General features: G+C 42.5%; 2 protein-coding genes and 1 pseudogene across 4 annotated transcripts in view; all 3 read left to right on the top strand.

Annotated features, from left to right (window-relative positions):
* The first annotated feature begins 19,361 nt into the window (after positions 1–19,361).
* LOC114704206 (enhancer of rudimentary homolog) lies at positions 19,362–19,673 on the top strand. Its single transcript, XM_037198822.1, has one exon. The coding sequence runs from the start codon at positions 19,362–19,364 to the stop codon at positions 19,671–19,673; it is 312 nt and encodes a 103-aa protein (XP_037054717.1).
* Positions 19,674–19,797: 124 nt separating this feature from the next.
* LOC114703051 lies at positions 19,798–20,553 on the top strand (annotated as a pseudogene).
* Positions 20,554–60,175: 39,622 nt separating this feature from the next.
* Araf (A-Raf proto-oncogene, serine/threonine kinase) overlaps positions 60,176–60,948 on the top strand; it is an 11,479-nt gene continuing 10,706 nt past the window's right edge. Inside the window, exon 1 of one of the 3 annotated variants that reach the window (XM_037199235.1) lies at positions 60,176–60,394. The gene's annotated coding sequence lies outside the window, so the exon portion shown is untranslated. The remainder of the gene's footprint in view (positions 60,395–60,948) is intronic. The other 2 variants (XM_037199234.1, XM_028884920.2) reach the window with 2 other exon arrangements.

Raw genomic sequence — 60,948 nt, 5'->3', positions numbered from 1 at the left:
CAGTGCTCTTAACTGCTGAGCCACCTCTCCAGCTCCCACCCATCTGCTTTTAATTTCTCTTATAAAAGTTACCAAAGATTTTTTTTTTAGATAAAAGCTTTATTATGTTGCCCAGACTTTCCCAAATTCCTGGGTTAAGCTCCTCCTGCCTCAGCCTTCTGAGTAGCTGGTACTACAGGACTGGAATCACCACACCCAGCTCTTATCTGTGGTATATGAAAATAATAAAACCAGTAACAGTGTCTTGCTAGATCCCTTGTCCAGTTTTGTCCTTGCTGGCTCAAGGGAGGAGAAAATACAACTTAAATGATAACTATGGGCTGTAGTCTGTCTTAGTTAGGGATTTATTGCTGTAAAGAGACACCATGATCTCTACCATTCTTAGAAAGGAAAACATTTAATTGGGATGGCTTGCTTGCAGTTTTAGAGGTTAGTCCATTATTGTCATAGCGAGAAGCATGACAGCACACAGGCAGATGTGATGCTAGAGAGGAAGCTGAGAGGGGTTCATCCCAATCTGCAGGCAGCAGGAAGAGAAAGTAAGTCACTAGGTCTGGCTTGAGCTTCTGAAACCCCAAAGCCAACCCCTAGTGACACACTTCCTCCAACAAGGTCACACCTCCTAATAATGCTACTCCCTTTGGGTCTATGGTGGCCATTTTTATTCAAATACCACATAGTCTCTCTTCCATGTGAGAGGAGAAATGGTCCTAAAGCCCCTCCCAAATCAGTTTCCATAGAGCTAAAGACGATAAACGTGTTAGTACCTGCTCTCTTTTTGCAGTGGTCCTCTGATTCAGGAGACAGAATAGAGATACCTCTGTGGGTTTGAAGCTAGCTTTGTCTACATAGAAACTTCCATGGCTAGCACTCAGGAGGCAGAGACAGGTGGATCTCTGTGAGTTTGATGCCAGCCTGTTCTACAGAGTGAGTTAGTTACAAGAAAGCTAGGACTATACAAAGAAACCCCGTCTCTGTGAGACCAAAATGAGCCATCTTAGAAATAAGACCAAAATGCTTTCACCCCAAAATTAAGGCCTAAGATTTCTCCTTTTGAGAACAGGCCAGAAGTTACTGAGACCAGTCAGTTCAGATTCCAGAAACCAGGAAGTGTAAAAATACAGAGTCACAAGGTAGTCAGGAGGTAATGGCTGCTGGACTATGGAATGTCCTCTCCCTGCCCCCCTAGGCAACTGCTTGACCATAGAATGTCCCAACCCTAGTTTCCATAGTGACTGTGTAATCACCAGATGCTCCCATCCGGGGGCAGCCAATGAAGAATGGTGGCAGGCAACCACTCCCTTAGAAGTAATTTCTAGAAGTCCCTAGAAGCGAGCCAATCAGAATTGTACCTGTACTAGCACCCCTAAATGATGTAACCTTGTGACTTTTCCCTTTAAAAACTGAGCTTGCAGACAGGTGGGCGCTTCCTCCAGCCTCCACTGCGTTGGATGTATTGGACGAAGTCCCTGCCTAGGCTTGTATTGCTTTTGGATATCCAGAATTAAACCTTGCTTTTGCATTCTGGCATGCTCGTCTTTGGTGGTCTCTCTGGGGGTCACGATCTGGGCACAACACAAGAAAGCTAGGACTATACAAAGAAACCCTGTCTCGAAAAACTGAAAAAGAAAAAGAAAAAAAGAAAGTTCCATGCCAGTGAAAGCTGCATGCAGCAGTCCCTGTAAGTGCCACAGCTGGCAGAGAACCAATCTAGGCTAGGTAAGCTCGACTAGGTTCAGCTGGATTTTAGTTAGCCAGGGCTGGGTCAAAACTTCTGGAGTCTGACACCAAGTCATTTATTTTATTGCACATTTAAACACAGTAAGACTTTGGAAAAAATTTCCATGTGAAAATTATCACAAAAAGTTTTAGGCATGGCTACATTGAAACTCCCTTGCAAAGTGCATCTCTTTAGCAAAGCTCCTGTGAACTTTTCCACTAGAATGGGTTCTATTGACAGAGAAACAGTTGCTCAGAAGTCAGGGTCTATTGAGCAAGGGTTTGTAATAAGCATAATAGCATACACTTTTGCAAAATACCTGGAACTCCCCCCCCCCCAGACAGGGTTTCTCTGTATAGCTTTGCGCCTTTCCTGGAACTCACTATGTGGACCAGGCTGGCCTCGAACTCACAGAGATCTGCCTGGCTCTGCCTCCCGAGTGCTGGGATTAAAGGTGTGCACCACCACTGCTGCTGCTTGGCAATGGAACCTTTTTCATGAGGATGGGTCATATTGACTGAGAAAATAACACTCAGGATTCTGGGGGATTCAATGAGGGCTAGCTTTACAGAATAGCAAAGATTACCAGGTATTAACTCATCTCTTTACAGCCTTCTGAATGAAAAACAGGTGTTGATTACTTCTGTTAAAGAAAAAAGCCAGTATGTGTTGTTTAAGCAGTGGCGCTTGTAGCTGGCCGCCACCCACGGTGGCCATGCCAACTACTGGATGCTGTGGTGGCGGAAGAGTCATGAGCCATAGTTACCTTTCTAGAGCTTTATTGGGAGAGAAAGGGAGGGAGGGAGAGAGGGAGAGGGAGAGGGAGGGGGAGAGGGAGAGGGAGAGGGAGAGGGAGAAGGAGAGGGAGAGGGAGAGGGAGAGGAGAGAGGGAGGGAGAGGGAGGGAGGAGGGAGAGAGAGGAGAGGAGAGGAGAGAGAGAGAGAGAGAGAGAGAGAGAGAGAGAGAGAGAGAGAGAGAGAGAGAGAGAAAGACCGCTTGGAGTGGGAAGAATACGGAAGGAGAATGCGGAAAGAGAGCACAGAGAGGGCACGCCTGCTTTTAGGCAGGGACGCCATCACGGGCTGATGACATAATTAAGGACATAATCCTTACAGTATGTTTAACAATTCGGTTTTTCTAGTGCTTTTCTCTGAGCCCTCTACAGCTGTATAGTAAGAGTTTAATAGAACTTTCAAGAAGAAAGCAAACATTTAAAGTTTGCATTGCTCTCTTCTCCAATTGGAAGGAAAATGGAAAAACCAATTTCCCTGACTAGGGCAAGGCTTGAAATGAATCAGAGGCTTAAAGGGTTAAAAAGAAAAAAGTCAGATGTAATGGTAAACATCTGTATCCTTGTAGTCAGGCAAGAGGACTGCAAGTCTAAGACCCGACTAAATTACATAATGAGTACCAGGCCAGCCTGGGCAATTTAGCAAGAGCCTGCCTGAAAACAAGCAAACAGACAAAAGACAAAAAAAAAGGTAAAATGAAACAAATAAACAACAACAACAAAACCAAACTAAACAGCTGTCTTTGCAACAGAGCAGTCTCTCCTTACACTCAGCTTAGATTTCAAAGCTGCTACAATGCTAAGCCTGGAAATGGTAATTTTATAGTTCAGGTTGGAGGAACAAAGAAGAGAATCTTTTAAAAGGCTTGTATCTTGTGTTACTGGATATACAATACAAACTGATGTAAAATGTTATATGCATCACTTTATCAAATACATGATGGCTTGTTCTGATAAAGCTGGAAAGGAAAAGAGCCAGTGTTAGTGGCTCAGAGAGAGCTCCCTTGCTGCCTGTGGGAGGATTGTAGTTTCAACTGAGAACTGAAAACAGAACAAATAAGTAATGATTTCCATCCATTGCAGCCTCAATAAAAAGAGAAACAAAATGAAAAGAGAGGAAAGCTCCACATTGAAATCCACTGTTAGAGTCTTCAAAAGCAGCTTTTAGTTTGCTAATGTGTTTTTGTTGCCCTGAAAAGCCTGGCCCCAGCGGCTGAAGGTTTTACAGACTCATTTACATGGTTTTGGTGGGTCTGTTTGGACTTTGAACTGACAAGATAAACAGGACTTTTAGGAAAACCTGGTCTGTTATTTGTGCCCCAAACACAGCTATCTGCCCCTCCTTATGTGTCTGCTTTGCAGCCATGGAAATTAAAGCACTGCATTTTTAAAGTCTCTGATTAACTGATCAAAGGAGCTTGGCCTTGACTCAGCTGAAACCAGAGAGTATGTTCTGAGCTGTTTCTGCCCCAGTATAGCAGGGCAGAAGTGAAAGATCATCTCAACAATAGCACTTAGCAAAGACAGACTCTGTGGGGCCATAAATGATGAAAATATGAATGCTGACAGGACTGTCTGGGTCGTAGACAAATGCTGACAGGAAAGGGCATGTCCCCAGGACAACAGCTGAAATTGCAGTGCTGAATGACTCTAGAATCTGCTAAAAGACAAATGGCATTCCTGGCCTGTGATTCCTCACACACAGGCGTTAGGGAGGACACATCACACGGAGTGTGATCCCTGTACCCACTCCCCACACATCAGACTTGGGACCCTTCTTGGAGATGTCTCTTCAGTGTTGACTTGTGTTTTGTTTGGAGATTAGTTACAGTTCATACTAAGGGACTAGTAGCCTCTCGGCCCCTCTTTCCTGTGACATACACCCCCCCCTAAGGTGTGATTATCCACAGCAAGGGGTTGTATTGTACTTTTCTTTTAGGTTTCTTCCTGGTCAAATAATCAGGACAAAATGAATGGGAAGTTAAAAAAGCTATTGTAAAACAATCCAGGACTCTTTCTGACTAATTCCTATCTTTCCCATTAAATTGCCTAAAGGTGTTTTCCTAGGAAAATACATCTTTGCTTCCTTTCATTCAACTCTTCCAGGCCCTCTACAGTAAAAGTAAAATGATTGGGAAAGCGAGTGAGACTCACTGCTTTTGTAACAATGGAGTAAAAGGGGAAACTCTGAGGGGCTCAGCAGAGAAGAGCGAGCCAGTGATAAGTTTCATTTTTTCCAGAACTCCTCATTGAATTCTCCCTTTTTCCTGTAGAATGACGCCTGATGCCTTGTTTCCAAACTGCTGCTGAGCATTCTATACTAAAACAGCTGCCAAGCCTCCATCACCCATGGCCTCACAGATGAGACAGGAGTGATGCTTACTCCCACACTTAGCACACAATTCATGATGCCATCTACATATGTGGGAAGGAGTGACCAAAGTGGTGGATAAGCCAAATTGATGGAACCTATCTTCCTTCAGATAGTTCCTCTGAAACCAATCAATAAACTGAATTACATGGATTGAAGTGGGTGGCAGGCTCCTCCAGAAACTGATAATCCATAATACCTAACCAGTGTCCATTGTGCTTCATATACCCTCTAGAATTCTGCTTGCATGTGCACCTGTCTATGCTGGTCCTGCCTCAGCACTGGAGGGCATTCAGATCCACTTCAACTTACTGACTAGAGTTTGGCTGAACCAGAATTGATGATGCTTTGGCCAGGCAAAAGAAAAATTTAAGAAAGAAGCCACCAGGTTTTCTAAGACAAAGTTTTGTGGTTAATGACATATGTTTTTTTTTTTTAAGTTTTTTTTTTTAATTTCTTTTACAATACTATTCAGTTCTACATAATAGCCACAGATTCCCTTGTTCTCTCCCTTCCTGCCCCCCTCCCCTTCCCCCCAGCCCACCCCCCATTCCCACCACCTCCAGGGCAAAGCCTCCCCCGAGGACTGAGATCGCCCTGATAGACTCAGTCCAGACAGGTCCAGTCCCCTCCTCCCAGATTGAGCCAAGCATAGCCAAAACCTGGAAACAACCTAGATGCCCTTCAACTGAAGAATGGATAAATAAATTGTGGCACATATACACAATGGAATACTACTCAGCAGAGAAAAACAATGACATCATGAGGTTTGCAGGCAAATGGATGGATCTAGAAAAAAATCATCCTGAGTGAGGTAACCCAGACTCAGAAAGACAAATATGGTATGTACTCACTCATATGAAGATGCTAATGACATATGTTTAAATGGTTAAATCCAGGATCCCTGGAGGTTATAAGTTGTTAAAAATAAGCTTAGGGTTGCAAAGAAAGAGACCATCATTCCAACTGAAGTGTCTGGACAAGGTAAACTTTACTCTTGTTCAAGAGGATGTGCTAACAGCCCTGAAGCAGGGGGAGGGGCTTGGACCTGCCTCTACTAAATGTACCTCCCCATGGGAGGCCTTACCTTCTTGTAGAAGGGAAAGGAGGGTGGGTTGGGAGGGGGAGGCTGGAGGGGCAGGAGGAGGGAAGAGGGGGATCTTTGGTATGTAAAATGAATAAAAAAAATTTTCTTAATTAAAAAAAGAGGATGTGCTAGGGAAGAGCGAGTACACAGAGGCTGGATGTGCTCTTGGTTTTTATTCTAACTCATGTGGTGGCTGTCTTTTCCCCATTGACTGGGGCCTCTTCTCAAAATCTTATTCATTTAGCTAGTCTGAAAAGAACTGGAACCCAGGAAATGCAGAAATGAGAAATGGGTCACTGATACAAGGAGAAAAAGGTCAATGACCAGGCCATCAACTTCCTAGAAATAGAGAAATGGACCTTTGTGTAAACAAAAATTTTACTAAGGGAATGGGGATTAAAACATCTTCATGAAAGTGTGGTGGTGAGCCGGGCGGTGGTGGCGCACGCCTTTAATCTCAGCACTCAGGAGGCGGAGCCAGGCGGATCTCTGTGAGTTCGAGGCCAGTCTGGTCTACAAAGCGAGTTCCAGGAAAGGCATAAAGCTACACAGAGAAACCCTGTCTCGAAAACAAACAAACAAACAAAAAAGTGTGGTGGTCGGAAATAAAAAGATTTTAATTCCTTGTACCAAACACAAGGTTTTTTTTTTTTTTTTTTTTTTAAAGTTTGTTCTTTTTTTTTTTTTAGTATTGGATAGAAAAGACTCTTATTTTATATCTCTTTCAAAGTGAAGTCAGTACTGCATATGGCCTCATCCTGTTGCTAGGCTCCTACTGATAACTGTGCTATAAAGATGCCTTGGTCACCTGGACACAGTAGAACACACACCTGTAGTCCCAGATAGTAGGGAGGCTGCAAGAGGAGCTCTTCTGGATTTCAGAGTCAGCCTGAGCTGCACAGACTGACTTCCATGTCAAAAAATGCCTTGTCCACCATCCAAGAGACAGACTTGGGACTGCAATCCTTTGAAAGGCTGGCATTTGGCTTCCCTTCAGGGATGTTCCCTGTGAGTCTTTTCTGTTAAGGATGGCACATTGTGTCTAAACTACACAAATGGTAGGTTATGCTGATCGCATGCTTACAGTCTGACCACCTAGAATTTTAGTAAACACTGCTGGAGACCTGTTTCGACAGGTATGTGTGGGGTCCAGGTCCAGGTATCATCAATGCCCAGCTGTTGTGCACTTAGACTTATATTCTATGCCTGTTGTAAGAGACATTGCCCAAAGTTTCCCTTTTTAAAAATTTCCTTAGCATTGACCAATGGGAATTTTCATACTTATCTTTAAGATGGAAGAAGTGAAAATGAAGCAAGTTCTCTCTCTGCTCATGCTCAGAAAAGAAAAACTGGAATTGAAACTGTCATCGGTTTTACCCAGAATTGCATTGGCATTTTTAGCATTTCATCATAGCTAAAATCTGTAGTTGTTTTTGAGTAGAGTTTGTATACTGCATTGTTTTAACATAGTGGGCCATATTGAACGTCTCCAAGATATGTTTTCCAGTTAAATCTTAAAACATTAAACATGTTTGTGGCTAGATGCACACAAGGTAAAATGTATCACCTTAACTGTTTTCAGTGTGTTCATCATGACTGTTTTGTTGTGTTGTTTTTCACTTTGCTAACCTCAAATTCTATACCCATTAAATAACAATTACCATTTCCTTCTTGTTCCAGCTGCTGGAAATCACTTTTCTGCTTTCTGTCTTTTACAAATTTTATTACTTTGGGGACTAAATATACGAGGGGTCACATAGTATTTGTCTTCCTGTGATTGGCTTGTTTCACTTACATAATTGCTTAATGATTCATCACAATTAGAGCACTTTTCAGGTGCTGTGGAGGTAGCTTAGTTGGTAAAATGCTTGACTAGTGTATACACAGTCCTAGGTTTGATCTCTAGCACCAGATAAACTGGGCATGGTGGCATACAGATGTCATCTGGGGAGGCAAGGGAATCAAGAAGTTCAATGTTAGCCACTGCTACATAGTGAAATTGAGGCCAGCCTGAGACACATAAGACCCTGTCCCAAAAAAATATTTAAAAAAAAATTCTTGTAATTGGGAAAATTTAAATATATGAAAGAAGACATTTTAGCTGGCTCCTAGGGGGCGAGCTTGGGAGAGCTAGCCCCAACTCTTGCTGGCCATGCAGCAGCTTAGGCTTGGGAGAGATGCAACCCTCTCCTCTGGACAGCTATAGCAGGTGGGAGAGCTGAGCCTAAGAGCTGAAGAGCTGGCCCTGCACCCTTGCTGGCTGCAGCACTTGGGAGAGTGGTCCCGCACCTCTCCTGGACAGCACAGTAGAGCTGGGCCTGATGGCACGGGTGAGCAAAAGCCATCCCACCCCTTGCTGACCATGCGATGGCACGGGCATGGGAGAGCTAGCCCTGCCCTTGCTGGCTGTGGCACTCAGGTGAGCTGGCTACTCCCCTTGCAGGGGCAGTGCTGGAGAACTGGCCCTGGAGGTGTGGGTGAGGAAGAGCTAGCACCAATGGCAAGTGTGGTGGTATTCTAATTGTACTGAAATGTGATTTTGATTGTATGTTAATAAATAAAGTTGCCAGGGGGTCAGAGCTATTAGAGCCATAGACAGAGTGTGGTGGTGGTGGCACATGCCTTTAATCCCATAGATCTCTGTGTGTTCAGGGTCAGAGCTATTAGAGCCATAGACAGAGTGTGGCAGTGGTGGCACACGCCTTTAATCCCATAGATCTCTGTGTGTTCAGGGATACAGCCAGCATTGGAGACATGCCTTTAAGACCTGGGGGGCTGTACATTCAGACAGACAGTGATGAGGCAGTCATGTGTTTGGGTTTACAACCAATGAGAAGGCAGAACAAAATACTTAAAAAGACGAACAGACAGGATATAGCTCTCTTTTGGGAAGCTGGGACACGGCAGGAGGAAGGGTGAGATTTTAGCTCTGAGCTCTGACCTCTTGGCTTTCTCTTTTACATTGTTTCTGTATTTCTTATTTAATAAGATTGTTGGTTACATCTACAGGCAAGAGTGCTGGAGAGCTAGTCCAACCACCTGCCAACTACCACAGACAGGAGAGCTGGCCATACCCCTGGTCTGGACAAAGCTGGAGAGCTGGCCCTGGTGGCGCAGGCATAGGAGAGAAGGAAGACTGAGTAACTCAGCTACCGCCAAGGCCCAGATCCAGGGCTTTGAGTTGGCCCACCCCAATATCTAACCCATCCATGGAGTGTGTGAGGGGGCTGGCCCTGCAGAATCAAAGCTGCAGGATCTCCATGACACAAGACAACAAGAGGATGTCTGAGACAAGTTCCAGTGAAGATCCAGTATTGATAGTGTGGCAGAAGCCAGAAGCCTCGAACCAGTCCAAGTAAAGCTGTTTGGGCAAAAGGGTATACTCTGTGACACACTGAAGTTTCCACGTTGAGATTTTTTGTTTGTTTGTTGTCCTTTTGAGGGGAGGTTGCAGGGGCTGAGGGTAGATATGGAAGGACTGGGAGGTGAATGGGATTGGAGTGCGTGATATGAAAGTCATAAAGAATCAATAAGTTTTAAAAACAGACAGTTTGATAAATTCCTGTGAACTAGTTCTTATTCTAACAATTATCAATTTGCTGTTTTATTTCATATATTCCATGAATCATTAAGTTTTCCCCCAATATTTTACTGTGCAAAGTTTCAAACACAAAGGAAGTTTTAATATCCCTATAACCTAGATTCTATAATTAGTATTTTGTCATATATATTTTATCTGTGCAGCCTTTGCTTACACCTGTTCATCCTTCCATCTCTCTCTTCAACACTCCATAGTTTTGTTTTGTTTTTTAGTTTTTTGAGACAGGGTTTCTTTGTGTAGTTTTAGTGTCTGTCCTGGATCTTGCTCTGTAGACCAGGCTGGCCTCGAACTCACAGATATCTGCCTGGCTCTGCCTCCCAAGTGCTGGGATTAAAGGTGTGTGCCACCGCTGGCCAGCAGCTGTTGAAGTAGTTTTAAGGAAAATCCCAGATGTTATTTCAGTGATAAGCAGTTTACCATATAGCCTATGTATAAAATAATGTTTAGCATAAAAACCATGATCAGGGCTGGAGAGATGGCTCAGAGGTTAAGAGCACTGACTGCTCTTCCAAAGGCCCTGAGTTCAATTTCCAGCAACCCACATGGTAGCTCACAACCATCTGTAATGAGATCTGGTGCCCTCTTCTGGCCTGCAGTCATACATGCTGTATACATAATAAATTAATAAATCTTTAAAAAAACAAACAAAAAAACCCCATGATCATGCCTAAATAAAGCTAATAATTCATTGATATCATCTTATTATCCAGTATATGTTTAATGCTTTGGCAGTTTGTACTGAGTGACATTTGATCATGGATTTCCAGATATCTTGGACTTTCTGCACAGTCCTGGGTCAGATTCTAAGTGGAGGCTGTAAGACCAGTTCAGGCCATGAACTCTCAGAATCGGGTCTCCTAGAAACAGTATCATCCAGAGACCTCAGTATTTTCATGGCAGCCAGTGGCAACTATAGGCAGATTGTCTTGTCCTGGCTGCCAGCTCCCAAATAATTACATGAACACTTATTAGTTATAAAAGCCCAAGCTGTTTAGTCTTGTTTCTAACTGGCTTTATAAATTAAATTAACCCATTTCTATTAATGTGCTTTCTGTGTCATGGCTTTATTACCTTTACTCTGTACTGCCCATGCTGCTTTCCTGCTCCTCCATGCCTGGCTGGTGACTCCGTATCTCTGCCCTTCTTCCCAGCATCCTTTCTGCCTCGAATGTACTGCCTAGCTTTTTATTAAACCAATCTGAGTGACAAATCTTAACAGTGTACAAAAAGATTATTCTACAACAGGCAACTATCCCCAAGACCTCCCTGAATCCAAAGAAATGTGGTGGCTCATGGGCAGTGAGGGGAAACCCAGGGACAGGAGTTCATGCTGTTCATGCTCAGAAAAAATATCCATGACCTGGCCTTGGGGCAGGTATGTGGCAGGAACTGAGATGATTCTTTTTCTGGAAGTGAGCACTTACTGCTCTTGTAAGGAATTCAGGCGTGGTTCCCAGTGCCCTCATCAGGTGGGCTCACAACTGTCTATATTTCTGTTTCTAGGAAATCTCACTCCCTCTTCTGGCCTCTGTGGGCACTGAACACAAGTGGTACACATACAGACAAGCATATACACATAAATAAAAAATTCTAATTTAAAAATAGCGGCTGGAGAGATGGCTTAGTAATTAAGAGTATTGACTGCTTATCCAGAGAACCGACATGGTGGCTAACAACTGGCTAAAATTCCAGTTCCATGGGATCTTAAGTCTTCTCTTGGTCTCTGTGAGCACCAGAATGCACATAGCACACAGACATACATGGAGGCAAACCACCCATACACATAAAAATAAAATATTTTTAAAAATAAAATTTTAAGGCCAGGTATGATGGTGCACACTTTTAATCCGAACACTCAGGAGGCAGAGGCAGGTGTATCTCTGAGTTCAAGGGTAGCCCAGTCAACAGAGCTAGTTCCAGGACAGCCAGAGCTGCCTACTCAGGGAAACCCTGTCTTAGAAAAAAATATTTATATTAAAAAAGTAACCTATTAGCCAAGTAGTGGTGTGCATGCCTTTAATTCCTCCTCTGGCTTCTGCAGGCACTAAGTAAGCACATAGCACCCATACATATATTCAGGTAAAATACACACATTAAGTAATAATAACCTGGGGGTGGTGGCACATGCCTTTAATCCCAGCACAGAGGTCTCACAGAGATCTGCCTATCTCCCAAGTGCTGGGATTAAAGGCGTGTGCCACCACCGCCTGGTGCAAATAAGACCCTGTTTTCATAGTTTTCTGTGCTTGCTTTTTTTAATGTCATACTTCGTGAACACTTTTAACTTTTTTTCAATACACTGTACAATGCATATAAAATAAATTACTCTGTGGATAGAAGTGAAATGATATGCCAATTTCAAAATTAACTTAGTGGAGAAATCCTCAACTTGCCTACAGAAGAATAGAAAATTCATGGAGTTACACTATCCAATTCGTAGTCAGTAGCCACAAGAACTAAGGTATATGATACATGATGAATGTCAAAATTTCATTATGAAAAAAGAATGTGCCTGGTGGTGGTGGTGGTGGTGGTGGCGGCGGCGGCGGCGGCGGCGGCGGCGGCGGCGGCGGCATATGCCTTAATCCTATCACTCGGGAGGCAGAGTCAGGCAGATCTCTGTGAGTTCAAGGCCAGCCTGGTCTACAGAGCAAGACCCAGGACAGGCACCAAAACTATACAGAGAAACCCTGTCTCGAAAAAATGAAAAATAAAAAAATAAAAAATTTTTAAAAAATTAAAAAAAGAATGTACAAAGATCTCATTAGTATTTTTATATTAAAATACAATATGTGGTGATACACTCCTATATCCCCAGTACTTGGCAGGCTGAGGCAGGACGATTGCAAGTTTGAGACCAGTCTGGGCTACACAGTCCTGCCTCTCAAAATTTTAAAATATTGTTAAAATGTCGAGCTGATATGATTTAAAATATATTGGGTTAACCATAATACATGATTAATTTAATTTGTCTCTTGTCATTTTACTTTTTGTAGTGGATATATGAAAAATTTAACTATATGGCTCATGATAAATTTCTATTGGACACTGCTAGACTTGGCAGTGAAGCTTGAAGTAGGCTTAGCTTAACTACAGTTTATAGAACTCTTAATCCACTTATAAAATCCAAAGGTCAGGGGCTGGAGAGATGGCTCAGCACTTGAGAATACTTGCTGCTCAGTCATGAGAACTAGAGTTTAGTTAGATCCCACCACCCACTTTGGGCAGCTCACAAAGCCCTAAACTCCAACTCCAAGGGATCAGATGCCATCTTCTGCACACTTTCCCACACATATGCACCTGCACTCCCACAGACACATACACACAGGGACACATGGACACATAAATACAACAAAATGTTTTTAAAACTACAAATGTAAGCTCACCCATGCCCAGGTCATTGGGGCCAACTCTACTGCTGCAGTGTCCAGCAAGAGGCAGGGCCAGCTTTCCCAGGGCCAGTGAAGGGCCAGGCTGGCTTAGAATGGCCTTCAAGCTTCATCTCACGTGGTTCCTCTGGTCCCCTGTGGTAGCACTGGCCACAGACATCAACATGGACCCCAGCTGCAGCAGGACCACGGACCCAGGCATAGTCCTTGGCAGCAGTCAGGCCTGGATGTCACCAAGGCCCCAGGTGGCAGTGCAGGCCATTTAGATTGGCATTGTGCCAGTGGCTGCCTGATCCCCAGACACCAACATGGCCCCAGGTGGTGGCCCAGACCCCAGGCATCTGCATGGCCTTTGATGGTATCAGAGGTCATGGACATCAACACAGATCCTGGCTGCTGCAGGGCCATGGACCCAGACATGGTTCTTGGCAGCAGCTCAGGCCTGGACATCATCATGACCCAGTGAGACAGCACAGGACACCCAGATCTGAGTGGCTCCAGCGGCTGTGGTGGTAGGAATCTTGGACACCAACATGGCCACAGGTGGCAGCCCAGGCCCAGGCATGGTCCCACTCCTCACTAGGGACATTCAAGAGCTGGCCCTGATGACATAGGCATAGGAGAGCTGGCTCAGCTGCTCGCCTGAAGCGGGTGTCCCCAGCAGCCACGACTGACCAGCTCAACTACCACCCAGGCCCACATCCAGGGCCTTGAGTTGGCCCACCCTAACATTTACCCCATCTGTGACCTGCTGGAGCATGTGAAGGGACTGGTCCTGCTGAATGATACCCACAGGACATCCATGACTTGAGGTGGCTTCAGGATGTCCGAGAGGAGTTTCAGTGAGGGTCCAGTGATGATGGTGTACCAGAAACCAGAGGCCTTGAACCAGACAAATGACTCATTGCAATGAACATTTGCAAGTAAAGCTGATAGGACAGAAAAGTCTACTGTGTGACACACCGTGGCTCCCAATGACATTAAGAGGAATGAAGAGGTGTTGGAGACTTGGAAAAGAAAGAGGAGTGAAGGTTTTTTTTTTGTTGTTTGTTTGTATGTTTGGGTCTGGTTTTAATTTTTTTTTAATTTTCTTTTGAGGGGGCATGCTGCAAGGGTGAAGGACAGATATGGAGGGACTGGGAAATGAGTGGAATTGGGGTGCATGATGTGAAATTCCCAAAGAATTTCCAATAAAGAAATGTTATAAAATATAATAAAATAAAAAGCACAAATGTCAACACATGATCAAAAGCTCACCATGTAAAACAGCATACTGATGCTGATTTGAATCCTAAAGCCTAGGGTTACAGTCCATACAGAATGGGTTCTAGGAGCCCCTATGGATTCCCAAATCCTGAGATGCTCAAATCCCTTATAAGAAATGTTGTAATACTTACTGTGGCCTACGTATATCCTTTCATATACTTTAAATAATTTTTGGATTGTATGTGATACCTGACACAATGCAAGTACTGTCCAGTAATAGGGAATGATAAGGGGGCAAAGCTTGTACATATTCAGTGCAGATATTACAATTTTTTTGCTGGGCCAGGTGGAGCATCCTAAAACTCAGATGGCAGAGGCAGGTAGATTGTTGTGAGTTCAAGGCCAGTCTGGTCTACATAGCAAGTTCCATAACAGCAGGAGGTATACAGTGAGACTGTATCTCATAAAAAAACAAAAACAAAAAGTTTTCGCTCCATAGTTGGTTGAATCATGGATAGGGAACCCATGGATGTAATTAAAATTAAGGACCATATTAAAATGATAAAGAAACAGAGTGAGGAGGGTAAAACAATGACCAGATGCTAGATTCCTTCAGTTTAATATATGGGTCTCAAATTGCCATCTCTAGTTTGACAATTAGGGAAATGTCATATGTTCTTGGTTCTAAAGTACATATTTCCCATTCTAATGGATTCTGGATGAGATTTTAAAGAACAACATGGGTGAGATGAGAGAGAAATCCTTCTGGATATTAGGGCATTGGGGCTAGGTGTCAGGGTGGCCTAGGACACACAGCAAAAATAACAGCCACAGATAGTTTCAGGAAGTAGAGGAGATGACAAATGCCATTTCTGGGTTCCCTTGATGCCTCCTTCTAGACATGTGTAGTGGTGGAAGGCATTTAGTCTTACTTGTGCACTGTAGCTTGGCACAAGAACAGGAAGTAATGTAGACTGCTCCACCCACACCCTTCCATGCCTGAGTCACTTCCAGATCCTGACTCATCCCCCTACTGAGTCAAGTCATAGTGACAAGTTGGAAGAGAAAAGACGTGCCAGATACAGAGAACAATAGAGGTCAGTACTTTTCTGAGAAGAGGAACAGGAATGAATCACGGTGACTCCACTTCCCATCTCCACTCCTCCAGTATCTTGATGACAGATCCCCCTGGGCCCAGGCCAACCAGGCAGGTAAGGGTGGAGAGAAGGACAAATTCATTCAGCAGCTTCAACAGACTTAGGCCCCAGCCCAGCTGAAACCAGAGCTGTGCATCAAGTTCCTTGCACAGAGAGAGACCACTCTTTCTGTAACTCATTCAGGCAAAAGGACCAAGACAGAGTGCTCCTCCACATTTGGATGGAAGACGCCAAAGTTTCCTCCACATGGTGATGTCTGCTGAGGTTTTTTCTTCTGCACCTTTGTGGGGAATGTCTGGAAGCAGATTCCTCCCTTAGTTCAACCCTCACCCATATAGAATCAAGGGAAAAATTATCTTTAGGGACTACCTTGGGAGATGCCTAAAAGTTATTGGTGCTTATTTGTAGGCAGAGTTTTCTTTCTCGCCAGCTAGTTCCCAAATAACCACATGGAAATTTAATATTAATTATAAATGATCAGCCAACAGCTCAGGCTTATTACTAATTAGCTCTTACAACTTAAATTAACCGTTTATATTCATCTACATTCTGTCACATGGAATTACCTCTCTTTCATCTTGCACCTCCTGTTTCCTCCCTGTGTCTCACTGGTGATTCCTCTGACTCTGCTCTTCTTCCCAGCATTCTCTCTGGCCAGAAAATCCTGCCTAGTCATTGGCCAATCAGCTTTTTATTAATAATGAGAGCAATACATATTTAGAGTGTACAAAGATTGTTCCACAGCACTTATTTGGTTGGGGAGGGAGTGTTACACATACACATGTGTGTGATATGGTCTCACAGTGTAGCCCAGATTGGCCCTACTAACTCATCTTCCTGAGTAACTGGGACTACAGGAAGTGCCCCCATTCTTGCCTCAGTGCCCTGATGTATTGAAGACCAAATTGTACCTGGCACATATCAACTGTGTCTCTTTAAGAAAGTTCTATTTATCGCACTGAAGTCTCACTGCACAGGTGCTCCGAAGCTCCCCATTAGGAACCATGGACTTCCCTGAACACCACCAGCGAGGGGAGGAGTACTGGGGAGTGGAAAGCTGCCTCATCTGTCTGATACATTCGAGTGCTTCATGTGCGCGGAAAATTGTAGTTATTAGGAAGCTATAAATTGGAACCTAAGTGTCTGTGCTTCTAGTGCCAGGTGTGAAAAGACTTGGTCAGTTTATTAGATAATTGAGAAATTCTTAACTATTTTCAGCAGAGAAATGTTAATAGTCGAGCAAGAGGCCTAGGACTTTCAGGTTTGGTGTGGGGGCTGAGAGGTGGACGTTCCTGGTAAAAAGAAGGAATGCTTGGGTAGAAGCAAAAAGAAAACAGATGTGTCTCCCTGACAGGCAAGGTTTAATGAGGAAACCTCATGCCTTCCTCAAGCCCTGCCCCTACCACAATCCAACATGTAGCTTGCATAGTTTTATTTGTAAACAAAGGGAGGTTCATATTTCATTTGAGTGTGAGTTTATCCACACTCTACCAATTTCAAAGATAGGGAAAAGTACTTCAACACCTACAAAAATGATTAATATCTGGGGAAAGTTTTTATTGTCTTCCCTTTTTATTATTGTTTGATTTTATTATTGTTTGATTCTCTGTAGCCCAGGTCAGCCTAGAACTCATTACATAGCCCAGGCTGGCCAGGAATTTGTGATTCTCCTGCCTCAGTCTCCCTAGTTACAGGATTATAGAAATGAGCTACCATGTTGATTGCCATCACTTTTCTTTGTGTAGATGGCATTTTTACACGGATATTTGTGTGTACCCTGCATTCCCCACCCCATTTGGGGGGTGGGGTTCCAGACAGGGTGTCTCTGTGATGTCCTGCCTATTCTGGAACTCACTCGGTAGACCAGGCTGGCCTTGAACTCAATAGATCCACCTGCCTCTGCCTCCGGAGTGCTAGGATTAAAGGTGTGCGCCACCATCACCCGACATTTTTCCCCTGCATTTTTTTCTTTAATAGTATTTTAAAATAATCATCCTGTGATGTTATCAATTGTTGGTAATATTTTTAATGGTTTCATAACATTTTAGAGAGACTATCTGTGGGTTTCCTTAATTTCTTAGTCCAAAATTTTCCACACAATGCTTGAAATTCAAGTTTCTTCTTTTACAAATACAAGTATGTTTAAGTATCTTTCAATTATCTATCACCAATTAATATCTGTCATCTATCTACATTTATCAAGAGAAGACGAGGATACAAAAGAAAACGGAGATGTTAAGAGATGCGAAAAGGAACAGAAGGTTATTCCACGTAGCAAACACAGATCCTGGTCGTGGTGCTTAGGCAAGCAGAACTGTTGCCACAACTGCAGGATAAGCTGGGGAGGAAGCCCCTCCCTGGGACTGCGGACTGCTTGGCTACGCCCTCGCCGCTGCGGAGTTTGGCCTTGGCCTCGATCGGTCTCTGGCGCCCCCTGCCGTTCACTTCGCGACCTTCCGTTTCTAGTCCCCCTCTCTTGGCCCCCTTCTCCATTTTGTGTCTCTGGGGCTTTCCCCTGGCCATTCCCTCCCCTGCCCCTTCGAGCCCTCCCGCGTGTTAATTTCAGAGTCCTCTCCCGCGGTCACTCTTGCGGAACTAGCTGGTTTCACTAGGCCCAGAAGGAATGGGCAGACCAAGAGAAGCCCAGAATGGCTGGCCAGCAGGGCCAAGGCTCCAGGCCCCTCTTGGTACTGTGGCAGTGGGAGTTAATCTGGAGCTGTCGCCCGGAAACCTCCAAACTGAAACCCCTGGACTAAAGCAGCTCTGCATTCTGGTTCTAAGAGGAGGTATCAAGAAGAGCAGAACATTTTGGGGTTTGATGATTGTGACATTTGCAGGGTCATGGACTCCATTTCCCTATATACAGGCAGAGGAATTGGGGCATGAGGGAAGTCGAGAACTCTCAGGTCTTCGGGCACTGCGACTTGCCACTCCTTGGTTCAGGTCTCCATAAGTGCCTAAATGGCATCTCAAGATAGCAAGACAACTATTCGGGAGCCAGCAGAGGGGGTTGTTGGTGCTAGGAAGCAGTCTCCTCCCCAAGTCCTTTTCACCAGTTAATATCCCTCCCTGTTCATTTTGCATCCCTTTACCCCATTTTCTCAAATCCAACCCGGTCTAGTCCCAGGGTCTACTCCACATGCACACATACGCTCAGACACTGCCACCAGTGCTGCACAAATCGGGTAGGAAATCATACCAAGTGGGAACCAATTAGCATTCCAGTATCCAAAAAAGAGATAGATAGGAGGGAAAGTTATTCTTTTTAAGCTAAGTAGGCTTAGCGGTGCACAGCAGAAGCTCTGTGAGCAACTACATTGGAGGGGGGGCTTCTGGGAAGTATATGTACATCACTTCATTAAGGGAATAACTGTTCTTTCCATTCTCTTAGCATGCCCTTTTGTGAATCAGCTTTCCTGAGGCATGGTCTCCTGGCCAGGTGATTGACAAACTTAGTTGGAGTAACTCTAAGGGAGGAGACAATAGCATGTAATATTCTAATCTTTGGAGCAAATCAAAATGTCCTGTCTCTGGGTCCCAGGGTCAGAGGTAAAACTCAGATTCCATTCCTTTGGCCAGGAGAAAATAACTTCCCCTGAATGAGCCTCAGCAAAACCTTGACACTGCCATCTTTTCATATGGTATTTTAAATCCTAAAGGGAAATTATGAAGCTTCCCTTTCTAGTGTTACCAGGGAAACAGGAAGTGTGACCAAAGCAGATCATGGGAGAGGGATCCATCCTCAGAAGCATCCAAAATCGAATTCTTTTTTTTTTTTTTTTTTTTGGTTTTTCGAGACAGGGTTTCTCTGTGTAGCTTTGCGCCTTTCCTGGAACTCACTTGGTAGCCCAGGCTGGCCTCGAACTCACAGAGATCCGCCTGCCTCTGCCTCCCGAGTGCTGGGATTAAAGGCGTGTGCCACCACCACCCGGCTCAAAATCGAATTCTTATAACATCCTCCCACATCAAGAATTGAGGCCCCAGAGCTCATGTGCAGCGGCAGCAGTGTTAGCGGCGGCTGCAGCAAAGCATTTGACATGATGTCTCACACCATTTTGCTGGTACAGCCCCACCAAGTGGTCAGAAGGCAGGACTTACGCTATGAGTCTGTGAATGAGTGCACGGAAGATGTTTGTAAAATGTATGAACAACATCTGAAGAGAATGAATCCCAACAGCCCCTCCATCACATATGATATCAGTCAGTTGTTTGACTTTATCGATGATCTGGCAGATCCCAGCTGTCTTGTTTACCGAGCTGATACACAGACGTACCAGTGTTATAACAAAGACTGGATCAAAGAGAAGATCTATGTGCTCCTTCCTCGACAGGCCCAAAAGGCTGGGAAGTAGTTGAGTTGGAAGCATTAGGGGCTGCAGGTGGGAACAGGTGCATACAGCATGCTGTAGTGAACATTTTGTATGATAGTTATCCTGTTTCTGTTTTGTTAAACTAGAGCCAAGATTGAATTATGACATGATCGTGAGTGATCTTTTCATTCTGAAACCACCATTGCCCCTTTGTTTCTTTCCTTTCTTTTCTTTTTTTTTAACTTAAACATTTTTTATGATAATTCAGAGAGAAAGTATTCTTTGCCAGTTAAGGTTGGTTCCAGTCCTGGAAACTGTTTGTATCTGCTTTACAGCAGTGAGTGCACTAACCTTTTGTGGGGGGCAGGGATGGTGACGAGCTTAGTTATGTCCTCTGGGAAAGTCTTAGTAAGAAATAAAAAAATGTTCTATAAAAAAAAGAATTGAGGCCCCTTGGCAGTTTTTAAGGACCCTTGACATCAAGAATGACACAGTAAGCATCCAGACTAGGAAGTTCATGACTGTCTAGTTCAGAGGAAACAAATGATCACTGATGTCTGTCACCCTAGGGAGGCAACAGTACCAAAGACAGAAATTTAGGAAAAGATAGCCAAAATAGCCACATCAGACGTCATCTTTGTATTTGGATTCAGAAATCATTTTGGTGGTGGCAAGATGACTGGCTTTTGCATGATGTGTTTTCCTTTGTTTATGCAAAAAAGGAGCTTAAACACAGACCTGCATGACATGACCTTTATGAGAGAAAAAAGACCTCAGGAAAACAGTGAAAGGAACATGAGAACAGAATGAGGAAGGCCTGCAAATGGGAACTGCAAAGGCAAAAGGCAAAAAGCCAAAGGAATATTCTGTGGTGACTTCATCAGCTGTGATGGTGCAAATTTCTAAGCAGACAAATAAATGAAAAATTTCCAAGTGAAATATTTTTTTTAAGTTCAGGCCCCAACTTTGCAGGAGATGGGCTCCAACTAGGACATAGGAAGGTTTGGGCCTTGGAGGTGGAATCGAAAACAGCTGTACAGATAGAGTAAGAGTGCAGCCAAACCACGGGAGTGTAGATCAACTACAAACAAGAGGAGGTAACATAAAGAGAGCAGTTGCATATACAAGGTCCCAAGATTAATAGTGTCACTCCTAACATTATAACATATGCAATCCATCTCTGAAAACCCAGAGAGATCAAATTCCAAAGCTGTTCACCAAAAAGGATGGGTGTCTGCACTGGAGATTGGGTCACATCAAGTACAGCTTCTAGGCAGCTATGCAAAAGAAGACACATGAGGAGAAACCAGGCCAGAAGCCAGAGCCCCCAAACACATTTGGAATGTCTGGCCTCTGCCCAGGACAGAAGCAAGGCCATCGCTTCTGGCCAAGGACAAAGACAAGAATGTTTGCCAGGGCCCTGGCCTAAAACTGCCTGACCAGTTTTTATTTCCTGTCCTCATCAATGGCAACCTTCACATTCAGAACTCATAGTCCTCAGCATGAACAGTCTGATTTTAAAGGTTAGATCTGTATTTTATTCATCTGTATTTCAGGCAAACCAGTACTGATTCATCATGGCACAGTCAAGTATAAATCATCTCTAAAAATCTTTTCAAACAAATCTTAAAGAACAAAGCAGGGTTGGCAAGAAGCTCAGTAGGTAATGAGGTTTGGTGCCAAGCCTAGCAACCTGAGTTCAGTCCCCAGGACTCATATGATGGAAGAAGTGAACTGGCTCTCCAAAATTATCTTCTGATCCTCCACATGCCTACCCCAACACATGTAATAGATAACTGAATGTAATTTTTAGAAACTTTGTATTGATTCTTTGTGGATTTCACATCATGCACCCTGATCCCATTCATCTCCCTGTCCCCTCACTTCAGCCCTATGCCTTTGCAACCTGCCCCCAAAAAAGAAAATTTAAAAGTAAAACCAAAAAAACCAAAAAGCAAAACAAACAAACAAAACAAATAAAATCTCAGCATGGAAGCTGTAGTGTGGTCCAGTGAGTCACACAGTATACCCTTTAGTCCATACATCTTTACTGGCCAGTGTTTATTGGTCTGGTTCAGGGCCTCTGGTTTCTGCTACATCATCAATGCTGGGCCCTCACTGCGACTCCTCTTGGATATCCTGTTGTTGCCCTGTGTCATGAAGATCCTGCAGTTTTGGATCTACAGGTCTGGTTCCTTCACATCCTCTAGAAGTTAACAGATGAGGTGGCTGTTGGGGTGGGCTACCTTGTCCTGGTTCTGGACCTGGGTGGTCAGCCTATCAGCTTTCCCTCATCATCACCACTAAGGGGAGGGAGCTCTCCAGGACTGCTCTGGCTAGTTCACCCAATACAGCAGGCAGCAAGGAGCAAGAGCAAGGCTACTTCTCCGGCTCTCACACCCTTGGTCCAGCTCACCTGCACTCAAACCACCAGGGCCAGCTCTACCATTTTGCCCAGGCAAGGTGCAGGGCGCACTCTCTGGATTGCTGCATTTGGTGAGGGGCAGGACCAGCTCTTCCATTCTCATGTCCCTGAGGTAAGCTCTCCCACCTGTTGCAGGTGGCAAGGAGTTGGAGGGAAGACATATTTCCCTTACCCTTGCCATCCCATGGCATAGGAGGTAGGTAGGGGGCTGGGGCAGCTCTCCTGCTCTCATGCCTACATGTCTGGCTCACCTGTACCCCCACCAACAAGGTCAGCACTACTGTGCTGCCCTGGTGAGACGCCATGCCCACTCTTCCCTGTGCTACAGTTGATGAGGGGCAGGGCCAGTTCTCCCTAGTACCGCAGACAGTGAGGGGCAGGACCAACTCTGTGCAGCCCTATCCTCACTGCTTTCAGTGGTAACAGTAGCCATAGACATCAATATGGACTGTGGCTGCAGCAGGGCCACAGACCCAGACATGACCCCAGCAGCATTCCAGGCCTGGATGACACCATGTCCCTGGGTGTCAGCACAGGCTACTCAGATCAGCATGGTCCTGGCAAAGGCTCAACCCTCGGACACTAACCTGGCCCTAGGTGACAGCCCAGGCCCCTGGTGTTCATGTGGCTCTTAGTGGCCATATACAGCATTACTGGGCCATGGACATCAATATAGATCCTAGCTGTGCTTGGACCATGGACCTAGACAAGGTCCTTGGTAGCAGCCATGCTCAGATGTCACCAGGTCCTGGTTGTAGTGCAGGTCACTCAGTTCGACATGGACCCAATGGCAGTGTGGCCCTTGAACTCCACATGGCTCTGGGTGTGGGCCCAGATCCCTGGCATCTGTATTGCCTTCAATGGTGACAGGAGCCTTGGCCATCAGCGCAGGTCCTGTCTGCAGCAGGACCACGGACCCAGATGTGGCCCCAGCTGCAGCTCAGGTCTGTACAATGCCCTGGCCCCAGGTGGCAGCACATGTTACTCAGGTCTTTATGGGTCTGACAGCAGCACAGTCCTCAGGTACCAAGAAGGCCATAGGTGGAGGCCCAGAAACTGGGCATCAGTGTGGCCTTTGGTGGCAACCCAGGCCACAGACATCATCAGCACAGACTCAGGCTGTCATAGGACCACAGACCCAGACATGTTCCTTGGCAAGAGCCTGAGCCAGGATGTCATTGTGGCCCTTGTTGGCATTGTAGATTGCCCAGCTCAACATGACCCAAGTGGTGGCTTGGGTCCCAAATGCCAACGTGCCCCTAAGTGGCAGCCCAGAAATCCACTCAGCCTTTGATTGAGATGGTATTGTGTTCCCCAAAATATTGTGCACCCTAATAAACTTATCTGGGGTCAGAGACAGAGCAGCCACAATATTAAACATAAAGGATAGGCAGTGGTAGCACACACCTTTAATCCTAGCATTACAGAGGCAGAAATCCATCTGTTCAAGGATACAGCCAAGCGTGGTGACTCACGCCTTTAATCCCAGAAAGCGAGCCTTTAATCCCAGGGAGTGAGGCAGAAAGCAGAAAGATATATAAGGCATGAGGACCAGAAACTAGAAGCATTTGGCTGGTTAAGCTTTCAGGCTTTGGAGCAGCACAGTTCAGCGGAGATTCATTCTGGACTCAGAGGCTTCCAGTCTGAGGAAACAGGACCAGCTGAGGAATTGGCAAGGTGAGGTTAGCTGTGTCTTGTTCTGCATCTGATCTACCAGCATTCACTCCAATAATTGGCCACAGGTTTGATAAGACCTTCTAAGATTCCTGATACATTTGATGGAAACAGGAGCCACAGACTTTGACACAGACCTAGACATGACCTATAGGCATAGTTTGGGACCAGATGACACCATGGCCCCAGGTGGCAGTATGGGCCACCCGGGTTTGTATGGCCCTGGTGGCAGCTTGGCCCTCTAAGACAAATATGGTCTCAGGTGTTGGCCTGGACCACTGGTCTCTGCATGGCCCTCAGTGGTAACAGGAGCCATGATGACAACTCAGAGCCCAGCCACAGAAGAGCTACGGACCCAGACGTGGCCCCTGGCAGCAGTCTGGGCTGGACATCACCATGGTCTGGGGTGGCAGCACAGTAATCCTGGATTGGCATGGCCCCCATGGGGGCACATCCCTTAGACATCAACTTGGTCATAGTTAGTGGCCCAGACACTGGGTGTCCACAGGGCCCTGGGTGGTAACAGGAGCCACTGCCATCAACACAGACCCTGGTTGATAAACAGAGCATCTACCTCAACCTGTTCCTCACCTCCCTCATCTCTTCAAATCTGCCTCTCTCCCCAGCACATAAATCATTCTCTGTCTCTGTGTCTCTGTCTCTCTGTTTCTCTCTGTCTCTCTCTCCCATTTTGCCACCCTGCACTCACTCGCCATAATGGTGCCTGACTGCCTGGCAGGATGGGCTCATGGGTGAAATTCTTCCAGCCACCCCAGGTCTAGAGATATGGGGCAGAGCTGTACTTGTCCTCCAGAGTCCACCAGGCCTAGCTTGAATGTAATTTTATTTTGATTTTTCGAGACAGGGCTTCTCTGTGTAATCATCCTAGATGTCCTGAAACTCGATTTGTAGACCAGGATGGCCTTGAACTCAAAAAGATCTGCCTGCCTCTGCCTCCCAAGTGCTGGGATTAAAGGTGTGTGCTACCACCGCCCAACTTGAGTGCAATTTTTAAAAGTATTTAAAATAACGAAATAGTGGTTGTAGAGAAGCCCAGAGCCCTCAACGATAGAGGAAATCAATCAAATATGCCAGAAATTAGCCCTTCACAAGACAATTTGTTTTTTAGTAGTAAAGCTTGCCATTGGCCAAGAACAGAAATGATTAACTCTTTATTACACATTTTGAGATTATTACTTCCTGAACTTGAGGTTAACACCTATACCTAAAGATACCCAAACTTGTAAGAAATCTACCATTTTGTAGGTGTCAGAGACATTCTGTCTGTAGCAGGAGAGGTTACTAAAACCTACTTGGCCATACTCTAATTATATGCCAACCACCAAATTGACAAAGCAGGCAAAATTAGATGCAGGATGGTGAGGAGGAGACACAAGGCTTCCAAACCAAACCAAAGTCCTAAAAGAAATGAGAGGAAGGAAGGAAAGAAAGAAGGAAGGAAAAGAGGAAGGAAGGAAGGGAGGGAGGGAGGAAGGAAAGAAAGAATTGGGCTACAGCCTTCACTGAAATTGAACAACATACTCATCACACCATCAGGCTGTGTATGTGCTAAGGAATCGAGGAATGAATCCACACTACTAGAATATGGATGGGTTTACCACATGTTTCCACCATGGCCTCCAAACCAGTGATGACATTTGTCCTGGGACACAGATGAGGCTGGAGATTACACTCTGCAGTGATGGTGGAATGGGATGTTCTGGGCCTGGTTGTCCCAGGCCTGGGTGTACAGGGTCTAAGTATTCCAGGAATGGCTATTTCAGATCTGGCTGATGCAAGTTAAGCTCTTTCAGGACTAGGTGCTCCACATGGGAAGGCTTCCAGATGTGTTTGCCAACTCCTCTGGAGATAGTAATGCAGGCCTGGGGATTCTGGAACTGTTGAGCCCTCAAGGCACCAGGCCACTCACTTTCTTGCCATCTTTTCCATTTCCTTCTATAGTCTTGGGACCAGGTCTTAACCTGTGTGTAGCAGAGGCTCAGAATCTTGGCAAGCTCTTGCATCTGCTGGAGCCTGAAGTTCTTGTGTCTCTGAAATCCACCACTGAATGCATAAGACTGTGTCTGAGAGAGCACATTCTCTGTCTTCCACTTCTTAGCTTGGACCTTAGAAACCTGACATCTTCACTGTGCTCTCTAGAACAGGGTATTTGATTTGGAACTGGTGAGAAAATCCAGGCTCTCTGGAACAAACACTTCCATGGAGAAAGGAGAAGATGTTCCTGTTTTGGCCTCTTGGCAGATGGCATTTGTAAGGATGAGTAATTTTTTTCCCAGGACCATCACTTACAGCCATTGGTGAGCCATCCCTAATATTAGCTAATTCTAAATCAAGGGGACAAGCTGGAGTCATACACAAAGTTTTTCTGAAGGAAGAGAAGTAGAAAAGGGCAAAGACTAAAAATTTTAAAAAATTAAGGCTGATACCTTAAATTTTAAATGTGGAGGTGGAAGATCTTAGAGAAAAATAAACGTTTTCACAGGTAGAAATATCAAGAAGCCTGAGGGATCTTTTCTTCCTTGGTTACTCAGTGATCATTACCATCATGAATGACAGTTAACAACTATCTGGACCAATAAGTTCATGACCAGTCATCTACTTCAGAGGAAAAAAATGCTCACTGATGTTCTTCACTCTTGGAAGGCAACAGTACAAAAGACAGAAATTTGGGAAGACTAGGCAATATGTGCAAGATCACACCAGATTGTTGTGGGATATTTGTACACTGTGTGAAGATGTGTTACTGTGATTGGTTTAATAATAAAGAGCTGAATGGCCAATAGCTGGGCAGGAGAGATAGAAGCGATTTCCAAGGAGAGAGAGGAAGAGGAGGAGGAATCTAGGCATGTGGATTACACCAGGGAGATGCCAGGAGACTCGGAAGAAGTCGAACATATGAAACCAAGCAGAGGTAACCGAGCCATGTGGCAGAATGTAGATTAATAGAGACAGGTTAATTAAAGTTATAAGATCTAGTGGGACAAGCCTAAGTTAACAGCCAAGTTTTCACAATTAATAATGTATCTCTGTGTCATTATTTGTGAGCTGGCAGTCTTGATGAGAAAATATTGCTACACCAAATGTCATCTTTGTAGTTGGGAGTCAGAACACATTTTGTTAGTGGCAAGACAACTTGCTTCAGGATCATTTATGATTCTTTGGGTTATTCACAGATAATTGAGCCCAAGCATGAACTTGTGAGAGACATGGACTTCATGAGAATAAAAAGACCCCAAGAAAGTAGAGAAAGGAAGCACAAGAACAGAACAATGGAGGTCAGGAGACTAACAAAGGCCAACCATAGTGCTGGCAAAACGTGAGCTGGGGACTGGATAACAGTAAAAGAAGTAACGATTCTGCAATGACTTCATCTGATGCAATAGTGCCAATTTCTAAGGAAAGGACTAATAAACTGTAAAAAACTTTCATTAAAAGAACCCAGGATGAAGCACAATTACCTCCTTAGAAGGAAGTAACTGGCTCATTTAAGCCAACTAGACTTATTATCTCCTCTTGTCACCTGCCATATTTGTGTGCTCCAGTTTCTCTGCACCTTGTATTCAGTATCATCACTGTTCTTCATTTTGGACCTTCCAGCAGGAGTATTAGCTTATTGTGACTGTAGTTTGCATTTCCTTAATATCAAATGAAATCAACCATCTGTTTCATGTGCTTCTTTGCCATTTGCAGGTCCTGTTTAGCAAAAGTTTTTTTGTATCTTCTATGCTTCCTTTTCTCCACTGTTTTCTGCAATTGTCTCTTTACTGTTAACTTTGTTTGTTTTACTTTTATCAAATACAGTGTTGCTATGTAGCCCAGGCTCAACTGGAACTTACAGTTCCCCTGTCTTAATTACAAATGTTCACCATAACACTCGGCTACTGCCATGTTCTGAGAACTCTTACTAATTCTAGACAGCTTTTGATGTGTGGTTACAAATCCCCTACCCATAGCCCTTCCTTTCATTCTGTTAGCAGAGTCTTTTATAAAGTAAGGGTTTCTAATTATCAAATTTATAAGCTGTGTTTTGGGCATCTAGTCTAAATTTTCTATCTAGCTGTATTCACAAGTCTTCCATAATTGTGACAAAATAACTTTTGACTCCTGTTTCCGGAGTTTCCATCCACAGCCACTGGTTCTTTTTGCTTTGATCCTATGACAATGTAGTACATCAAGGCAGGAGGATTTGGTGGAGGAAGACTATTGACTAAATGGTTGCTGGGAAACAGAGAGAGGAAGGAGATAGTGAGGAAGGGACTGGAATATCTCCTTCAAGGACACACTCTCAGTGGCTTAGCTTCTTCCCAGTAGACATCACCTTTTAAATGTTGTACCATTTCTCAATAGCAACACAGGCTGGCATCAAAGATTTTAAAACACTGGCTTCTGGAAGATACTTATCTTACCATAGCAATGTTCCTAATTTCCAAGGTAGCTTCCTAGTTTCTTCTCTTTTCTCAAAGTTTACTGTTTTCTGCTTTACAATAAAGTCCATGGTACTTTTGAGTCAATTTTCATATAAAGTGCTCATAGGGTCCGGGTTTGCTATTTTGTTTTGTTTTCTTTGCTAATGGAAAGTCCTATGGTGTCACCATAATTCTGTGAAAAGTCTATCCTTCCATTGAATGGCTTTTGCGTTTTTGACAAAAGTCTATTAGTCATATTTGTATGGGGCAATTTTTGAGTTCTCTAGTCTTTTCCATTCATCTGTGCTCTCTTTTCTCTGGTACCACACTGTTTTGATTATTGTAGTATTAAGCCTTGAGTACAGAAATTCTTTCTTTTTATTTTTTTATGTATTTATTTATTGTGCACTGTTGTTTTGCCTCTGTAAGGGTGTCGGGTTCCCTGGAACTGTAGTTACAGACAGTCGTGAGCTGCCATGTAGGTGCTGGCAATTGAACCCAGGTCCTCTGGAAGAACAGTCAGTGCTCTTAACTGCTAGGCCATCTCTCCAGAAATTCTTTCTGTCTTTAGAGATTGTTTTAGCTATTCTAGAAATTGTAACTTTCTGTATAATTTATAATTTTGGGTAGGGGAGGGTTTGCTTTTCTGGACTATATACTCACTATGTAGTCCAAGCTGACCTTGAGCTCACAGTAAGCCTCCTGCTTCAGCTTTATAGCTTCTGGGATTACAGACATGTCAAAATCTGTATATATTTTAGAATGAAATTATATATACAAAAAATTTCACTGACATTTTGTTAAGAATTTCAGTAGGTAGGAGTAGGGGACTGGAGATATTGGCTTAGTAGTTAATAGCACTTGCTATACTTACAGAGGACCTGGGTCCATTTCTCAGTACCCACATGATAGCTTACAACTGTCAGAACAGGATCAAAAGAATGACCCATAGTGAGCAATGCCTTGGGGAACTGTGAGAGAGGCTCCAGGAAAAAAGGCAGAGGGCCTGCCTTTTACCTCAGGTGCATTTTGCTTCATGGACTGTTGTTGGATGTAATTTCTTGCTTTCTGTGGCAAACATTTGCATTCAATTTATAGGACATGTTCATTTTTGTTGGATGTGGGAACATAGCTATAGAACTCAATCTGATGAAGGATATGCGGAATGCTGTCCTCAGTGTACCTGAATCTGGACATGGCCTTCTGCCTTGCTTTCCTGCTTTCCCAGATATAATCTATAGTAGGTGCCAGGCAATTGTGGTTAAATTGGTCTGTCCTGAGAAAGTTCTGGGAAAGGACTCTGTTAATATTTAGTATGTGCTTAGTAGCTTTTTCTTTTGGGCCACCAACCAGCTCCCAAATCGTGACACAGAGACTTAATATTAGTTTTGAATGCTCAGCCTAGCTTAGCTCTTTTCTGACTAGGTCTTTTAACTTAAACTAACCTGTTTCTCTTTATCTACCTTTTGCCTCAGGGCTTACTACCTTTCTTCTATATATCTTACTTTCACTGCTTCTCTATGTCTAGTTGGCTGGCGTCTGCCTAGCTTCTTGCCCTGGGCATGTCCCTCGTTCTCTCCTCCTTTGTCTTTCATTTTTCTCCTTTTCTTTCCTTTTGAGCCTAGATTTCTCCTCCTATTTATTCTCTTTCCCTACCAGCTCTGCTGATCCTTTCTCTGCCTAACTATTTGCTGTTCAGCTCTTTATTAAACCACTCAGGTGCCTTAGGCAGGTAAGGTGAAACAGATGCAACATATCATTACACAATTAAACACACATCCTTACATCATTAAACAAATGTAGCATAAACAAAAATAACACACTTTCACACAGTTAAAGTAATATTCTGCAGCATAAACAAATGTAACACATCTTTGCCTAGTTAAAATAGTGTTCCACAGTAATGGTGTGATTATGTTATAATCTCAAAAATAATTAAAATAATAACATTTTATTTTCCAAAAAGAAAGAATACCAAGGCCAGGCATTATGGTACACACCTTTAATCTCAGTACTCAGGAGGCAAAGGCAGGTGGATCTCTGTGAATTCAAGGCCAGCCTAGTCTGCAAACTGAGTTCCAGGACAGTTATAGCTACACAGTGAGACACAGTCTCAAAAAAAAAAAGAAAGGAAGGAAGGAAGGAAGGAAGGAAGAAAGAAAGAAGAAAGAAAGAAAGAAAGAAAGAAAGAAAGAAAGAAAGAAAGAAAGAAAGAAAGAAGAAAGAAAGAAAGAGAACCAAAGGAATCAACACTAGTGAAGGAAAGGCAGGAAGATCGTGAAGGCCAGCCTGGGTTACATTATGTGACCCTGTCCCTCAAGTCCATCATGTCATTGTATTCAACAGCTTAGTAATACTCTGTGGTGTAAATGTACCACATTTTGTTTATTCTTCTCATGAGGGACATTTAGGTTGTTTCGAGTTTCTGATTATTATGACTAGAACAGGAATGAACATGTTTGAGCTAGTGTCCTTGTGGTAGGATGGAGCATCCTTTGGGTATATGCCCAATAGTATTATAGTAAGATCTTGAGGTAAATGGATCCCCAACGTTCTGAGGAAACACTATATTGATTTCCATAGGGGCTGTACAAGTTTGCACTGACCCCAGCAATGGATGATTGTTCCCCTTGCTCCACATCCTTCAGAAAATGAGCAGTCACTTTTTTTTTTGATATTAGCCATTCTGACAGGTGTAAGATGCATCCTGATGGCTAAGGATGTTGAAAATTTCTTTAAGTGTTTTACACAGAGATCCACCTGCCTCTGCCTCCTGACTGCTGCTGGATTTAAAAGTGTGCACCACCTTTCTATTATTTTTTTAAAGATTTTTCTTCCTTCCTTCCTTCCTCCCTCCCTCCCTCCCTCCCTCCTTCTCTTCCTTCCTTCCTTCCTTCCTTTCTTTCTTTCTTTCTTTCTTTCTTTCTTTCTTTCTTTCTTTCTTTCTTTCTTTCTTTCTTTCTGTATGAGTGTTTATATGAACCGTGTTCAGGACTGATAGTTGCAGAACTCAGTGGTGTCACATTCCCTGGACCTGGAATTAGAGGTAGTTGTGAGATACCTGATGTAGGTGCTGAGAACTGAAGCCAGGACCTCTGGAAGAACAGTAAGTTCTCTTAGCCACTGATCCATCTCTGTATCCCTTCTATTATTTCTTTCATTCTTTCTTTTTTACTTTTTTTTGAGGCAGAGTCTATAAGGCTGGTCTGTAATTTGCTGTGTAGACCAGGTTGGCTCAAACTCATAGACAGTCTTCTGCCTCTACCTCTTTTTTGCTGGGATTAAAGGCATGTGCCACCACTCCTGGCTTACTGTTTTTTTAAGTCATGGTTTTGTTATGTTGCTCAGACTAGTCTCAAACTTCTGGTCCAAGCAACTGCAGCTACACACTCATCCCTATGTACTCTACTATATTGCTTCTTTAATTAAAAAATATTTTATGTGTATGGTTATTTTGTCTACATGTATGTCCATGCACTAGATGTGTGAAGTGCCTGCAAAGGCCAGAAGAGGGCATCAGATCCTCTGGAAGTAGAGCTATGGGTGGTAGTGAGCCACCATGTGGGTGCTGGGAATTGAACCTGGGTCCTCCAGAAGAGCAGCCATTGCTCTTAACAGCTGAGCCTTCTCTCTAGGCTCTGTATTGCTATTTTAAATGGCATGGTTGTTACCAACCCTTCTTTTGAGACAAAGTCTCATGGAGCACAAATTGGCCTCAAACTTGTTATGTATAGCTAAGGATAACCTTGAATTCCTCATTCTCTTGCTTCCACTTCCCAAGTGATGGAGTTACAGATATGAGCCATCATTCCCAGCTTGTGTTACCAATATAAGATAAAGGCAATCTCATCTTTTTCTGTTTTACCAATTTGGAACTTTGGATGCCCAAATAGCATGCATTAAGATGTCATATTATTGTGCCTTTTCTCTCTTCAAATAATGTCCTGAGACAGGCCTATTCTGGGTAATGATTAGATTAATTACTTGTTCTACAGTCTTTTGGGAGTTACCTCCCCATTTACAGAACAGAATCATTCTAAGAGTTTCGAACATTTTCTTCCATTAAAAGTTGTTACTCTAGGGCTGGAGAGATGGCTCAGAGGTTAAGAGCACTGCTTGCTCTTCCAAAGGTCCTGAGTTCAATTCCCAGCAACCACATGGTGGCTCACAACCATCTGTAATGAGATCTGGTGCCCTCTTCTGGCCTGTAGTCATACATGCTGTATACAAAATAAATAAATCTTAAAAAAAAAAGTTGTTACTAAGGATTGAAGACACATAGCTTAGTGATAGAGGGATTTGTCTAGAATTTCTGAGAGCCAAGGTTTCATTTCTCAGTATTCATACATGAAAACACCTTTCTACTATTTCATCCCTGTGTTCTTTCCCTGAGAAATGCAAATAACTTCCAAATGTTTCTAGGCTGCTAGAGCAGTTGAAGCTAGAGCAGTTGCTTGAGGAAAAAAAAAACAGGAAAATGTGGTATGTATCTTATTAGTACTCAGACCAAAATAAAATACCACCAGGATAAAAGCTTTAAATGCAAAACAAAATCCAAAATCTGAAGAAAAATGCAACTTAGATGTATGAAATTAAATTAAAAACAAGGGCAGAGCTGTGTATTGCTGTGAGATAACCCCTCTGTATGCTGTGAATATGTTTTATTACCATTGGTTAATAAAGAAACTGCTTTGGCCTATAGCAAGGCATGGTAGAGCCAGGTGGGAAATCCAAGCAGCAATACAGGGAGAAGGGTGAAATCAGGGGCAGATGCCAGCCAGCTGCCAGAGGAACAAGATGTATTAGAACACAGGTAAATCCACAAGACATGTGGCAAAACATAGATTAATAGAAATGGGTTAATTTAAGTTGTAAGAGCTAGTTAGTAATAAGCCTAAGCAATAGGTCAAACAGTTTGTAGTTAATGTTAAGCCTCTGAGTGATTATTTTAAAAGCGTCTGTGGGATCAGGTGGAACAAAAAAGCCTTTGGTTACAGTGTATGGTGGTATAAATCTGTTCAATTTATGTATGAAGTGTTTTTCAATGTAGTTCACCAAGCATTTATACATCTGTATCTTTTCAATGTTTTTCTAAGCTCTTCTATATCTCTGTACATTTAAAGTATATTTTTAAAACGAGAATATAAATCTTAGAGGAATAAAAGCAGGGGGATCCTGAGTTTGAGGCTAGCCTAGCCTACATAGTGAGACAACCCCCATCTCAAAAAAAGAATAAAAGATTTTTTTCATAATTGACAAATTAGCAGTCATGAAAGAAACAATTGAGTCCCTTAAAATTTAATTATTTGCTGTCTTAGGGTTTCTATTGCTGCAAAAAAGTACCATGACCAAAAAGTAAGTTGGGGCGGAAAGTGTTTACTTGGCTTACACTTCAGCATTGCTATCCATCACTGAAGGAAGTCAGGACAGGAACTCAAATAGGGCAGGATCCTGGAGGCAGGAGCTGATGCAGAGGCCATGAAGGAGTGCTGCTTACTGGCTTACTTCCCATGGTTTGCTCAGCTTGCTTTCTTATAGAACCCAGGACCACTAGTCCAATGATGGCACCACCTACCATGGGCTGAGCCCTCCCCTACTTATCACTAAATGAGAAAATGCTCATGGAGGCATTTCCTCAACTGAGGCTCCTTCCTCTCTGATGACTCTAGCTTGTGTCAAGTTGACACACAAAACCAGCCAGTATATTTGCTGTGCTTCTGAAGTTTTTGTTGTTCTTCTATTAAGATGGTTCTTTTTGTTTTTCAGTGCTTCAGACCAACCTCAGAGTCATACATATGAAGCAATTGTTCTGACAATGGGCTGTAGGTTCAGGCTCTAAGGTAATTTTTTAAATGAAAATGAGATCAGTGAGTACTTACTGTTCTACATGTGATTTTTGTTCGCTTGGAAATAACACGACAGCATCTTTCCAAGTTAGTGCATTCCTTTTAATAAATGTGTTTAATGAGTGTGGAAGTCAGTGCAGTGATGTCCTTAATTACTACTCTTTTTAACTAATAATATATGTGGGGAGTGAAGAATCAGCCTTACATTGACACTAATAATGTCTAAATATCTGTATCAAAGGGTTTCAGACTCATAATCCAATTATTTTTATGGCATCCTCTGCTCAAAATATGGCTGAAGACAAGGGGTTCTGAGAAGATAACTATCAGAACATGTTGTACACTACCAAGGTAGATTTAAAGTCTGATATTTAAAAAACAAAAGAAAGCAAAATTACAAGTGTTTGGAGTAGGAGACAGCTCAGTGGGTAAAGGTATCTGATGCCAAGCCTGATCATCTGGTGGAAGGGAACAGCTGACTCCTTAGGATTGCCCTCTGACCTCCACATATGTCCCATGGTATGCACATGCACATATACATATGCACAATAAATAAATGAATACATTTATTAAAAATCAAAATACAAATGTTCATTAATATTCTGAAGATAATAAAGTTAAGTGTGTTAAAAATCACCGTTTTACTTTTTGGAATGATGTTTTTTTTTTAATCACCATTTTACTCATTCATTTTAAAAGACAAACTTACATTTAATACACCCCATGTGTTACTAACACAAAAGAGAGAGAGTGACTTTTCTGATTTGATTACTCAAATAAATCTAAGCTGTTTTCAATTGGCCTACAAATTCAGATGAATACATGGTTCTTTTTCTTTGGCTCTTAGGATATTGCCCTTTATTATGGCTTATTTCTTTCCAGAAAATTCCCTAGATGGGATTTTGTGCATAGCCCAGCAGAGGGCTCCATTTCCATTTTCTGAGTGACATCTAGCATACACAAAAGCCACTGCAGACAACAATCAGCAAATCAGCAGGGAGGACTGCTGTCCTCCCACATTCCACCCACAGGGCTGGGGCTAATGGTTTCCAGTTCCAGCTGCTGAGCTTGGGACAGATGGTGTCTGCACTTCCTTTTAGTCATGGAGGCGGAGATGATGTCGTTTCTAAGAATAACTAGCGGCTCGGGAAGAGGAGTCCTATTATGTCAAAAGCATGCAAGTAATTTTTGTTGTAACTTTTATTCCTCTAAGATTCCTATTCTCATTTTAAAATATACTTAAAAGAGAGATATATTGAAATGCTTAGAAAAACATTAAAAAGATACAATGTATAAATGCTTGATGAACGTACATTGAGAAACACTTCATAAGTAAATTAAACAGATTACAAATTAGTTTATTACAGTTTGTTTTTATTTTTGTTTTGTTTTGTCTTGTTTTGAGATAAAGTCTCATTTTGTATATCCCAGGCTGGCTTAGAACTCATGACCCTCCTGCCTCAGCTTCCCACGTGCTGGGATAACAAGCATATACCACCAACCCAGCTTAAGCCTTTCCTCTCCTTAAGTTGATAGGCTCAGAAATGTGTGTGCATGTTTTACAGTAATACAAAGCTGACTAACACATAGATGGAGCAGGAGGGACCCAGACAGGTCTGTCCAGATTCTTCTTGGTCTCCCTTCCTTCCTTCCTTCCTTCCTTCCTTCCTTCCTTCCTTCCTTCCTTCCTTCCTTCCTTCCTTCCTTCCTTCCTTCCAGGTGTAGGATAACACTGGAATGAGGGCCAGCTCCCACATAGAAAGACACAAGAAGGTTAGAGTACTATTTCCAGGTTTTATGCCTTGCATTGAAGGAAAAGAATTACCAGTTTTTACAACTTGCCCTAGGAAAGTAGAGCAAGAGAAGGGGCAGGGAAGAAGGACAGAAAGGTCTTACTTCATCTGAAAGTATAGAATACATCAATACACCATATTTTGTGGCAGTGTGTTCAGAGCCTGAATCACTAAGGAATTTCTTCTTCAACAACACCCAGCAGCACAAACATTAAATAATGAAGAGATGACTCTAGTGGTGGCATGAACTTGTAATCTCTAAACTGATAGGTGGAGCCAGGAAGATTGTGAGTTCAAAGCTAGCCAGGGCTGCACAGAGAGAGGAATTTTGTGTTAGCTTGCGTCAAAAAATGGGGTGATTTATTTTACTATATTAAGAGATATTCTTCGTTAAATTATACTGTAATTAGAATTAAGAGACAAACCACAAAATTAAAGAATATAAAAATTAAATAAAAATCCTCTTATTCACAATGTAAAATTGCAAAGCAGTATAAAAACAAGAGACTTAACAGGAAAGGGGTAGCATAGGCAACCCATAACTGAAGACATTTCAAAAATGACATATTGTCATTTGGATAAAGTTTGTGTGTATCTCCCTAGGCTTCAAGTACTAAATTTTAATTTTCATCAAGAGAGTAGAAATTTAATCTAACTGCATTATTTACCATGAAGACTTTATTGTGAAAATGGATTCTTATTCTCATATAATATATCCTGTTTGATAATATAAGACAAAAACCATCACATCAAGGCTGGATCAGGCAACCCAACAAAAGGAAAAGTGTCCAAAGTGCAGGCACAAGAATAAGAGATCCACTCATTCACACATTCAGGAGCCCCATAAAAATACTCCACTAAAAGCTATAATATATATGCGAAGGACCTGGTGCAGACCTGTGTAGGCCCTGTGCTTGCTGCTTCAGTTTCTGTGAGTTCATATGAGCCTTGCTCAGTTGATTTCGAGGGCCTTGTTCTGATATCCTCCGCCCCTCTGGTTCTTCACTTCTGCCTCCTCTTCAGAGGAGTTCCCTGAGCTCGGAAGTGAGGGATTTGATGGAGACATCCCCTTTACAGCTGTGTGTTCCAAGGACTATCTCTGCATAATGTCTGGCTGTGGTCTCTGCATCTGTTCCTATCTTCCATGAGGAAGCTTCTCTGGTGATGACTGAATAATGCACTGATCTGTGAGTACAGCATAGTATCATTAGAATCATTTTATTGATACAATTTTTTTGAGCAATATTAGTTGATTTTACTATAGGTCTCTGGGCTATCTAGTCTCTAGTTCTTGGTCACCCAAACTGTGTTGTATATGGGTTCCATCTTGTGGAATGGGCCTTAAGTCTAATGAGATATTGGTTGGCTACTCCCACAAGTTCTGTGTCATCATTGCCCTAGCATATCGTGGAGGCAGGACAGATTGTAGGTCATAGGTTTTAGTGGCTGGATTGGTGTTTACATTTCTCTTTTGGTAACCTGCAGAGTACCTTTCTGCACCAAAGAGACTAGAATGTAGGGGTGAAGGCTTCATGTAGGCACCTGCTCAACTTCTATATGTTCAATGAGTTTGCAGAGAACAACTGTCTTGGCAACTGCCTGGGTTGTTTGGGGATTTCCCTTGACCAACAACTCAATTGAATGCAACACAGACCCAGTACTGGAAGCCTCCTTTGGTGACAAGAGATGGCCAGCTAGCACTCTGTCTCCTCCATTATTAGACTTCATTAGAAGTACATTCATATATGTTAGGAAGTTTCCGCTGCACTAAGTTTCTATAATATCCCCCAAATGTTCCTCAATTTCAGCTGTCTCTCCCCAAAATCTCACACTCAAACTCATCTTCCCTCCCCCTCCCAACCTGATCTTCCCATTCCCATCTCTCTTCTGTCCCCAGTTCACCCATAAAATCTGTTCTATTTCTCCCTCCCAGGGAGATCAGATTCATCTGTCACCCCTAGTCTCTTCCTCTATACCCAACGTCTCTGGGTCTATAGGTTGTAAGTTATCATTTATTTAATGGCTAATATCCAGACATAAGTGATTACATACCATTTTATTTTTCTGGGTCTGGGTTACGTCATTCAGGATGATTTTTTTTCTAGTTCCATTTGCCTGCAAATTTTAAGATGTCATTTTTAACAGCTGAGTAATACTCCATTGTGTAAATGTACTACATTTTCTTTTTCTTTTTTTTTCATTTTTTAAATTTATTTATTAAATTTAATTTTACATACCAGCCACGGATTCCCTTGTTCTCCCCCCTCCACTTCCCCCCAGCCCACCCCCCATTCCCATCTCCTCCAGGGCAAAGACTCCCCGAGGATTGAGTTCAACCTGGTAGATTCAGTCCAGGCAGGTCCAGTCCCCTCCTCCCAGGCTGAGCCAAGTGTCCCTGTATAAGCCCCAGATTCCAAACTGCCAGTTCATGCACTGAGGACAGGACCCAGTCCCACTGTCTGGATGCCTCCCAAGCGGATCAAGCTAATCAACTGTCTTATTTATCCGGAGGGCCTGATCCAGTTGGGGGCTCCTCAGCTATTGGTTCATAGTTCATGTGTTTCCTTTCGTTTGTATATTTGTCCCTGTGCTTTTTCCAACCTTGGTCTCAACAATTCTCGCTCATACAAACCCTCCTCTTTCTCACCAATTGGACTCCTGGAGCTCCACCTGGGGCCTGATGGTGGATCTCTGCATCCGGTTCCCTCAGTCATTGGATGGGATTTCTAGCATGACAATTAGGATGTTTGGCCAGGTGGCCTTCGAATACTTCAGAGATCTATTCAGAGGGCCTGATCCAGTTGGGGGCCCCTCAGCCTTTGGTTCATAGTTCATGTGTTTCCATTCGTTTGGCTATTTGTCCCTGTGCTTTATCCAACCTTGGTTTCAACAATTCTCGCTCATATAAACCCTTCTCTTTCTCGCTAATTGGACTCCCAGAGCTCCACCCGGGGCCTAGCCGAAGATCTCTGCATCCAGATTCCTCAGTCCTTGGATGGGGTTTCTGGCACGACTGTTAGGGTGTTTGGCCATCCCATCACCAGAGTAGGTCAGTTCAGGCTGTCTCTCAACCATTGCCAGCAGTCTATTGTGGGGGTATCTTTGTGGATTTCTGTGGGCCTCTCTAGCACTTTGTTTCTTCCTTTTCTCATGTGGTCTTCATTTACCATGGTCTCCTATTCCTTTTTCTCCCTCTCTGTTCTTGATCCAGGTGGGATCTCCCACTCTCTTTCCCCCCGACCCTCGCCCTTCATTACTCCCACTTGTGTCCAGGTTGTTCATGTAGATCTCAGCCATTTCTCAGTCATTGGGCGATCCTCGTGTCTTTCTTGGGGTCCATACTACATTTTCTTTATCCATTTTTCTTTTGAGGGACATCTAGGTTGTTTCCAGTTTCTGGCTATTATGAATAACGCAGCAATGAATATGGTTGAGCTAGTGTTTCTGTGTTAGGATGAAGCATCGTTTGAATATATGCCCAAGAGTGGTACTTCTAGATCTTGAGGTAGATTGATTTCACAACTTTTTGAAGAGCCACCATATTGATTTCCATGGTGGCTGTACATGTTTGCACTCCCACCAGCAATTGATGAGTGTTCCCCTTACTCCACATCCTCAAGAACATGAGCTGTCACTTGTTTTATTGATCTTAACAATTCTGACATATGTAAAATGGAATGTTAAAGTAGTTTTGATTTGTATTTCCGTGATGGCTAAGGATGTTGAACATTTTTTGAGTGTTTTTTAGCCATTTGCGTTTCCTCTATTGGCAATTCTCTATTTAGATCTGTACCCCATTTCTTAGTTGGATTATTAGGTTTTTGATATCTAGTATCTTGAGTTCTTTATATAATTTGGATATTAGTCCTCTATTGGATAGTAAGTTGGTAAAATTCTTTTCCCATTCTGTAGTCTGATGCTTTGTCTGAATGATGCTGTCCTTTAACTTACAGAAGTTTTTTGGTTTCATGAGGTTCCATTTATTAATGGTTGATATTAGAACCTGTGCTATCAATGTTCTGTTCAGGAAAACTTCTTTTATGTCAGTGAGTTCAAAACTATTTCCCACTTTCTCTTCTATCAGGTTCAGTGTATCATGTTTTATGTTGAGGTTTTCAATCCATTTGGACTTGAATTTTGTGCAGGGTGATAAGTATGGATTTATTTGCATTCTTCTACATGAAGACATCCAATTTGACCAGCACCATTTTTGAAGATGCTGGTTTTTTTCCAGTGTGTATTTCTGGCTTTTTTATTTAAAAAAAAATCAGGTGTCCATAGGTGTGTGGTTTTATGTCTGAGTCTTCAATTCCAATTACTAACATGTCTATTTTTATGCCAAAACCATTCACTTTTTATTACTATAGCTCTATAATACATACAAATACATCAGGAATGGTGATACCTCCAGGAGTTATTTTATTATTCAGAATTGTTTCAGATATCCTGGGTTTTTTGTTTTCCATATGAAGTTGATAATTGTCCTTTCAAGATCTGTGAAGAATTCTGTTGGAATTTGGATGGGGATTGCATTGAATCTGTAGATTTCCTTTAGTATGATGGTCATTTTTACTATATTAATCTTACTGATCCATGGGCACGGGAGATCTTTCCATCTTCTGATATCTTCAGTTTCTTTATTCAAAGACTTTATTCAAACTTTTTATCATACAAGTCTTTTACTTGCTTAATTAGTTACTGTAGCCAGAAGGTTTCTCTGGTCCTGCATATATATATATATATATATATTTTTTTTATATATATATATATATATGTTTAACTGAGCAGCCTTTAAATCAAATGTCTTTCTGCAGTTAAAAATCCCAAAGACAATATAATCAAGACTCTCTGTGTGATTTCCATCTTTACTTGGCTTATTATATTACTTTTACTGTATCTTTAAAGACTTTATTTTTTTAAAACTATTTCTTTATATAACTGCATATATTCCTTTTCCTCTTTCTTCTAAACCTATGTACATTGTTACATATAATATAAACAAACCATTTAGAGGTTTACTCCATCTGAATCGGTTTATTGTGTATCTATAATCCTCCTCTGACAAGGAGAAATTTTTAAACTGCTAAACTGTGTGGCTAGGATCAACACAGTAGCCTTGGCTGCTGACTCTGCCCACCTCAGCTTTCCAACATGGTGGAAGTATGCCTACTGCTAACTCCAGGAAGTATTGTGTCTATGTCTCCAAGAAGCAGCATGTTGTCTGGAAACTTTTTTTCCCCTGTACTACCATGCAGCACTGCGTGACTTGAAGACACCACTGTATACTGCTGCAGGAATCTGCTATGCTGTAGCTCAAGCCTACAGGCTGCAAATCCCCCACAGTGTAGCTCATAGCTTGCCTGAGAAACACATTTAGGAAACCGTTTTTAGCTCTGTTTCAGAATCTTTTTTTTTTTAAAGATGTATTTATTTATTATGTATACAGTGTTCTGTCTGTATGTATCCCTGTAGGCCAGAAGAGGGAGCCAGATCTCATTACAGATGGTTGTGAGCCACCATGTGGTTGCTGGGAATTGAACTTAGGACCTCTGGAAGAACAGCCAGTGCTCTTAACCTCTGAGCCATCTCTCCAGCCCCCAGAATCTTTTTAAGCTTTCTGAGGTTTTTGGTGGAAATTTGAGCCAACACATTGGGTGCCAAATGTAGCTGGAAGGTTTCTCTAGTCCTGCCTGGGCCCTGTGGCTGGGACGAATCTCTCCCACCTGTATCCTGCAGTCGCTTGGTCCAAAATAAACACACAGAGGCTTATATTATTTTCAAACTATATGGCCTAATGGCTCAGGTTCTTGCTAGCTAGCTTTTATATCTTAAATTAACCCATTTCTATTAATCTATAAGTTGCCATGTGGCCATGGCTTACTGGTATTTTCACATCTTGCTTCTCCTGCTTGCGGCTTGCAGCATCTCCTTCCTCTCCTTTCTCCTCCTACTATCTCTCTTGGATTTCCCTCCTGGATCCATCCTGCCCTGCCATAGGCCAATGTAGTTTTATTTATCAACCAAACAGAACAACACATATTCACAGCATACAGAAAGATATCTCACAGCAAGTTACCACAAGATATTTTATATTATTTGAGGCTATTGTGAAAGGTGTTGTTTCCCTGATTTCTTTCTCAGTCTATTTGTCATCTGCATATATAGGAGGGCTACTGTTTTTTGTAAGTTAATTTTGTACTCAAGTACTTTGCTGAAAAATTTTATCAGCTATAGGAGCTCTCCAATGGCATTTTTAGGGTCATTTATGTATACTATCATATCATCTGCAAGTAAAGATAATTTGACTACTTCCTTTCCAATCTATACCTCACCTTGATTGCCTTCAGTTGTCTTATTGCTCTTTCTAAGACTTCAAGTGCTATCTTGAGTAGTTATGGAGAGTGGACAACCTTGTCTTGTTCCTGATGTTAGTAGAATTGCTTTTTGAGTTTCTCTTCTCATTTAAGTTGATGTTGGCTATAGGCTTGCTGTAAACTGCCTTTATTATGTTGAGGTATGTCCCCTGTATCCCTAATCTCTCCACAATTTTTATTACAAAGGGGAGATTGGATTTTGTCAAAGGCTTTTTCTTCATCTAGTGAGATGAACATGTGGTTTTTGTTTTTGTTTTTCAGTTTGTTTATATGGTGAATTGTTTATTGATATGTTGATATGTAAATCAGTAAACAATCCACCATATAAACAATCCCTGCATCTCTGGAATGAAGCCTACTTGATTGTGGTGGATAATCTTTTTTTATGTCTTCTTGAATTCTGTTTGCAAGTATTTTATTGAGAATTTTTGCATTTATTTTTATAAGAGAAATTGGTCTGTAATTCTCTTTCTTTGTTGGGTCTTTATGTAGTTTGGGTGACTGTGGCTCATAAAATGAATTGGACAATGTCCCTTATGTTTCTATTATGTGGAATAATTTGAGGAGTATTGGCATTAACTCTTCTTTGAAAGTCTGGTAGAATTTTGGGCTAAAACCATCTGGTCCTGGGTGGTTTCTGGTTGAGAGACTTTGAATGACTGCTTCTATTTCACTAGGGATTACAAGTTTGTTTAAATTGCTTATCTAGATTTAACTTTGGTAAGTGATACCTATTAAGAAAAGTATCCATTTCTTTTAGATTTTCCAATTGGGCAGAGTACAGTTTTTTTTAAGATTCATTGATTTTTATGTGCAATGGTGTTTTGCCTGCATGTATATCTGTGTGAGGGTGTCAAGTCCCCTGGAACTGGAGTTACAGACAGCTGTGAGCTGCCACGTGGGTGCTGGGAATTGAACCTGGGTCCTCTGGAAGAGCAGCCAGTGCTCTCAACCCCTGAGCTATCTCTCTAGCCCCAGGAGTATAGGTTTTAAAAGTATGCCCTTGTGGTCCTCTGAATTTCCTTGGTGTCTGTGGTTATGCCCCTCTTTTTGTTTCTGATTTTTGTCAATTTGTATATTCCCTCCCTCTATTTTATTAATTTGCATAAGGCTTTGCCAATATTACTGATTTTCTCAAAGAACCAACTCTTTACTTCATTGATTTTTGTATTGTTCTCTTTCTTTCTATTTTATTGATTTCAGCCCGGAGTATGATTATTTCTTGCTGGGTCTCCTTCACTTCAGTATGATTACTTTTTTGTTGCTCTTGTTCTAGAGTTTCAGGTGTACTGTTAAGTTGCTAATATGAGATTTCTTCAGCTATTTCATGGAGGCATTTGGTACTATGAACTTTCCTCTTAGCACTGCTTTCATAGTGTCCCAAAGTTTGTGTATGTTGTACATTCATTTTCATTGAATTCTAGGAAGTCTTTAATTTCTTTATTTCTGCCTTGACCCACTTTTCATTCAGGAGAGTTGTTCAATTTATATGAGTTTGTAAGCTTTCTGTTGTTGCTGATATCCAGCTTTAATGCAAGGTGTTATTTCAATTTTCTTGTATCTGTTGAGCTTGCTTTGTGTCCTAGTATGTGGTCAATTTTAGAGAAAGTTCCATGAGGTGCAGAGAAGAAGGTATGTTCTTTTCTATTTGTGTGAAATGTTCTGCAAATATCTGTTAGGTCCATTTGGTTTATAATTTCTTTTTTTAAATGTGCAGTAGTGTTTTGCCATGGGAAATTTCAGGTCCCCTGAAACTTGAGTTATAAACAGTTGTGAGCTGCCATGTGGGTGCTGGGAATTGAACTCAGGACCTCTGAAAGAGCAGTCAGTGCTCTTAACCACTGAGGCATTTCTCCAGCCTGGTTTATAATTTCTTTTAGCTCCTTGTTTAGGTTTTGTATGGACAGCATGTCTATTGGTGAGAGTGGGACATTGAAGTCTCTCATTATCAGTTTGTGAGAGGGTCAATATATGATTTAAGTTGTAGTAGTGTTTCTTTTACAAATGTAAGTGCCCTTGTATTTGAGCATAGATGTTAAGAATTAAATGGCATCTTGGTGGATTTTTCCTTTGATGAGTATGTAGTGTCCTTCTCTACCTCTTTTGATTAGTTTTGGTTTGAAGTTTATTTTGTTAGATATCAAAATTGCTACACCAGCTTACTTCTTATGTCCATTTGGTTGGTATATCTTTTCCCAACCCTTTACCCTGAAGTAATGTTGAGGTAATGTCTATCCTTGATGTTGATGTATTTTTCTTGGATGCAGTAACATCCATTCTGTTAGTATGTGTCTTTTTATTGGGGAATTGGGGCCAATTGATATTGAGAGATATTAAATGAGCAATGATTATTGATCTCTGTTATTTTGGTGGTGGTGGTGGTGCTGGTGGTGCTGGTGGTGCTGGTGGTGCTGGTGGTGGTGGTGGTGGTGGTGTGTGTGTGTGTGTGTGTGTGTGTGTGTGAGAGAGAGAGAGAGAGAGAGAGAGAGAGAGAGAGAGAGAGAGAGAGAGAGAGAGAACAGAGAAAGAAGACAGAGAAGAGAGGAGAGATTCTCTTCTTTTGATTTTGGTCTGAGATTATTTATTCCCCATGTTTTCATGTGTGTATCTAACCTCCTTAGGTTGGAGTTTTCCTTTTAGCACCTTCTGTACAGCTCGATTTGTAGATGGATACTGTTTAAATTTGGCTTTTTAATGGAATTTCTTATTTTTTCCATGTATTGTGATTGAAAGTTTTGCTGGGTATAGTAGACTGGGCTGGCATCTGTGGTCTCTTAGAGTCTGCAGCACATCTGTCCAGGCCCTTCTGGCTTTTAGAGTCTGCACTGAGAAGTCAGATGAAATTCTGATAAGTTTGCCTTTATATGTTACCTAGTCTTTTTTTTTAAGCTTTTAATTCTTTCTTTGTTCTTGTTCTGTATGTTTAGTGCTTTGTTTATTATATGCTGAAGGGATTTTTCTCCTCTGGTCTAATCTATTTGGTGTTCTGTATGCTTCCTATACCTTTATAGGCATCTCCTTCTTTAGGTTAGGAAACTTTCCTTCTATGATTTTGTTTAAAATATTTTCTGGGCATTTGAACTGAGATTCTTTCCATTTTTCTATTCCTATTCATCTTAGATTTGGCCTTTTCATATTCTCCCAGATTTCCTGGATGTTTTGTGTCAGGATGTTTTTAGATTTAACATTTTCTTTGACCGATGTATCCATTTCTTCTTTGTATCTTCAACACCCAAGATTCTCTCTTCCATCTTGTGTATTCTGTTGGTAAAGCCTGCCTCTGTACTTCCTGTTCAAATTCCTAAATTTTTCATTCCCAGAATTCCCTCAGTTTGGGTTTTCTTTGTTGATTCTATTTCCACTTTCAGGTCTTGAACAGTTTTATTCATTTCCTTCCACTGTTTGTATTTTCTTGGACTTCTTTAAGGGATTTATTCATTTCCTTGTTAAGAACCTCTATCATCTTTATATAGCTGGTTTTAAGGTCTTTTTCTTGTATTTCAGCTATGTTGGAATATTCAGGGCCTGCTGTGGTAGGATAGCTGGGCTTTTGTGCAGACATATTGCCCTGGTTGTTATTGATTTTGTTTTTATGCTAATATCTAGGCATCTGGTATTAGGATGATTATAGGTCCTGGTGCTGATTCCTGGATTTGTCTTTGTTAGATGGGTGTTTTGTTCTTTGGTTTTTGTTTTCTCTCTGGATTTTCAGAGAGTGTGATGGCCATGTGTTGTCTGGTAGGAAATCCTCTTTGGACTTGAGAGTTGTGGCCACTGAAGTTTCCAGATAAAATGTGCTTCTGGATATTGCGAGCTGACATTTAGGAATGGGAATAGGCTAAGGGTTTGAAGGGGTTCATAGGAGGGAGGAAAGCAGAATGTTCCACCATATATACCTATTTTGTCTCATTGGAATGGAGGGAGACAGTGAAGAGAGATCAGCCCAGAAGACCTGCTATAACAATGAAGATGAGGTTGGAAGGTTGGATCTAGAGGAACAGAAGGAGAAGGGAAGATCTGCAGACAGCCCACCTGCTTCCATGGAAGGAGTGGTCTTTGAGCTAGTGAGTAAGTAAGTGCCTGCTGGAGTTGGGGCCTGGGATAAAGCAACATTTGAGGAGGGGAAGGTCTGTGGGATCCACAGGTGATGAGACAGGGGGCAGGGAAGGCTTTCATAGTTGTTCTGCTTCAGAGCTTTGGATGGGACTGTGGGATTGGATCTATGGGAACAGAGGTAGAAGATCTGCAGGCAGCCTACCTGCTTTTCTAACAGGTGTGGCCTATGGGTTAGTAGGGGAGCCTGCTGGGTCTGGGGGCTGGGACAAAGCAATGAGTGGGGGGCATCCACAGGAGATGGGAACAGGGGGCAGGGAAGGCTTCCACAGGTGTTCTGCTGTAAGCTGGGGATGAGACTGAGGGATCGGATCTGGGGGAGCAGAGGGAGAAGAGAACATCTGCAGGCAGCCTACCTGGTCCCCTGGCAGGCATGGCCTGTGGGTTAGTTAGCAGGGGATGCCAGCTGGAGTTGTGGGCTGGGACAAAGCAACAAGTGGTAGAAGGGAGGCCAGAAGGGGAACATCCATGGAATCCACAGGAGATGGGAATAGGGGAGCAGGGAAGGTTGCAGCTGATGGCCTATTGCAGAGATAGAGATGAGACTGGGGAATGGACTTGGAGGGGAAAAAAGAGTGGTGAAGGTCTTCAGTTGACTTACCTGTTTCCCTGGCCTGCTCAGCTGATGTGTTCCCAGGGAATGCCTGCAGGTGTTGGAGGCTGGGATACCGGGGTGAGTTGGGGGAAGGAAGGTTTGGGGAGAAGATCCCTGTGATTCATTGGGGATAGGGTCAGAAAGGAAAGGGAGATTGCAGAAGGTTCTCTGCCACAGCGTTGGGGATGAGACTGGAAGATTGGATCTAGAGGAACAGATGAAGAGGGAAAGATCTAAGCAGTAAAGGCTTTAGAAGGTGATTAGGATTAGATGTTAGCATGGAGCCACTCTAACTGACTCCTGGAGGGCTTATAAAACATAGGAAGATAGGCCAATGAGATTGCTCAGCATTTCTGACAACCTGAGTTTGATCCCTGAAACCCACATTGGGAGGAGAGTACCAACTCCTGAAAGGTGTCTTCTGATCTCCACATGTGTGCCTATACTCAAGTGCATACACCACACACACACACACACACACACACACACACACACACACACACACACTTAATTTTTTTAAAAAATAGGGAGGGGTTTCGAAAGATGGTTCAATGGTTAAGAGCTCTTAGTCTCCAAAGGAACTGGGTTTGATTACCAGCATCCACATGGCAGCTCACAAACATCTGTAATTCTGGTTCCAGGGAATCTGAGGCAGTCTTTTTTGATCTTCATGGGGACCAGGCACCCACATGGCACACTTACATACATGCAGGCAAAAAAAGTCATACACATAAAACAAACAAACAAACAAACAAACAAACCTTTAAAAAAAAGAATACGGGCTGGGTGGTGGTGGCTCATGCCTTTAATCCACTTGGGAAGCAGAGGCAGGTGGATCTCTGTGAGTTCAAGGCCAGCATGGTCTACAGAGCAAGATCCAGGACAGGCACCAAAATTACACAGGGAAACCCTGTCTCAAAAAAACCAAAAAAAAAAAAAAAAAAAAAAAAAAGGAGGGGGGAATGAATTAGAAGATATGCTTGCACATGTATACACATACACTTGTACACACACACACACACACACACACACACACACACACACACACACAGACTCCCTTACTACTCACTTACCATCATTATGTGTGTCATCATTATACTGGACCCTTGACCTGGGACCAGAACCTCTGTCTATCCATCCATTCATCCATCCATCCATCCATCCACCCACCCACCCACCCATCCATCCATCCATCCATCCATCTATCTTTCTATCTATCTACCCACCCACCTACCTACCTATTTATATAAACTATCTTCCTTTCTTCTTTCTTTCCTGCTTTATTTCTTTTCTATCTTCTTTCATTTCTCTTTTTCATCCTCCCTCTCTCTCTTATCCTTTCTTCCTGTTTTAGATTTTGAGATACAGTGGCCAAGGGTGGCTTTAGTCTAGCTATGTAATCTAAGGGGGCCTCAAACTTGTGATCTTCCTTTCTCTGCTTTCCAAGTGCTGGGATGGCCACATCTCTCTTTGTTTATTAAAATAAAGATACACAGTCTGTGATGTTCTGCATTTAGCAGTAGAAAGATTAATATATGTATAAATGAATATATAAAGATATCTTTCCAAATATGATAAGGAAATTTCAAACTAAAACCACAATAAAATATTACCACACACTGAACAGACTGTCCAACATTTAAGTCTGATGTAACTGGAAACAGGCACATCATCACTTGAAATAGCTTGGCATTGCACAATAACCTTAAAAACAGAGAGTCTCCATGAGACAAGATGCAAATATGTGTGCACCTAAGCTCAAGGGCAATCCATAAGGGCTAATGAAAGACTTCTCCAAATATTTCAGTTGGTACCCATATTTGAACTCTAGTAATGTCATCAGTGGGAGCCACTTTCTAACACTCATGAGCAAATAACAAATACAAACTTTGTAAATGAGAAAATACTGAAAATAATCATACAAATTAGCGAAGTCTCTAAGTGTTTGCTGATCAGAGAAAATGATAGATGAATAATCCAATAGCCTTTCAGAGTGAGGCTGTCTAAATGTGGTGGTTCAAAAGAAAATGGCCCCCATAGGCCCACAGGGAGTGGCACTATTAGGAAGTGTGGCCCTTGTTGGAGGAAGTGTGTCACTAGGGGTGGGCTTTGAGGTTTCAGATGCTCAAGCCAGGCCTAGTGTCTCTCTCTTCCTGCAGATCCAGATATAGAACTCTCAGCTACTTCTCCAACACCATGTCTGCCTGTGTGCCACATTGCTTCTAGTCATGATGATAATGGAGTAAACCTCTGAACTGTAAGCCAGCCCCAGTTAATTGTCTTCCTTTATAAGAGTGGTCATGGTGTCTCTTCATAACAATAGCACCCTAAGACACTAATCAAATGCTATGTCCCTGCTCATAGGATGGGATCCTAATTAGGATGAGTCATTGTCCTCATGTGTCAATTCAACTAAGATCAACAACCCTCTAATCTGCTGCCAAGGGTCCCAAATTTAAGCTAGGAGTTGTTGCCCCAGGTATTGTGAGTGATGTGAACAGACAGTCCTCAGATGTCCATTCCTTTAGAGGTGGCTCAGTTGCAGCAAGCCTTCTTGTTAAGGGTATAACTTTCCTAGGGCATCCAACATTCACTAGTGGATTGGTGAGAGTCTCATCTTTCTCCAAGCTCAGGAAATGCATGATAGGTCTAGCTAGCTCCAGAGCTTTCCTCTGGGTTCAGGCAAAACTGACTTAGGGCCCACATAACAAGTCCTCAACCTCTTCATATGCATTGCTAGCAAGCTAACAACCTAATAAAGTCTGCAGGCTAAATGACACTGCAGAGCCTGCTGCTTTCAGAAATCAACCTGCAATGTCAGCTTTTAATCTTGCTGCCTAGGCTATCAGGCTTTAATGCAATAAAAAGCCAGGCATTGCCACGCTTGTAATTCCAGTACTCAGGAGCCTAAGTCAGGAAGATTGTGAGTTCAAGACTATCCTTCTGCTCTTTTTTTTTTTTCCTTCACATGGTCTTTTCTCTGTGTGCACTCTATGTTGCCCATTCTTTTCCTTCTTTCCCTCCTTCTATCCTTCCCTCCCTTCCTTCTTTGAGATGGGGTCTCATTATGTAATTCTGGATGGCCTGAAATATTCTATGTAGATCAGGTTGGCCTCAAACACACAGAGATCTACCTGCCTCTGCTATCCTTTCTTCTTCTTAAAAAGGACATTACCCAAGCCAGATGTGGTGGTACATTCCTTTAATCCCAGCACTCAGGAGGTAGAGGCAGGCAGATCTCTGTGAGTTTGAGGCCAGCCTGGTCTACAGAATAAATTCCAGGACCGATAGTGCTAGAGAAATCTTGTCTTGAAAAATACCTAACTAGATAAATAAAAAAATTAAAATTAAAAAGGACACTACCCATATTGGATGAAGGACCCACTTTTATTTTTTTTTTTTTTTAGGATGAGGTGTTGAACTTTATTTATTTTTTATTGCAGTCACATTTTCTTTCTTTTTTAAAATTTATTTTACATACCAACCACAGTTCCCCCTCCCTTCCCTCCTTCTGCTACCCCCACCTCCCCCAACACCCCCATCCACTCCTCAGAAAGGGTAAGACCTCCCATGGGGAATCAACAAGGCCTGGCACATTCAGTTGAGACAGGAACAAGTCCCCCCACCCCCGCACCCCTTGCATCAAGGGTCAGCAAGGCATCCCACCATATGGAATGGGCTTCAAAAAGCCAGTTCATGCACCAGGGATAGATCCTGGTCCCACTGACAGGGGTCCCACAAACAGATTAGGCTACAAAACTGTCACTCACATGCAGAGGTCCTAGTTTGGTCCCATGCAGGCTCCCCAGCTGTCGGTCTAGTGTCTGTGTGCTCCCACAAGTTCGGGTCATCTGTCTCTATGGATTTCCTCATCATGATCATGATCCCCCTTGCTCCTATCCCTCTTCCCTCTCTTTGACAGGACTCCCCATATCTTAGCCTGGTGCTTAGATGTGGGTCTCTGCATCTGCTTCCATCAGTTAATGGATGAAGGTTCTATGATGAGAGTTAGGGTAGTCACCAATCTAATTACAGGGGAAGGCCAGTTCAGGCACCCTCTTCACTATTTCTAGGGGTCTTAGCTGGTGTCATCTTTGTGGATTCCTGGGAGTTTCCCTTGCATCAGGTATTGCCCTAGTCCTGTAATGGCTTCCTCTATTGAGATAGCTCTTTCATTGCTCTCCCACTCCATCCCTCCCCCAACCTTCGACCATCCCATTCCCTCATGTTCTCATGCCCCATCCCCTCCCCTTTACCACCCCCCAACCCCCTGTTTACCAAGAAGATCTCATCTCTTGCCCCTTCCCAGAGTGATCCATGCATCCCTCTTAGGGACCCACTCTTACGATCTCTTAACTTTTGAAGGTCCTATCTCTAGGACTGGGGATAAATCTCAGTTGATAGAAGGCTTCCCTAGCATGTATGAAACCCTGGTTCAATCCTCAGCATTTTATAAACTGAGTGTGATTTCCTACACCTGTAATCTCAGCACACTCAGAAGCTGGAGGCAAGTGGATCAAAAGTTTAAGGTTATTCTCAGCTACATGAGACACTCTTTAAAAAGAAATTAGGAGTTGAGAACATGTCTCTGGGTTTAGAAGCACTTTCTTTACTGCTCTTGCAGAGGACAGGAGTTTGGTTTCCAGCACCCATATTAGGTGACATGCAACTACCTGTAAATACAGTTATAATGAATATTATGCCCTTTTCTGGTCTCTGTGGGCACAGAGTACACATGTAGTACACATGCAGACAAACAGGCACACACACGCACATAAAATTTTAAAAAGTCTTTTAATTTTTTCTGCAGTGGTGGCACAATGGTTTTAGTCCAAGCACTCAGGAGGCAGAGGTAGGTGAATCCCTCATTTCAAGGCCAGCCAGTTCTACAGAGTTCCAGGACAGCCAAGGCTACACAGAGAAACCCTGTCTCAAAACAAAACAAAATGAAAAAACTAATTAATTAGTTTTAAATATTTCATTCCATCCAAACACAGACATTGGGGATTAGAGCTTCAGTGTATGATTTTAAAGAAGCACAAGTCCATTTATTACCAACATTGCTAACAAATACCGGCTAAGTTGGTATCACCAGGCTTGCTAATGACTGGACTGTCTGAAATGCAATTACCTTCATTTGAGATTCTTGACAGATATTTATTTGTTTGTTTGTTTTGAGACAGGGTCTCTCTGTGTATTTGGGATTCTTGACAGATATTTATTTATTTATTTATTTATTTATAGACATGGTCTCTCTGTGTAACCACCCTGGCTGTGGAGCTCGCTCTGTAGACCAGGCTGGCCTCGAACTCACAGAGATCCACCTACCTCTGCCTCACAAGCTCTGAGATTAAAGACATGCACCATCACACTCAGATCTTAGCAGATATTTAATCCTTTGTAATCCCATCAGTGTCCTTGAACAGCAAATTCTGAAAGGGACATAGATTTTTGCTTTCTTTAGGGATAGCATATCTTCTCTTTGATACCTTAATAAGATCAGTGAGAAGGCTGGGAGCACAACTAAGCCACAGAGTGCTTACCTAGCATGTGAACAATCCCTGGCACCAAAAACTAGAAGAAAAGAAAAGAACCTAGGCTAATGCCCATCTTTGCAATGAATAATGGGAGGCAGGGTCACCTGCAGGTAAAATGATTGTCCCAAGTTCTCTAGTAGGAACCATATTAGTGGTGATGATAATGACAACAGGAATAGCTAACAATTACTGCATCAGGCCCAGTGTAAAACTTGCTATATATTTGTTTCTATGGTGGAAAAAAGAGTCTTCCACTTCTTGTTCTTTACAAAAATTTGTGACTGACATCCCTGCAAAAGACAGATTAACAAGAGAAAAGCAGAACTCTCTCCTCCTGGGTACAGAGATCCCTCTAGAATAAAGGTCCTATGAACTACTATCTGAAAGGAAAGTCGGAGATCTGGACATGGTAGAACACACCTGTAGTCTCAACATTTGTGAGGTGGAGGCCATAGGATCATGAGTTCAAAGTCATCTTCCACTATATATGGAATTGAAGGCCAGCCTGGGCTGAATGAGACTCTGTCTTAGAAAAGGAAACACAAAACAAAATGAAGGAAAAAGAAAGAAGAGGAATATCATAAATTTTCTTTATGTCCAAATCTTACACAGATATCTGGGAGAAAATAGAATGACATTTTTCCCACTCATCATCTGATTCTGAGTTTGGAAATGTAATGTATTTTTGCTCTACTTTTATTTAATGCTATTAAAATATGAAGGAGTGTGCTAGGTGGTGATGGCTTACACCTTTAATACCAGCACTGGGGAGACAGAGGCAGAGTTCGAGGCCAGCCTGGTCTAATTAGTGAGTTCCGGGACAGTCAGAGCTACACAGAGAAACTCTGTCTCAAAACACCAAAAAAGGAGTGTATATAATATATAACTTAAAAATTAAAGCAAAAGAACCCTGTTTGTTGGCTTAATGGTGTGTTTTTCAACAATTTAGAAGATGAGAATAGAAAATTCAAATTACTACTTTGCTACGCTTTGCTGGGCGGTGGTGGCGCACGCCTTTAATCCCAGCACTCGGGAGGCAGAGCCAGGCGGATCTCTGTGAGTTCGAGGCCAGCCTGGACTACCAAGTGAGTCCCAGGAGAGGTGCAAAGCTACACAGAGAAACCCTGTCTCGAAAAACCAAAAAAAAAAAAAGGCTTTAATAAGGAAAAATTAAAGTTTAAAAATGATTAAATTCAGTCACTTGTAAATGATTGGCAATTTTGTATTTGTTTGTTTGGGGAGTAACAAGACATATGAACTTGCCAGTGAGAAGGAAGCAGGCAAAACAAAACAAAACAAAAAAACTTCTTCCCATGTCCTTTTTTATGAAAAGCCACCAGAAGGTGTGAATCAGATTTAGGGTTCATTTTCTCATCTCAAATAATCCAATCAAGAATATACTTTGGGGTTGGTGAGGTGGCTCAGAGGTTAAGAGCACTGACTGCTCTTCCAGAGGTCATGAGTTCAGTTCCCAGCAACCACATGGTGGCTTACAACCATCTGTAATGAGATCTAGCTCCCTCTTCTGGCCTGCAGGCATACATGCAGGAGGAACACTGTATGCATAATAAATAAATAAACCTAAAAAAAAAATCCTTCACAGGCATGCCCAGCTGCTTGGGTTTTAGTTGGTGCCAGGTGTAGTCAAGTTGACAGCCAAGATTAGCCCTCACAACCAGTTAGTTAAAATTTGATGATTAATTGATTGATTGAGATCAGATTGAGACTGTTGTCCAGGATGGCCTTTAGCTCATCCTCCTGATTCAGTTTTATGAGTTCTTCCATCATGCCTGGGTTTCAGATTTTAATTTTTCCTTTAATATAGTTGGTCTCCAACTTAGATGGTTCAATTAAGGATTCCCCCCCACACACACACACCTTTAGGACAGTGGGGGATATAAACTATGAATAGGCAGTGGTAGTGCACAACTTCAATCTCAGCATTTGGGAGGCAAAGGAAAGTGGATCTCTGACTTTGAGGCCAGCCTGGTCTACAGAGCCAGTTCTAGCACAGCCAGGGCCACACAGAGAAACCGTGTATCAAACAAGCAAACAAAAACAAAACAAAACAAAAAAACTATGAACAAGGGCTGGAGAAATGGTTTAGTGGCTAAGCAAATGTACTACTCTTTTTTTTGTTATTTTTGAGACAGGGTTTCTCTGTGTAGCTTTGCACCTTTCCTGGAGCTGACTTGGTAGCCCAGGCTGGCCTCGAACTCACAGAGATCTGCCTGGCTCTGCCTCCTGAGTGCTGGGATTAAAGGCGTGCACCACCAACGCCCGGCCAAATGTACTACTCTTGCAGGGTCAGGTGGCTCATAATAACTTTCTATAATCTGAGCTCCAGAAGGACCTAACTAATGCCTTTGGCCTCTAAGGGCACCTGCACTCATGTGCACACTTGGGCACATTCTCTCTCGTGAACACACACACACACACACACACACACACACACACACACACACACACGAAAAAAATAAATAGTAATTAAAAATAATAGAAATAAGTTGTAAAAGACTATAAACACCCAGTAGAAACTTGTAACCTTCCCGAGGGCAGCAATAAACAGTTGAATCCTGTTTGTGCAGGTTGCCACTGTGTGTCAGACCCCTCATTGTGAGGGCAAACTATGGAGACCTTGCAGTGATATACAGTACTGTAGAAATTACATAAGATATTCTACATTTTATTAAAAAATGTATGAAATTAATTTTTCAACTTATACTTTCAATTTACAATGGGTTTATCTGGACATAATCCCCTCTAAGTGAGGGCTGCAACTGTATGCAATGTTTCTAAGGTGTTTTTGTTTTTTATTTTTGACAAGGTCTCTCTATGTAGCCCTGGCTGTCCTGGATCTCACTCTGTAGCCCAGGCTGGCCTCGAACTCACAGAGATCTGCCTGCCTCTGCCTCCTGAGTGCATGCGCCACCAGCCTTCTTCTAAGAGTTTTAATGTGATGATGACGACAATGAAGATGATGAAGAAACTCAAATTATTTTAAAGTCTCCCATGTCTTACCTGATACTGTGGAGTTCTTGGTTGAAAGTCTTGCTAGTTGGGATGAATTTGGAGTGAGTCTAGGAGAGAAAGGATTGACCTTGAAATAGGTTCCACTCTTCAACCCCACCTCTTCCTTCCCCAACTCCCAGGCCCTAAAGCTGGAAATGCTTGAAGGGATGTTATATTTTTACTCCTGAGGTTAAAGGCTGGAAAAATTGTTTTTTGTTTTTGATATTTTGAGACAGGTTCTAATGTAGCTCAAGCTAGCCTCAAAGTCGATATGTAGCCAAGGTTGGTCTTGTACTTCTGATTCGCTTGTTTTAACCTCTCAAGTACTGGAATCACAAGTGTGTATCACCATGCTCCCTGATTGTCGTTTTAAAAGCAGGTCTCCCATCATGATCCCGGTTTGCTTTAAACACTCAACCCTCCTGCCTCATCCTCCCTTGTCCGTTTGTAAATTTCGGGGAAACAGGGCCAGAAGTTTACCTTCAAATACTGCCTAGAAACCAAAGTTTTGAGTTAAGTATGGTGCCACACACCTATAATCCCTGAATTTAGGGAAATGATGCAGGAGGATTATGACTTCAAGGCCAGACTAAACTAGCATAGGCAATTCCAGGCCAATCTAAACTACAAAGTGAAACCCTGTCTCCAAAAAAAGAAGGAAGGGAGGGAGGGAGGGAGGGAGGGAGGGAGGGAGGGAGGGAGGAAGGTAGGTTCTAAGGCTGAAGAGATACTCAGAGGTTAAAAGTAAGTACGGTTCTTATATAGAACCGAAGTTCCATTCCCAGCACTCCAGTGAATCCAAGCCCTTCAGCCCTCTGTGGGCATTTACATACACATACACATGATCAGAAATAAAATTAAAATCTTTAAAAATGTTTTAAAACAAGTTAAACCATATCTAAGTGAATTCAAATTTAAAAACATATACCCTCCTCCCTCTCCCAAAGCATTTAGAGCCTATCACTGAGTTCCAGCAGCAGTTGCTCGTGACATCACAGTGCAGTGAGCCTGCACTGGGAGATAAATTCAATTTCAGAAAAGAAAACTCTAAAGAAACAATTCATTCCATAATAATTCTAAGAAATTAATATGTTTAGGATTATGTCTGGAACCATTTTTTGCCATGCATATTTGGCAGCACTGGGGGTTGAGCCTCAAGCCTTGCAATATGACAAATAATGCACTACTACTACCCTAGCCCTATATCCATTTTAATTGGTATATATTTTACATACATCAAAATGTATATCTATTTTCAGTATAGGGTTTAATAAGTTTTGAAAAAATCCATACAGAACATCCCAATTGTCTCCAAAAATTCCTTTACGCCTGTCTTAGTCTAAAAAGAGTTTAATTTGAGCTTATGGTTCTGAAGGATAGGAAGTCTAAGAGAATTGTACCTGAATCTGCTTGGCTTCTGATAAGGGCTTCATAGTGGAAGTTAGAAGAAAAGAGGGTGTATAGAAAAGAGAACAGTGGAGGCTGGAGACACAGCTCACCAGTTCAGAGTTCTTGCTGCTCTTCCAGTTTGGCTCCCAGTTTGCTCCCAGCACCTATATCAGGTGGCTCACCTGGAATTCCAGTTCCAGGGGATCCAATGCCATCTTCTAACCTCTGCAGGCACCTGCACATGTGGCACAAAGAGAGAGAGAGAGAGAGAGAGAGAGAGAGAGAGAGAGAGAGAGAGAGAGAGAGAGAAGAAGAAGAAGGAGGAGGAGGAGGAGGAGGAGGAAGGGGTAAAAGAAATAAAATCGTTTTAGGGGCTAGAAAGATGGCTCAGTGGTTAAGGACACTGACTGCTCTCCCAAAGGATCTGGGTTCAAATCCCAGCACCAACATGGCAGCTAACAACTGTCTGTAACTCAAAGATCTGACCTGCAGGTAAAAACCCTCTTGCGGCCTCCCTAGGCGCCTGTACTTGCATGCACATATATACAGCAACACACACATGCAATTAAAAGAAAATACTATTACTTTTTAAAAAAAGAAATAAAATCTTTTTAAAAAGAAGAGAGGACAAAGAGGATCAGGCACTTTATAGAATTAACTATGGGGCCTGGGGAAATGACTCAGTAAAATACTTGCTGTATAGTCATGAGGACCTGAGGGTAAAAGCTAGGTGTAGTAGTGCATGTCTGTGATCCCAGTGCTGAGAAGATAGAAATAATAGGCAGAACCCTGAAGCTCACTGGTCAGGCAGTCTAGCGAAAAAGGTGAGCTCCAGGTTCAGGGAGAGACCCTGTCTAAAAAATAAAGTGAATATGGGTTGAGAAAGACACCCCAGGCCAATCTGTTGGCTTGTACACATACATGCACAAGAACTTGCACGCACATGTGCTCATATCCACACAAACATGTATATAAACATCCAATATTATCCTTTATATGTGTGAGTGAGTTCATGAGTGCTCAGCTGTACATATATGTGTATGTATATGAAAACAAGATGTTAACATTTGGTATCCTTCAGGTACCATCCACTGTTTATTATTATTTTGTGTATGCCTGATGGGGAGTGGTGCACAAGTGCTATGGTATGTATGGAGAAGTCAGAAGACACCTTTGTGGAGTCAGTTTTTCCTTCCACCTTTTTGTAGTTCCAGATATCAAACTCGGGTTTTTTGTTGTTGTTTTTTTTTTTTTTTTTTTTGTTTTGTTTTTTGAGATAGGGTTTTTCTGTGTAGCTTTGGAGCCTGTCCTGGAACTCACTCTGTAGACCAGGCTGGCCTCGAACTCACAGATCAATTTATTTTTATTTGGGAAGTATCTTAGTAGTTCATTCATGCTTGTGAAGCACTCACTTTGCCAACTTGAGCCATCTCCCCAGCATCCAATAACTCATTTTCAAGAGCAAGAACTAATCCACTGCTGCAAGAACTAATCCAATCTTGCAAGAAAGACATCAATCCCCCTGAAAGGTCTCACCTATCAGCATCCCTGCATCGGCAACCAAATTCCACCCTGAATTTTGACAAGGACAGGCCACACCCACACCACAGTAACAGTCTCTCTATTCTTCCCCAAGATGACTTGATTTCTTTCACTGTAGACTAGTTTTGCCTGGCTTAGAATTCCATGGAATACTATAGTATTTCTCTTTTGTGTCTAGCTTCTTTCCCTTAACTTTAGGTCCAAGAGATTCATCTATGCTGTTTTATAGTTCTTTGTGATTGCTGAGTGTCATTGTGTTATGTGATCATTGTCATAGTTCTTGGTCAATTTTTTTTGTTGGATACCTAGGCTGTTTCTAGTTTTTCTGTTTTATTTTTTTTTTTGCTAATATGAATAAAGCTAATCTGAACATTTACACACAAGTTTTAGTGTGGATATGTAGCATGCTGTGGTTGGGTCACCACAGCCAATTTGGGGCTACTCTTAACTCTGGTTCAGTGATGTCATATTGGTAGTTTGAAATAGTCACTGTAGGAATCTTTATACCACAACTGGCAAATGCTACAAATTACAGCTGTTTTCTTCCTGCAAAGCTGGTTGTTAACATTTACCAGCATATCATTCGGGTATATGTTTTCATTTTTCTAGAGTAAATACTTAGAAATGATGTTGCTGGGCTACATAACTGATTTTTAATTTTCAAATTATTTCTTGTCATGTTTTTGCAGGGAATTAAAAGAAAGAAGTATTATCCTTTTATAGAAGCAAGAGACTCAACCCATTACATACAAGTTCTCAAAATAACCACTAACTTGTTTTGAAGTAAGAAAACGTGACAGCACCATTTGGGACACAGGGTTCCTTCTAAATTCATCTAGTAGTCACGGTGGCCATCTGTTACTTTATCCAAAGAAAAACCAAGACTCGTATCTTATGACAAGCCAGAAACAACTTTGAGCTGGACACACAGAGGAAGTTCCCACCAGTCAGGGAGATGGGATGTTGTTACATTTGAAAGAGGTAGTTTCAAGGCCCTTAAGGAAAATTTTCTGTGGTTGTAAAACTGGCAAGAGACCAACCTAGTCTGTTTTTTTAAAGGGTGCTGGGGATTTAACTCAGGGCTTTGTGGTTCATTCTACTGTTGATCTACATCACTAGAACCATACGAGGCATTTAAAAGAGATTTACATATATTTCAAATGGACAGAGAAAATATGTTTTCTAAAGGAAATGTTCCAAGAAAAAGTGTGTGTGTGTGTGTGTGTGTGTGTGTGTGTGTGTGTGTGTGTGTCCCTTTTCTGATTGTGATGCCAGGGAAAGGTCAATTTAAAAACTATATTTATCCTAAAATATGTCCACAAATGGCTGCCACAGTGTTGCATTCCAGACCCACACTCCTTCTTCACCTAGCCACCTGCGGCCTGTCTTTCAAATTCCTCCTCAACCCCTTTCCTAGAGGAAGTCTCCTTCCCTACAGCCAGACCTCCAGCACAGTTCTACTACTTATCAAAATTTATGACTACAGTCTCCTAGAGCTCGTAAATACTGAACATCATTTAGTTTGAGTCCACTCCTTTTTAAGGATAGTCAAACTAAAGATATACGAAAATCCTTAAAAATGTGCTTACAGCACTGGCTCCAAAGGGTTTAAGGGTTTCTCTCGCTCATATTACTAAACCCATAAGATCAGCCCAAATGACCAGAAAATACAAAACTAAAATCGAGTCGTTCTCCTGACACTCACACCAAAAAAGGACAAGCTTCTTCATTCTGCAGCACTGTTAGGGTTAAAGTCCTTAACACGCAGTTGTCGTCCTGACTGCGCCTGCGCGCCAATCAGGCCAGGAGAATTTGCCCTAGAGACTACCATTTGGGGCCACCCCTCCTAATCCGGAACACGACCCACATTCCGCTGGTCCTGTCTTGACGGGCGTGATCTTACTCCAATAAGAATGAAGGGCTGAGTCCTGGGGGAGCCAATAGCAAAAAGCCGAGGGACGGTGGCTGCGGACTGTGAGAGGAAACAAGAAGACAGGCCCAAGATGGAGGCGGTGGTGGTGGTAGCGGTGTGACAGGTGAGGGCAGGCCCGGTAGGGTTTGGGTTTAGGAGCTGCCGCCGGACCCGGGCAGAAAGTCCAGACCGAAAGCTAAGCTCCAAGAAGCTTCCGTCTGAATCTCAACACCCCCCGCCCGGAACCAAAGGAGTGGTTTGAGCCGGGGCGAAACCATCATCTACGGAGGGAGTGGATTGAGTCCGCGGACAGGCTGCTGTGGTTTCGCCCGCTGCCAATGGCAATGCGCCTGCGCAGAACCTGAAGCCCTTCGGGAGGGCAAGACAGGGCCAAATGGGGTCTGGGGTCTGGGGCTTGGGTGCGAGATTCCAAGATAAACCCCTCCAAGTGCCTGATGACATTTCCTCACCAAGTACAGGAGATGCAGCTCTCTCCCATGGTTCCTTATTGTCCTTAATATTCTACCCCTCTTAGGGAAATGTCTACAGGATAGCCCCATTATCCCTAGTCCACCTCAACCTCCTTCCATGATTTCCCAGACCGTTTACAACAAGTAATCTTTTTGTGATCTTTCAGTAGTTATCGGGGAGAGTTTTTGGAGACCTTTCCCCCCAATC

The sequence above is a fragment of the Peromyscus leucopus genome, chromosome X (assembly GCF_004664715.2).
Source record: "Peromyscus leucopus breed LL Stock chromosome X, UCI_PerLeu_2.1, whole genome shotgun sequence".
NCBI lineage: Eukaryota > Metazoa > Chordata > Mammalia > Rodentia > Cricetidae > Peromyscus > Peromyscus leucopus.
The sequence above is the reverse complement of the archived record's forward strand: the minus strand, read 5'-3'. Positions and strand labels throughout refer to the sequence as shown.

Coding starts and splice junctions, on each gene's coding strand:
- LOC114704206 (XM_037198822.1), top strand. CDS start 19,362: ATGTCTCACACCATTTTGCTGGTACAGCCCCACCAAGTGGTCAGAAGG.